Here is a 72,089-nt window from a genome sequence, read left to right as displayed (position 1 = left end):
CCTCTGCTTTCTTCCGTCGGCCGCCAGGGTACCTGGTGGCAGCACTGTACTAAACTTGTTGGCTTGTGCAAGCGTTAGTACACTTCTTTTCTTTATTAGTCAGAGCGCATGCATCCAAAAATTAGGAGACGCACGATCGGCAAAAACTATAAAAATGCAAGGTCACCGCGCATTCACTGCGCTAGTTGATGCAGCCCGTAGTAGCATATATCCGAATAAGAATCGACGTTATACTTCACCCTTCTGGCACTGCTACACTCCGGCTGTATTCCGAATCTTAACCAAATGGATCCGAGTTACTCCGGCCGGTCGTGTCACGTGACAACACAGATTGAAAAACGCTGGACGTGGGTAGGTTTTAGAACGCCAAGGTACAAAACCCTTACCCTGGAGTAGGATCGAGTAAATTTCGGAACACGGCCTCCGTCTTACTTTAAGTGTGAGCGTGGCGGAAGCTACAAGCGCGATCTCCGGGCTTTCAAAGTCCCTGCCAAGCACGCGCGTTCGTGCAGTTCAAACACTCTTCAGGGTTCCATGTTCGTGCTTTTAGCTTCGGCCTCGCTTGCGCTTAAAGTTAAACGGAGGATAAACTTACACCATCGGCTCGTAGTGTCGGCTACTGTTCAAGTTCCCCGCAGGGGGCACCTGTGAAAGCAGGTGTTTGGAGAGTGGCGTCTCCACGGACCCCGAGCCATGTGGGTTCGCCCGCCCACGTCTGGCTGTGCGTGGCTTTCCCGTGTCCGGGGAAACGGGCATCCTGGTGGTTGAGTCGAACCCGGGGTAGGTTTGGACCCTTCGGGGCCCCCCGGGTGAGGCGATACACCACTTCGGCCCCCGCTTCCCGTAGACGGGTGTCCTGGCTTGGCCCGACCAGGATGATTCAGTCAGTCGCCACTTCTACTATCCCTTCCCTTCTTTTACCTTTGTCTTCTCCTTCTTTTCATTCTTCTCATTTCTCTTCTTTCCTTTTTCATTTCCTTTGGCGGCAAGGGCTAACCTTGGGTGGCGACAGACTCCTCGTCCAAAACCACACCTGGTTATAGTACCTGGGCAGTGCTAATAGTCTAACGGTTCCAGCAAAGCCCTTTTTGTTATGGTCCGTTAACTATTCCCTTGTTGGGCTCCGTAGTGGGCGGCACACCACAGGTTCTGAACACTTTCCGCCTCTTATGGCTTCCTCTCTCTCTAAACCCGGTTCCAGGCAGGCATCCAAGCGGCCCTGTCCGGAACAAGTCATCGCCAAAGCACCAGAAACACAACACTTTGTTAAGTTTTTTGTAGTTCACTCTAAAGACAATCAACGCCCTGCCGCCAAGCTGTCTCCGTTCATTGTTGCCAAGGTTCTTGAGCATTTGATCGGACCATCCTACCAAGCAAAAAAGTTGCATTCTGAGGACCTTCTTGTTGAGTTCACCACACAAGAGCAAAGTGTGGCCATTCAGAAGATCAAGAGCATCGTCGAGACCTCAGTCACGGTAACACCACACAGGACGTTGAACACTGTGCGTGGTGTCATCTCCGAAGAGGACCTGCTAGATGTAAGTGAGGATGAGATCCTTGAAGGCCTACAAAACTCGGGTGTCATTGCAGTAAATCGGATTATACTTCGCCGCGAGGGTCAGGAGATTCCGTCAAAACATCTTATTCTTTCTTTTGAGCGGCATTGTATCCCAGCGACAGTAAAGGCAGGCTATCTGAACTGCCGTGTCCGTCCTTATGTGCCGAACCCCCAAGGTGTTTCAGGTGCCAAAGGTTCGGGCATGGGTCCAGGAGCTGCCGTGGAAGAGAGATCTGCGCCAAGTGTGGCAGCAACGAACCTGTCGCAGACTTCTGTGAAAACACTGTGTGCTGCTCCAACTGCAAAGGCACCCATGCAGCGTACTCCCGTGCCTGTCCCCTGTGGAAGCAGGAAAAGGAGATACTGAGCTTAAAGGCTAAAGAGAACATTACATACCTTGAGGCCAAGAAACGCTGGTCATTCCTTGCACAAGGCTCGTATGCCGACGTGGCGCGCCGGGGTCCTGCGCCGCGTATGGAGTCAAGGGCAACCCAGGTCTTGCTCGAAGACCTGGCTGCCGCCCTCAGGACCCCACAGCCTACCCAGGGGCAGCAGGTTCCCTCTCTTCGCGGAGAGGGTTCGCGGGCTGCTCCCACATCCCAAGACAGGCCAGCGCCTGCTGCGCCTGTACAGTCTGCACGGTCTCCTACCAGGAAGAAAAAGCGAGGCCCTCGGCCTCACTCCCTGGAGAGACCGCCTGTAACCAGGGAGCTGCATGGCCCTCATGCAGCTTCTGTAACACAGAAGGAGGTGGAGAAGATGGAAGGGGTTGAATGCCTCCCCAGTACATCTGCCACCCTCCCGTCAGGTTCTGGTCGTGGCCGCAGGTTAGGATCTCGCAGCTCCGACCCTCCCAAGCTGGCAGGCAAGCCTGCTTGCGGAGTTCAGGAGAGCGGTGCTCCTGCCCTATCCACCTCCCCATCTAACCCTGAGTCTGATTAGGAGGAGATGGAGTGGCAGAATCCGAAAACCAAGCAAAAAACTAAAAAACCTGTGATCCCTCCAAAGGGATGACTTTTTCTCACTGTTCATCCGTGTGCTCATAATTTCATATCTTAATAATGGTTTCTGTGCTAATGCAGTGGAACTGTCGAGGGCTCCTACGTAACCTGGATGATGTGGAGTTTTTGCTGGAGGATCACAAGCCACGTGTGCTTTGCTTACAGGAGACTCATTTAAATCCCAGCCATACGAACTTCCTCAGACGGTACCAGGTATTCCGAAAGGATCGTCCGTGCTCTGTCAGTTCTTCTGGAGGGGTTGCGGTGGTTCTCCCGAGAGAAGTGCCCTGCGTACAGGTCCCACTGTCTACCTCACTGGAAGCAGTGGCTGTACGGTTCATGTTTCACAAAGCTCTGACAGTGTGCTCTTTGTATCTACCACCATCCTTTACTTTGAAATCCTCAAATTTTAATTCGTTTTTAGACCAGCTTCCTAGCTGAGCCATTCCTTTTGATGGACGATTTTAATTGTCACAACCCTCTATGGCGGAGTACACGTCGTGACATCCGAGGAAAAATTATTGAGTCTGTGTTATTCTCTCGAACACTTTGTCTTTTTAACACTGGTGAGCCTACCTTTTTTAGCTGTCAACACCTTTCTTCATCATGCATTGATCTCTCTATTGGGACTGCCACACTTTTCCCTAACTTCTCATGGCATGTGAATCCTAACCCATATGGTAGCGACCATTTCCCCATTATTTTAAAGTGCACTGCTCCTTCATCCTCTCTCATGACACGTTCACCACGCTGGAAAGTAGACCAGGCAAACTGGGCCATGTTTGAAAGTTCATCTGAGATTATCCCCGAAACTTTAGTTGGCTTGGATGTAAATGATGCCTGCAAATGCCTTACTGCCTCTATAATTGAGGCAGCTCATAAAGCTATTCTGCAGTCTTCTACACGCCTTCCTGCTAAGCCAAAACCTTGGTGGACTAAGGAGTGCAGTGAGACTCGAAAAAAAACAAAATTGTTCATGGGATGTGCTACGCCGGTACCCGACCCCTCCAAATGTTTTAGCCTTCAGACAGGCTCGGACGAAGGCTCGATATGTCCGTCGTCAATCAAAAAAGACGACATGGAAGAAATACACCTCCTCCGTTAATAGTCACACCAGTGTAAAAGTTGTCTGGAAAAAAGTGCACAAAATTAATGGGGATTATCGAGCCTTCTCCATACCGCTTTTTGTTCTGCCAGGTGGTGTACTGCCTAGCCTTGAGCAGCAGGCCAATATTCTAGGGGAGCACTTTGCATCTGTATCGCGTTCATCACATTACTCGGCTGCATTTTTAAAACATAAAAGTGTTATAGAGAAGAAGAGAATAAATTGCTCTGGAGGACTACGAAAACCCTATAATAGACCTTTTACTTTTCGAGAGTTACAGGCAGCATTAAATAAAAGTAAAAATACGTCCCCGGGACCATATCGAATTCACTACTGTATGCTCAAGCATTTACATTCCAATACCCTGCAGGCGCTTTTAAGCTTTTTTAACCAGATCTGGAGAGAAGGGGTCTTCCCAGATTCTTGGAAAGAGCTGAGGTTATCCCGCTTCTCAAGCAAGGAAAAGATCCATCACTACCCTCAAGTTACCGGCTCATAGCCCTCACAAGTTCTTTAGGGAAAACCTTTGAACAAATGGTAAACTCAAGATTGGTCCATTTTTTAGAGGAAAATAACCTCCTCGACAAGTTTCAGTGCGGTTTCCGTGCTTACAGTTCAACGGTGGACCACCTCGTCCGACTTGAGAAAACTATTCGTGAGGCTTTTGTTAATAGACAGCATTGTGTTTCTGTCTTTTTTGATATAGAGAAGGCTTATGACACAACAGGGAGGTATGGAATTTTTAACGATCTTGTCTCGTACGGAATTCGTGGCCGAATGCTCTCACTCATCAAAAGCTTTTTGGAAGACAGATACTTTCATGTCAAGCTTGGTACAACCTTCTCTCGTAGTTTTGTCCAAGAGAATGGAGTTCCACAAGGTGGTGTTCTTAGCGTAACACTATTTTTAATAAAAATAAACTCTATTGCAAAGTCTATCCCACAATCACTTTCCTATTCTCTTTACGTGGATGACTTGCAGATCTCTTGCTGTTCGTGTAACATTTCGGTCTGCGAGAGACAGCTTCAGCTGGGAGTTAATAGTCTGATGAGGTGGGCTGATGCCAATGGGTTTAGTTTTTCACCAGAGAAGTCAGGATGTGTCAACTTTTCATTACGTAGGGGCATGATCCTAGAGCCTAGTCTGACCTTGAGGGGGCAGGCAATTCCTGTTCGTAATGAACACAAGTTTCTAGGAGTGATATTTGATAAAAGTTGAATTTCCTTAGTCATGTACCTTACCTGAAACAGAAATTCTCAAGGTCAATGAACCTCCTAAAGGTGCTTTCACACAAGTCTTGGGGTAGCGATCGGGAATGCCTCCTTCGTCTCTATCGCTGCTTGGTTCTTTCAAAATTGGATTATGGATGTGTAGTGTGTGGATCCGCACGTCAGTCTACCTTTCAGGTGTTGGACCCGATCCACCATCAAGGTCTGAGGCTTTCCACTGGTGATTTTCGGACGTCCCCTATTCCTAGCCTATATGCTGAGAGTAATGAATATTCACTTGAAAAAAGTTCCAGTATGCATTAAGAATTCGCTCTGTCCCTTCTTATCCGATCCAGGAAGCAATTCAGGATTCTCGCTGTGCAACTACATTCCAGAACAAGCCATCTGTCCTACCCCCTTTTACGCAGAGAATTAAAACATAATCACAGGCTTACAACCTTGACAGTTTCAGCCTAGTTGCCCAACTTCCACTGGCAGTGGCTCCTTGGGAGTGCGTAGCACCCATAATCAATTTTACTCTGATCAAATATAATAAGCGGCAAACTCCTGTTGCTGCCCTGCAGCAGGAGTTTTCCCAGGTTGCTTATACGTACAGTGACTGTAGGAGTTTCTTCACAGATGGTACTAAGAGTGACTCTGCTGTTGGTTGTGCTGTTATAAGCTAGACATTGAAGGTTGTTAGGCGTCTTGATGCCAGAGCCTCAATATTTACTGCAGAATTATATGCCTTAATTTTAGCTGTTGAATTCATTATAGAAAACGCTATCCAGCATTCTGTTATCTACTCAGACTCTTTCAGCGCTTTAAAGGCACTTGCTTCTTTGGAAGAGTCAAAGAATACCTTGGTTACTAGGCTCCGGAACATTGTGCACACTGCAGCAAAATCAGATTTACTCATCAATTTCTGTTGGGTGCCTAGTCACGTCGGTATTCAGAGAAATGAGGATGCTGATAGAGCTGCCAGTACGTGCATTGAAAGGCAAGTGGATATCAAGTGCATTCCGTACACTGATTACAAACACAGTCTTAAAAAAGCAATCCAGAAAAAGTGGCAGTTAGAATGGGACACGGAAATACACAACAAGTTTCATTGTGTGAAACCTACCCTGCGGGAATGGGCAAGTTGCCGACACAGGGAGCGCTTCTTTGAGGTTGTGCTCTGTCGTCTGAGACTGGGACACACCCATCTCACGCATGGGTACCTCCTACGGGCAGAGGCAGCTCCGAAATGTGAACACTGTAACCAGTCTTTGAGCGTCTTGCATATTCTTATCGTATGTCCTAAGTACCATCACGAACGCACCACTTTTTTCTCTACCTTTTTCCGGAATCGCGTCCCGTTCCACCCGGCATTATTTTTGGGCGACGAACCTCTTGTGCCGCACCGTCAAGTTTTTAAGTTTTTATATAGCATTGGCATCCTACATCGGCTATGAATTTTAGTTTGTTTTCTTTTCTATTACGTTTGCTTGAAGATTAGTGGTGGCAGAGAGCCGGCGATCTTGTATCGCCAGCACATCTTCTATACTTCCTTGCGTGAATGAAATTCCTTTAGAGTGCCTCTGGTTAGTGGAGCCTTGGTTAAAATTTCTGGAGGCCTTAATAGGCCTGTATCTTGTAAGGTTTTAATCATTCATTTTCCATAGTTTTAAAATGGAACTACCTACTATAGGTCTTTTTAGTATTGCCTTTAACTTACCTTGTGTTTGGCACACTATGGCCTTAGTTGCCGCTGTGCCATTAAACACCTAAGTTTCTTTTTCTTCTACTGTTGAAGTTCAAAATCTCTACGAAAAAAGGAATTTATTTTTTTGTGGGTCGAATTTTAGGGCTGGACTCTGTGAAGCGATTTCGCAACAATATATCTACCAATTTGATTCCCTTTCCGCGTGGTGCATGCAACTGACACTATTCTAACGCAATGCGCAGAGTAAACGCCGTTAAAAAAAATTAGCTCCTTTTTTTTATTATGAAGTTTACTAAGGAGCGTCAATCGCGCCTTCGAGAGCCAGGGCGCGTATTTATGCTTTGTATCATGTAGCCAACAAAACTGTCAAAAACTACTGGCACGAACATGTGACTGATAGAACTGGATATCGCGTCACATTTTCACAAGAACGCGTGAAAATCAGACACTCTAGTCAAATGCAAGTTAAGAATGCGCCGGGAACTACGTGCGCACCCTCATTACCGCCAGGTTCCTTTGCAATGCGCAAATACTCTGGTATCGAGGTCCACGTCGCGCTGACGTATCTGAGGATCTGTCAGTACTACTCACCCGCAAGAACCGGAAAACAGCGTGGACACCACTGAAAACACTCCTTTATCCGTCTTTCTCTTCTGCAATGCCCACATGTCACATAAATCGTGAGGGCTACTGGCTATTTTGGTTGGTCCGCGGACCGAACCGATGCCGTGGCTAGTTACATGGTGGTGTCCCTTTGGCGCATTCTTAAATTTAGTCCGACGCAGTGGTGTAGTCAAACTAGATGGTAAGGCCTAACGGAAAAAAAAAAAAAACTTGGCTTTTCTTGTTTTGAAAAATTAATTCTTGCAGCCATTGGGGGCGCAATGGGCTGGCATTAGGAGAAGCAAGGCGACCCACGACGCATTTCTTGCTTTTGCAGGGGTTACAACGTGTGCCTAGGAACGGCGGCCCGCCCACTTGCTTCTAGCCAGACGGGCAACGATACCATCTTTTTTTTGCGCAAGCGAAACACCTTTTTTAGGAAAAGGTCAATTTATCCCACTAAACAATTTATCCCCGTACGGTCGTCATTTTTATTAATGACATTAGCTGTTTCTCCTTGGCCTGTTTATTTTTGGTGTGCCAACTCAAATTCCCGGTGACATTTCTTGAATACCGAGATTTTTCTATCCACACATCACATCACACACGCTAAACAAGCGCACATTTTTTTCACCGCTACCCCGTGCGGCGTCGGCGCTTGCCGGCCTCAAAAATAATTTTTCTGTCTTGAAATAGGCAAGAACAACAATATAATTGTAACTGAACTGTGGAGATGAGCGTGAATAATGAATTGATTGCATTGGCACAGTGTCAACGACGCATATATTGGCGAGGAACGCTTTTAGCGCGACGCTTGCCGCGAGTGGCTCAGAACGACCATTTCGAAGCTTCGGAGGTTGGAATGGACAAAAATGGCGATTGCCATGGAAACTAAGACCGGGGTTCTGTCGCCCGTATGTGCGCATCTGTTTGAGCTAGCAGGCAGGATTGCAGGCAGGGGAGGGGCTTCTTTTGCAGGATTCAGTGACTTTCGATCCTCTACTGGATGCCGTTGTAGTGTGCCATGGTACTTCGCTCTTCGAGAGCTTTACTCGATGTTCCTTTCACGCCTTTAAAAATGTTCTCCTTCTCTGACCATAATTTGCCTGCTGATAGAATGTCACAAATTTTTCCATCATTTTGCTCGACGCGTTTACTCTTGGTGGTGTCAAAGAGAATACGGTCGAAGAACGGCGGTCTGATTTTTCTATGTGGTTTTCGTCTTCATCCTTACTATTAAACTAAAGGTTATATATATATATATATATATATATATTCCTTTAGCTTTGCGAGTACGATGTTGAAGCCACTAAACCTACTGCTTCGGTGGGAACTTAACCGCACTTTCCATAATAAACGTGTCTTTCAGACGAAAAAAAAATAAAAACGTTCCTACATATTTTCTCTTAAATAATTGCCTCGACAGCTTCAGTGAGGCCCATTCACACTCTTGCGACCGAGTAAGACTGAGAGAGACCAGACCGGTTTTTAATCCTTTTGCGACTTCTTAGGACCGGATGCGCTGCAGCGGAGCTGGTTCTAAGAGATCGCAAGAGGCTTAAAAACCGGTCTGGTCTCTCTCGGTCGTACTCGGTCGCAAGAGTGTGAACGGGCCTTCAGTGACCCACTTAAAAAAAACCACCCGTGCTCCTTCAAGACTTCCGCCGACGGCGCGACCACTTCCGGCAGCCAACGTCGCGAAGCGTTGTCTGCTATATAACTTGGCAAAGATCGAAAGCTGCGGCCCCAACGAACCAATCACAACATCGGAAAGAGTCACGTGACAACCTACCTTCGGCGCAAACTTTTGCCGTAAAGAAAGCTGTCACGAGCTTGGCTCCCTCTTTCTAATTGGTGCACAGCTGGCCGTAGCGTTAGCCCTTTTCAAGTCATGAGAAAAAAGTGAAAGCCGTTTACAACTTCCTGTAACGCCGAATTGGAGCGCAGCTCTTGAGGAGGAGGAGTGGAGGGTATATTCCTCCTCCTCCCTCGTGATCATGCCTGCTAGTCCTCCTCGCCTCCCGCTCCCACTCCCTCTCCTTTACCACCTCCTCGTCCTTCAAGCTCCTCCCCCCCCTCGCCTCCGGCTCCTCGTCTCTCCTCCCCCCTCCTCCACCTTCGCACTGCTTTCCTCCTTGCCGCTCAAGCCGGACAATGAGGGGAGGAGGAGGAGAAGGAGGGGGAGGGGGAGGAGGAAGAGGGGGAGGAGGAGGAGGGGAGGGGAGAAGGGGGAGGAGGAGGAGGGGAGGAGGAGGGGGAGAAGGAGAGGGAGGAGGAGGAGAGGGAGGGGCGCGGTTACGCCGACGCCGACGCCGACGCCGACGGCGACGCCGCTCAGGCTGGAAACGGGCCCCTAAGAGCTGCGCTCTAAAAGGAGCGTAGCAAAAACGGCACTTAGCGAGCCAGCCAAGAGTGCCCATATTTCGGAGTGTTTGCAACCGCTTGATCGTATTCACATGATTTGTGGACCTCGGTTGCAAAACACGCAACAAGGAGGAGGCGAGCTCGTCGATCGTCTTAAAGCGACTTGGCCCCTCCCTCCTCCGGCTATCATACTCGCCACTCGACAACGCACGCACGCGCACATGCGCCCGATCTGAGCAGCAGGTATCCGCTCCGAAATTCCAAAGGCGTTTCACGGTTTAAGTTGCTCCCTCTCGTACATCTAGGCTCTCTAAGCCAGCCATCCCCCGACGGAGTCTTCGGTAAATCGTCTGCGACCAGGCACATAACATGAGGCTCCCTAATGTGCGCCTAGGTGTTTCTATCTACGTATGTATACGAGCTCAGATATACTTAAGAGTAATCGCCGGAACTGGCATACTTTATGGCTCTCAAAATAGAGCGCCGCCAGAAACGCCGCGTGCGACCGCAACGGCAACCATAAATTCCCCGTTTGCAGTCGCGTCCGTTTTTTCTTTCTGCCTCTCGTTCTTTCTCTCTTGCTCTGTTTCTCCTTCACGCACTGTCTTTTTCTCGCTGCCGCGACGGAGGCGTGGTCGTCCCTAAACTGGACCTCTGTTGAGGCTACGAGCCCTCCTATCCATTCCAGCGTCGAGGAAGGTGCCACGTGACCACGAGCTCCACGTATCGCGGCGTCCAATCCCGCTAATACAGTTGACGTGCGTCTGAAACCAGGTTGGTTCAAGCGACTCGTAAGCGTCCGCCGTGGCCTACGTTAATTAGGGAAAAATGTTCTCTCCTCCCCTTCTATCCCTGTCCCCCCCCCCCCCCCCCCCCCCCGGACGATAAATTTAGTAACCATTCTAATTATTGCGTATATCTATGTTTTATTTTCATACCAGGTGCGTGCTCATGGGCGCTCAGGGTTTTGCCCTCAGGGTTACTTGTTGTTGTTTTTTTTGTTTTTCATCTGCGTTTTAAATTGCGTAAGAGCCGTGATGGTATGGCTGCGTTATATAATAGCGATTCTCGGTGCCGTTTGTTCTATTCTGTTTCGAATGTTCCGGAAAAGACTGATAGAGAAAGAGGAAGCCAGAAATGAGCGCACTTGGCGAGAGAATAAACCCACGTCGAATAATGAATGAAACAAAAGAGAAATCTTCTGTGAATTCTGTATAACACTGTGGCTCATCTATAGGTCACTGACAAGCTAAACAACGCTTTTTTTTTTTTTCGTACTTCCTTCTTCTGCCTTCTTGTCGATTAATTTTGCGATGTAAATTACTGTGGAGCAATCATAAGCCGCTTCAGAACGGGGAAGAGTTTGGCCGACAGGCGTGGCCTGCTTGTCAGCTCGTCAACTACGTCAATGGCACGTCACGGGAACGCCGTGGCCAAGTCACAGTTCGCCATCTTCGAGCCCAGCCGGCGCTGGAGCGCTGTACTTGTGTGCTGGGCTCTTGGTTCTTTCCAACGTATGACTGTTGCATTTTATTTTAAAGCAGTATCTATTCCGTCTCGTGATTATTGGGGAAGTACAGTGACTTAGTTCTCTGTACCCTTGTCAATTATTCGTCCGTACGCGCGGCGAAACCAGCACGTTCATAGGCTTCGCGTAAGCTCGGTGCGTAGCGCAAATTTTTTTTATATTTTCAGTTTTAGTTAATTTCTTTAGTTTTCTGAAAGGGGTGTACAATGACAAGTTCCTACCTGACGAAATTTCAGTACAGGTTTCGGGTTAGCGAGCGAAGAAAGAAGGTCAATGCTTTACAGAATGTCATCTTCAAACGAGATCCTTTCAAATAAACTTGTGTTTTGTAAGAAATTGTTATTATGCGTCAGCTTGTCAAACGAGTTAAATGACTTCTTCGAGGCGATAGTCCGGATGTAGGGTGATCGACCTGTGCATACCTACCGCGAACCTTAATCGAGGTTTTTCCTCCCTGGTCTAAAGCAGTTAACTCTCGTTAACTGCTTTAGACGACTATCTATAAATGGTAAGCTAGTTCGTTTTGAAATAATAAATTTAAATTCAATTGATTGGTGAGTCGTAACAGTGTTGAGATCCCAGTATCGTTTAAGTAGATAAGAATGAACGAGAAACAAAACATAAAAAATAGCTTTTTCTTACGTAAAGCAACATTTAACGGAAGGCATCAATTAAAGTTTCAATTTATTCACTTCATGGCTTGGAAAAGAAGGCAGGGGAGAAAAATTGCACAGCGTTTAGCATAGAATATCTTCTCTGCTTCGCTGCAAATAGTCGCATTATGGTCTTGATCACGGCAGTATCAGCATCATGGCTCCATCAGCTAGCAGTTAGTTCTTGTGCGTGTGCCATGAGATCGAAGCTACGCCGAGCGCAAGTTCGTCTGCTTCTTTTGCAGGGGTTGTGGTGACGTCAGAAGTACGCCGGGTTCTAATTCGCTCTGATTGAAGTATAGTGGGTAGACCTTAAGGCATGCTTGCTTCGAGGTCTACCCACTATCCTTCAAGCAGAGCCAATCAGAGCTCGGCGTCTCTCTGGCGTCATCACAACCCTTGCAAAAGAAGCAGACGAACTTGTGCTCCACATAGACCGACCATTATCTAGGAACCGGTCTGCTATAATCGCAACTGTGGTGATCGCTCTATCCTATAAAAAGAAATTTTGAAGGCAAAAGCTGATGTCATGTTTTATTTTTGTAAAATTTCTTTGGTGCCTGCATCAAAGAAATCAAAGAAAAACTGCTGGTTTAGGGGGCTCAGGGCTCGTCAAGCTGTTTTTACAGCTTTTTCCACGTGTCACCTTTTCAACATACTTTTTGTTGGAAAAAAATAAAGGTACTATTATTTAGATTTTTTAAAGTAGGAAGCCTGACGTGAGCGTGCACTTAACCTTTATCAGCTGTATATTTTAATTTTTTTTTTCTTTTTTTTAGCGGGGGGGGGGGGGGGTGTCTTTTAATTAGTAAAATTTTAAAAAGGTCGAAGGTCGGTGCACAGGAATGCATGTGATCCTAGAGGCGCGCGCGTGGATTGTGGGATCGGTAATGGCGGACAGGCGCGCGTCGCTCGCACGGCGTCCTGCGTTGCTAGGTGGTTGCTAAGCGCGGCGTCACTTCTGTAGAAGAAGCCAAAAGGCCACGAAAGGTCACCGAGTGTCTGGCCATCTATTGATGGCCAGACACTTCCGCTATCTGTGGCTTTGAGACGTTTGGGACACGATACGCCCTGCGTTTCTTTTGGTTCAAAATTGGTTCAACAAATTAATAGACACGTCTGAACTAGTAATACATATTACATGTCACAAAGATTGTTCGTCACAAACTTAATCAATTTTTAAATTTGGTACCTGGGAGGTTGAGAGGCTCTAGTGGCAAGTCTGAAAAAGGGACGTCAGATGTTGAAATTGACTCCGTAAGTGTGACGTCATGGGTCCAAACAAACCGTTGCTAGGGTCGTTGTTATGGACAAATACATGTGGCTAGGTTTCGCTACCAAAACCCGACCGTTCAAAAATCAGGAGTAGGATTTAAACTTCTAAAAATCACAGATATAGAAAACTAGAATGTCATATATGTTTCGACAGAGGTGTGCCAGTGATCGCTTGTTTCGGAAATGTTTACGACTGCAACTTCCGGTACTCAAGATGCCTGCATCAGACGACGAATGCAAGAAGTATGCCGTCTGCCACACGCCGGCAGGCCAAGCCGGCGCTGTCGTTTGAATCGTGTGAATAAGGATGATATTCTGATATTGCATTTGTTCTAAAAATAATGATTTTCAGTAACTTAAAAAAATGGTTTATCGAAAGTCCGGGTGTCGACCGAGATGATCGTCTGATAAAAGATTGCATTGGACCCGTGAGCGATCGGGCGATCGGTCGAGATCCCAAATTTTGTTTGTGGGTAGACTCGCGCTATGTGAGGCTGCGTCGTACCTGGTTGTAACCATAGCTGCAATGGTTACTGAAAAATTGCGATAGACATGGAATCCTTTAATAACCTGGCAACCTCAATAATAATAATAAACGAATTACCTTGACGGCGTACGATTCGTTTCTCATACTGGCCTGCACTACGCCGGTAATGCACTTCACATCGTCGTTGTAAATGATCTGCATGACGTGGTTTGATTTTACGGCATTTTCATCCCTTTGAACTAAACTAACTTCTTCACAAAAAAAAAAAAAAACGCACATTGCGGAGGACTTTACGGCCACGGAAATGCACTTGTTTTTGTCGCTTGTTTACCGACACAATTCAATGAAGACGCCCGCTGCAGCAGAGGCCAGCAAATTTATTTTGTCGTCTGCTACCGAAGCAAAGCGGAGTGTAAAGGCCTGTTCACAGATGCAGCGGAGTGCTACAAGCACAGCGCTGACCTCGCGCTAAGCGCGTGCTGACGGCAGCGTTCACCAGCTTTGTATCACACCGCCAAAACTGTTGCTCATGGCAGACGATAAGTAGCTCACGACACGTGAGCAGCGCTACATCAGCGCTTAGCTGCATGCGAGACTGGCCTTAATACTTCAGAAATGGCTTTCATTGTTGCAATACGACACTGAGACGACAAGAACATCTTCATAATTAGATATCAAGAAGTTAGGTTGCTTGCAAAAAATTATTTACTCACTTGTAAGCAAAAATCTAGCCTCATGTGGAGCCTCCATGCATTAGTTCATAGCAACGCCCTTAGCAACAGTTTGTTTGAACCCAGACGCCTTGTTGTAACGTCGTCACTTACGGGGTCATGCCTCCTGTGTGCTCTACGTCTGTCGGACGGAGGAAAAAACGAGGTGGCCGCCGTCCGAGAAGTTGCGCTCCGCCGCCGTTACTTCAGGGTGGGGGCGCCACCTTCGGTGGGGCAGGTTAAAGAGCCTAGATTGAAAAGAGTCCACCTCAAACCACGGGGAGCGTTTTAATTCAATGGCCGACACCACCTGCGGACATCGATTGCAAGTGCGCATACGCTGCGTTTTCGCATAGTGAGGAAGGAAGCAGGAGGAAAGGCGGAGGAGTTTGCAGACGATCAACGTGTCCGTCACCTTCTTAGAGATTGCATTGCAAATACGGCCAATAAACGTCGTGACCCCAACCCAGAACTGTGAAACTCTTTGTAATATACTCTCTAGAACGGAAGCAGACCGTGCGTCGCGCGCGAAGCCCCTGCGCAATAGCCTCCTGGCTTTTACAGAGACTTTCCAACTGTTCGATCGGGATTACGTGGTTTATGGGCCGCAATTCGCAATAGGAGCTGCGAGGAGGTCTCGAACGCGTTGGTCGTTTGTAAACGTATCCGCCTTTCCGCCTGCTTTCCACCTCGCCGCGCAAAAACGCAGCGCATGTGCACTTGGACCAATCTCCGCACAAGGCGTCCGCCATTAATTTGCAAATGTTCCCCGTGGTTTGAGATGAACGCTCCCTTCAGTCTTGGCTGTCCTTCCTGCCCCTCTGTCCTGCCTCCTGCCCCAAAGAAGGTGGCGCCTCCACACTAAACGAACGGCGACGGCGCGCAACTTCTAGGACGGCGGACCCCAATGTATTTTCACGGAGTCTATGACTGGGTCACGGTGTGGGCTGGGCTAACGAGATTTTGGAAGCAACGGGGGAGCTTTGCGCGCCGAGAATCTCAGAGGCCACGCCTGAGTAAAATCATTGACAAAATTAACCCCAACGAGGTGCTTGTAAGCCTAGTGTGTGCCAACTGATGTAGTAAGCGTGTTTCACATGCAGCGTTTTTAGCCCTAAAGCGGCACGGTTTCTGCCGTCGCGGCGCTCTGCAGCCAGCCGCAGCGGCTGAGCGGCACGGCGCAGGTTGGAAATTTTTGGCCGCGGCAGAGCGGCAGCTTCCGCGCTGGACACTCACAAAGTTGCGGGAAATTACGTGACAGGAGAAGAAACATTGCGGGAAAGCTAGCGCATAGGATGGCGGCGTTTCACGTTCTTGAAGCAGACGACAAGCAGAGAAAGTACGCAAGGTACTGGCTTGCGGTTTCTTTTTTCCGGCAGGTCGGGCTTCTTTGCTTCAGCGGTCGCGTCGAAAGTGTTCGGGAGATTTTGGAGGATTTTATTTTCTCAATGAATTACGCGGCTCTTTTTTTTTTACTTCCCTCGCCTTAGTACCAACTGTAGAGGGCGCAAGAGACGCTAATCGGAAGCGGCTTGTGCGAGCGCTAGTGAGAATAACAAAAGAAGAAGAAGAAGAACTGACCGACATTGACCTATCTTTTCGAACACAGACCGCCAAGGGGGAACGGTGGCGGAATGGGCTAGCGCACACCAGCTCGGAGCACGTGAGCAAAAGTTCGCGCTGTAGAACCCAGAAATCCTGGGTTCAATCCGACTCTTGCCCATTTCGATCTGGATGAGCATCGTACCGGCGTGCAGTCGTGTATCACTACTGTATGGTGCACGTTAAAGACTGCAGGTTAGCGGTTGTACCGCACTGGCTAAATTGCTCATCAACAGCTGAGACACTAGACGCCCACTGAGGCAGACTAAGTTCCGGCTGTGTAAACACCCACACAACAATTTGCTTTTTGCAGATCGACACACTAAGTAAGACAAAATGTATCACGCCCAGTTGAATTAACTGCTTATCAGTGAAGTGTCGAATCGTCGGGTTGTTTGGGACGCGGAGCTCGAAGAATTTAGAAACAATGGTTTATTTAATACTTTAAACGGTTTTTGCTTTGTTTTATTAAGGTTAAATGAAAGGGGAAACTGAAAACTAAGGCATTAAATTTGTTGTTAGAAGCCGCTGTAACCGACTGTGTGCATCAGCTTGTTGCAAGCAACATTGGCCATCGAAACCAAATCGCAACGGCGGAAAACGCTTATGCGAAATGAAACCTCGCGATCTAGAGTGCCTTCATACACACGCGCGCTTTTGCTTGAGTGGTGACATCTCAGCCATTTTTCCGCCCAATCGTTTTTTTATGCATTTTGAAGTGCGCGCAATCCGGTGTCACTCAGCTCGAGCGCGTAGCTTTGGCTGATGCATAGACGCCATCTTACCGCCCAAGTCACGCACCGAGTGCGCGAGAGCGTCACGCGCTGGCACATTCCGGACAACAATGGATGTCTTCACCCTGAGACAGACAGACATCTAGGCACCCTATCGCGATCCGTGCTGCCGCGCCGCTAGCGGCAGCGATTTCGGCCGCGGAATCGCTGCATGTGAAACCCGCTTTCGACACTAGTTTGAAAGGAACGCTGACGGAGCGCGTTTACTGACAAAATTTCGTTACACTATATTTGGCTGTTATAAGTTGCCTGGCTCGTGCTGAAGGCGAACACTTCAAGGATTCACATGACACCCTGAAATATATATCGTACAGAAGCGTATAAGTTTCATCACGCTGACATCAAACAAGAAAGTAGTGCACTAAAGGCTGAACTCCATGGAACGAATTACGTGACGAATAACTGGCGAACGCCGCCCGACTGCACGCTCGCTTTGCGCGCGTCGTAGCAGCCATTGTGTTGATTCCACGCGCAGAGCAAATGCCGCCGGGCAAAATTCGCCGGTTATTCGCAGCATATTAGTCCCATGGAGTTCAGTCTTAACGCCATGACCGCCGAGGCATCCTGCCATCCGCATTTGTAGCTTCGGTGACTGTTTTGACTTCCTTCTTTTATCAGCCACCAAAGAGCCGCCATTAGCATGTACAGATACCGTACACTCTAATGATGATAGTCATCCAAGTTGCGAGACTGAATTGTGGAGAGTGGCTATTGACACATAGGGATGGCAAAAGTCACCAGATTCCGGGAAAGTAGCGCCAAGTTCCCAGTGTGATCGCCATTTTAGTACAAACAAAAAATGAGCAGGTTCTCTTCTATTTCACCATTTTTGATTAGGCGATCCAAAGTCGCGATGACAGATCACTTTTTAAAAACATGTTACTTGTATGCCGAGATTTTGTTACAAACAGACCGGCGAAATAAGCGCACATCCTCGCACCACCACCATATAATTCCGTCGGTGCTGCATTAAAAAAAACTATAACCCAGTCTTGAAATACGCAAGAAAAAACATTATAATTGTAAGGCCATAGTGATCTAAGCGTGGCTGGTTCAGAACTATCCCTGCGTCACTTTGGAGACTTCAAAGGACCGAAATGGCGACTGCCATGGCAACAGACCAATCAGCCAATCGCCTTGCGAGATTTCGGTCGTCTGTATGCTAGTAACACGGCTTTCGAATGAACTAGTCGGTTCATGCTTGTCATTAATAAAATAGCGCCAAATGATTAAGGGCCAAGAGCCACAGAGACGACAGGACTGGTGCTAACTTTCAGCTAAGTTTTCCCGCAGGCAATGGTATATATTGCCTGGTTTGATGTTGCAATAAACTTACTTGGAAGTCAGCGCCAGTCTTAGCTGTCGTATGTGTGCTTCCTCGTCCTTGCTTAGTTAGCATTTGTTTATGTCCTGCTAGCTGCAGGCAGAGGAGGCAATGGCGCTACATTTTCAGGATCGAGGGACGTTGGCTATTTTCATCACGTGTTTACTAACCTGCTTTCACGGTTTGGTCTTTTGACCGCCAGGCGCTCCGAATAACTGAGTCTCTAGAGAAGGCAGAAGAGCGAACCTGCCGCCACAGCTTTCTGTTTCAGCCACCAGGTGCCGTCGATTTTCCTTGTAGTCGCCAATAGCATATGACAGAGCTGTGCCTGCTCTGGGAAGAGCAACATTGGGGCACTCTAAGCGCTATGAATGGCCTTGTTACGAGGTGCTTCACCATCTCAAGTACTGAAGCTAGCTGAAGCGCTTCGCCGCACACCGGCATTGTATTGGCGACGTGCGTGACCAAAAGCGTCGGTCAGCATTCGCAATGGGCCAAACTCTCACTATCAGATCTTTATTGGTGCAAATGTTGCTTTCATCGATAGAAATCAGGATGATCTGAGACAAGTTTATTCGTGATAGTTTCAGAATGCGACTACACCAAGCTTCCATGAAGCTTTTTACGCACACCATCGGACATACACCAACGCACTGATTACAAACAAGTTCGCTTCTACGCGTGCGCAGAAACCAGATTCGCTTAAGGAGAAGCATCTGCGCATGCCCAGTGCCGACAGCAGCGCCACCGCAGTGGCGGTATGTCAGAGATTTGAATTGGTCTATAGACCTTTCCAAAAAAAGGGCTTTTGGGCGGTTCCACCTTCAGTGTTCGTGAGTATGGCGCGTGATTTGCTCGATTTGCGAAGCGATGAACATGCGCAGCTGGGTTGAGGAGATCGCAGGCTGGGCTGAGTACTTGTGCATGTTGTAATTGTGTATGATGATGACGCAGATGATGATAAGTAGCCAGGATTACAACTGGTGCAAATCCTGATCATGACGTCGCCAATGGAAACCATAAAACGGAACAACCGAAGCATCTCGGGGCTATCGGAGTAATCTCTCTCTCTCTCTTGACGTACACAATGCTGAAGAAATGCGGAAGATGCGTAACCTCGTATGTCTGATTCTATGCTTCTGGTTTTGCAAGTTTAATGATTGGGCGGTCAAGAGCTCGTAGGCTAATCTCGGGCGTCGCACATCTGAGAAAAACAAAAGAGAAGAAGAAAGTTTGTACGTCATTCATTTCGTCGGATTCGCGGAAATTATTTGAGGCTTACTTCCAGCGGGGAAGATCACTTTTTATGGTGTGCAACAAAAAAGTGAGCGGAATTTTCTTGAAGAAACGAGGTCGCCGCATTGAGCGTTTATGCATTCATTAGGTTCTTTTGCACGGACAAGTCTACTGATCTCTGTCCTTTAAAGGGACCCTATAAATAAAAGAAAGTTTTTTTGTTTTGTTTTTTAGCAGTCCGATTGGGACACGCGTTTTAAGAAATAAATTTTACTAAAAAAAATGTTTAGAGCAGTATTGACGGCGAGAGATTTATTTCAACTTCTGGGCGCGAAGTCTATGGCGTCACTGGTCATTCCGGAATGACCATCTCGGTCGTGAAGGCTAAGCCGCTCCACCTCTCCTCCACGCGCCATAAATGCCGAGAGAGAAAACAAGTGGAAAGGAGGTGACTGTCGACTAAGTCGCGCCTCGCGCCGTCAATATTACTCTATTTTTTTCACCGGCGTAAGAACTATTTTTGGACACGCGTGTCCCAACCAGACTGTTTACAAAAAAAAACTTTTTTTTTTCTTCTTTTCAGTGGCCCTTTAATACGCTACTGTTCACGAAACGTTTCGTAACTCTATGGAGAGCTTGCCACGCGACCACGGGCGGAGCTAGCGTCGACAAGGGGGCTAAGGGCCGCCAATTTAGACATCACACCTGGGAGTCTGGTAACCAAAAAGGGGGATCAGAACTTCAAACCTACTCCAAATGAGCCGCCAAATACTTCAGTAGAGGTATGTAGGACACTCTCCTCATTCGCATTAGACAAAGCGACGGCCGCGCCGAATTCTCCTCTGGTGGAGTGGTTTATTTGGCGAAACCTCTCCTCCTCCCTCCGCTCCTCTCGCCTTCAGAGCAGGTGATCAAGCGACGTACGCCTCGGAATGCGGTGCGGCTCGCAGGGTCGCGGACGCGAAGACGGTACCGCTGCCGCCGTCACGCGTGTTTCCGCGGTTCTTCGTTGTCGTCTTTTTCGATGTATTATCGGGGACTGTCCTGTGCTCTCCCTAGTAAAGTACTTGGAGCCACCAAGACATCGCGGTGAGGCGTCGTCAGACTGACAGCGTTTTTCGTTAAAGCAAGCGGGACCGCTAACACCGTCACATTTTAGCACCGGGTGTACAGTGTCATCAAGTAGAGGCCTGAGAACCTGTACACTCAATTGCCTGGCTCATTTTTCTTGCACAACATGGCTTTGTTCAAACACCAACAAGAAATGATTTTTGTTTGTTTTTAAATGTGTTGTTGGATATTAATAAAGAATTATCGGTACTTGCATAAAGTGATCAATTACGGGCTTAACACATGTAACCGTGAACGAAAACATTTCTTTGTTTGTTAAAAAAAAATCTACTTGTCATCGCGATTTTGAGGTGGGTGATCACTGAGAGTGATGTGGCCAAACAAAAATTCCCCCTCTGGAACAGTGGCGCCACTGGCATCAGGTTTTGGCCCCGTACCGACCTTTGGGCAAAGTTTCAGTGTTTCGTGACTATTGGCGGCGAAATGTTTTGGTGGCGCCCTCTTATGGTTTAGTTCATGACGTCATGACCCTGCGAACAACAAGTTTGATGGTGTTTGTAATTAGCATGGTGGAAGCTCGAAGTCATAGCGCTCTGAAAGAAACACTACCAACACCGTCGAAACTCAAGTTCTAACATTCCTCTTATGTTCGTCGACGAGAAATCCTTTGCTGACGTCATAGTTAGCATTCGGGAAATCGTGGAAGGTAAAGCCCCTTCATGTGTCAAAAGTAGTGCAAGGTGCGTCGATGCACGAGGCACGTGCAACGTGCAGCCCTTGGGAAGATCATGGCGACACAGCGCACCACTAAGCTAGATTTCAGACGCCATGTTCTTCCCAGAAGTGGCGCGAGGCACGTGTCTCGATCATTTTCACAATAATGAATAGCGCCACTTTTCCCAGGATAGATGGGCTTTAGTGGAAGGCCGATCACAGCGACGCTCTTGATCGCGCACGTCGCCAATACGCGGGGCCAACTCTCTGTGCCGTTTCTAGAAGTGAAGAGCGCGCGTGTATTGGCGACGTGAGCGATCGAAAGCGTCGCTGTGGTCGGCTTGCCACTAGAGTGCCTTCATACACACGCGCGCTTTTGCTTGAGTGGTGACATCTCAGCCATTTTTCCGCCCAATCGTTCTTTCTATGCATTTTGAAGTGCGCGCAATCCGGTGTCACTAAGCTCGAGCGCGTAGCTTTGGCTAATGCATAGACGCCATTTTACCGCCCAAGTCACGCACCAAGTGCGCGAGAGCGTCACGCGCTGGCACATTCAGGGTAACAATGGATGTCTTCACCCTGAGACAGACAGACATGTAGGCACCCTACTTGCCACGAATGGCTGAATGCTGACAATGACGTCAGCAAAGGATTTCTCATCGACGGAAATAAGAGGAATGTAAGAAATTCAATTTTGACAGTATTGGTAGCGTTGCTTTGAGGGAGAAATGACTTCAGGCTTCCACCATGCCCATTAGAAACACCATCGAACTTGTTGTTCACAAGGTAATGACGTCACGAAAGGTAACCGAACGAGGGCGCCACCGAAACATCTCGCCGCTAATAGCTTTCATCGGCGTTCAAAGGTGTGCAGCGCACGGGCACTCATAACTTTGGCTTCATTGTTGCAGAAAGTTTTCCCCCGAGTAATCGCAACTCCAGCCCGTCGTTCGCCCTCTTGCGGATGAACGAAGAATCAGAGGAGTGGTAAAGTCGGCGGAGGCGGTGGTGGAGATCGTCGGCCTTGGTGCTGCCGTTACCGTATGGTTCTGGTCGGCGTGTTTGCGCATCGTACACTTTTGACGGACAAAGCGAGTCCGTTAACATAGGCATGGTGTTGTTCCGCTCCGCAACTTTTAAAAATCAACATGTTCATTTTCTTGTTGCATGTCAACATCTTCTTCAATGCTTCTGCCCTGTGCGCTTTCTATCTGTAACCAAATTAATTAATTTTAGCACACTGAACAGCGTCAGCGAGCTGTGCAGTGTGCTATCGCCCAGCTATCTATAGTGCGCTAGAGCACCCTGGTTATACTATAGAGGCCTTTCTGATCACGAGCTTGTGAACAGTTCTACTCTAAGCGTTCGTGCAAATGGCGCGTGCTTTGCTCGCTTCCCAAAGCGAACAGTACGCGCGAGCTGGGCTCTGAATTTTCTGGCATGTGCAGCATGCCTCGTTAAGGTAGCTTTATTACTCTTGTCATCACAAGTTTTCTTTGAAAGCAACGCAATTGCTAACAAACAATATAATCATAACTGAATTCACATATAATCGCATTAACAAATATTAAAAATATCGGAGGCCCGAGAACTGATACCTGTGGGACGCCAGATGTCACGAACGTGGTTTCCGGGGAAGCAGTACTAAACTGCACAAATTGCTGCCTCATAGTCAAATAACTTTCTAGCCACCTCGAAATGCTACCATTATTCAGAACAACTGCTAACTTTGCAACTTTATATGTGAAACGCGGTCCAACGCTTCTGAAAATTCTAATTATACGACGTCAGTCTGTCCTCACGCATTAAAACAAATGCAAACTCATACACTGTCTACGTCAGTTTGGTGACGGTAGAAACTCTTTAACGAAAGCTATGTTGCGAATTAGTAAAGACAATTATTATGCTCAAGATATGATGATACGTATTGATAGGTTAAATAGGTATACAGCACACGTTCCAAAATTTTATTACATATACTAAGCAAAGAAATAGGTATATAATTGGGAACCTTTTTGAATGGCCTTCTCTTAAAATTGTAGTTACCTTTGCTATTTCCCATTTTGAAGGGACAGTGGATGTCCCTAGCGACTTTCTGAATACTATAACTAATACTTAACACTCCATTCCGCATATCTTCTGAAAAAATCACTGAGAATGTTATCCGGCCCAACTGCCTTTTTAATATGAATATTCGAGAAATTATTTACAATATCTTTCTCCGAAATAGTTATATCCGGCAAAGTAGCTTCAGAGATTTCATTGCGTTCCCGGGCTGCCTCCAAGACCGGACAGCGTCAGTCGTTAAAGCTAAAAAGTGGCGTAAAATATTTGTTGAAAGTATCAGAAATATAATAAGGATCATCCAGATTCTCATTATGAATATTCAATTAATTTACTTTTGGTTTCGGTGGTGACATAAAGCACCAGTTTTCAGTAAAGGACTTGAGAAAGGAGGACATCGTCACATCGTAGAACCGATGTTTGGCTTCATTGATTTTTTTCTTAGGAATATAGTTCAATTGAACGTTAAGGTTCTTATCTTTTGATCGCTTACGAAGTCTACGGAGTCTTCGGCGCATTTCATTATTTTCTTTGTTAATCACGGATTTGTTTTTATGCGCAATCTTCAATTTTTTTTTTTTTTTTGTACAAACTTGGTAATGCAGTTGAAGACGACGTTTTCAAAGGAATTCCTGAAAAAAGTTGACATCGCAATCATGCATGGTGTAAGCATCGAGGAAATCGCTAAACGCGAACGCCAATGTATCAATAATAAAGACATCATCAGCCATAGAATATTTTAGATATTTCTTACGACCTCGTGCACCGTGGATCACATCATTTGTTGACCGGATAAGCAGTACCATTTTGTGATCTGAAATGTTTTCCCCCACCTCAACGCTTTGAACTTTTTCATCTAAGTTCTGCGTAAGCAAAATTAAATCGAGTATTGAGTCTCTTTCTTCGGATAACCTCGTGCGAGTCCGCACAATTTCATTGAGGTTGTGACAAAAGGCTAGCTCCAATAATGCTTGTGAAATATTACATGATGCCGACGTGTTTTACCAATCAATATTAGGCAAATTTAAATCGCTGGCAAAAATAATTGTAGATTATACGTGAACATTTTCCGAAAGATAGTCATTTATTTTACCCAGAGTATTAGACCACCAAGCAGTGGCTTGGTAGTCTACAGACCACCAAGCCACTGCTTGGTGGTCTGTAGAACGCGGATGATGAGGGATGTAGAAAAGATGCTGACACGAATCCACCAAATCTCTGCATCACCGAGCAAGGTGAGCAAGGTATGTGAGCGTCATGACACACAATTAAAACGCGGATTAGAAATATTCGCTTTGGTAGGTCATGTGCGCTGGAAAAATTGAGAACTACAGGCCTTCCAAAGAGAAATGACGGGAATATACAGGGTGTCACAAAAGAAAATTTACACGGTCTTTTTTACCGCAAAAATAAACTAGGCATCGCCGAACGCTCATTCTCCGCCCAAAGGTAGCGCTAGAGGTCACAACCAGATGCCAAAGTTTCAGCCCGGTCCGATAACTTAATCAAAAGTTATAAGTGATTTTCTGAAAATTTCAATGGGAAAATGGCGGCCGACGGAGTTTTCAAACACATGGGGCTCTATGGCACCAGAAACCGAAAACGGGCAAAAATGGGCTCCATTTTCCCATTGAAATTTTCAGAAAATCACTTATAACTTTTGATTAAGTTATCGGATCAGGCTGAAACTTTGGCATCTGGTTGTGACCTCTAGCTCTACCTTTGGACGGAGAATGAGCGTTCGGCGATGCCTAGTTTATTTTTGCGGTAAAAAAGACCCTGTAAATTTTATTTTGTGACACCCTGTACATGGACAATCTTCATGCGAGAAGAACGCCCGATTGCAACCAGTCAAATGGCTCGCAAATTCTTAGCGGCGTGGGTAAACTCCCAGTACAGAAACCATGATCGCAATCACAAGTTTTATAATTCACAGAGCAGCGGGGCCACTGTTCTCAGAAGCAACATCTTTATTCAGCTTCAACATTCGCAAACAAACAAACCAAGCCAGGTCAAGCCAAATAGTTGGCGTAGGATGCTAGGCTTACCGCTTACGCTAATCCTACTACAAAAACAAAACAAAAAAAAAACAAAAAAACACCCGCGGAATGCTTCCGAAGGCATGTGCTTGCGACATTTTGCTTGAAATCGCTTCGGTTGAAAAGATCTTCTAAACATCTCGGTAAACGCGAAACGACTGGCGCTCATAAAAAAAGACGAGCTTATCGAGCTGCACTGTGCATGGAGCTGCTCCACTTAGCTGATTATTTGTTTCTCAAACAAAAACAGATATCGAACAAAAGACAATTACATTAAGAAGAAACATGTTGCAACTAACATTCCACACTTCGATCATCTCTCCAGCAAGTGATATGTGTATAAGGACGGTGTAAGCACTGGGCGGGGCGGATAGCGGGGCGTGGAATTTACCTTTTACATTAAATTCCGTCTAACAGAGAAAATATTGGGCTAAACAATTTTTTTTTTACGTTAAAGACATTATTTTGTCAAATACTTGTCTCATCTAAGTCATTTAAAAAAAAAAATCAACGTTTCTTTGAAAATGTGGCTGTAGCACCCTTAAAGCGTTTTTGCAACGAAATTCTCGCGCCTATTTTATTGTTCAAATGTCAACCAGGTTCTAGCTATACCGCAAAGACACCCTTTTTTTGTTCAAAAATACACCAAAACAATTTTTGAACCGAGTAAATAGATTACCATATTGCACCTGGTGGATGTTCCCGATTTCCGTTACGTCAAACCTCACATGAAAGCAGCGCCGCTCCTCGGAAGTACGGCGGAAAGCTGTGGGCGTGCGAGCCCTGTCGAACTTGGCCGAACCGGATTTCCTTGTAAACCCTGAGATGGGGAACGATCCCCATCTCAGGGTTCACAAGATGTCGATTAATTACGAGCTCGCCTGCACTCTATCACTGCCCGATTTCCCTTCTCTGCCGCGCCTATTCAACAACCGGAAGTGAGTGACCTTTTCGCTTCCACTGAGCAGTCATCGGACGTCTCACAGAGCCATGCTTTAACGCGTTGACGCCAGCAAGTGGCGAAGCTCACAAGCACGTCAGCCTCCCTGTCGCCTTGCCCGTGAAGGTAAACATGACGTCACAAACGCGCTGGAGCCACCGGATCTTCCGATACGCATCGCGCTCTCCAATGGCTGCCCTTCGAGCGCTCGCTCGTATCGGCCGTTTGGAACAAAAAATATAGCCACCCGTTCAAAGTACCAACGTTCGATTGTCATTAGCAGATTTTGTCAATCATGTTCAACTGACACCTGAACAACGCAATAGGTGTATTCCAATTTTTATTTAATTTTATTTTTTGGTCATATACCATAAAAAAGACATGGTGTTGACTGCAGACATGATGAGAGAATTACCTGCGAATACGCCTCAAGCATATTCAAGCATGTTTGCTTTATACATGTATGCTTCGGACAGGCCTGGAGGCAGTCTTTCTATGAGGAATGTGACAGGACGGTTGTACAAGAAATAAACATGCCTTAGACAATGTCTGCCGACTGTCTTTTGTGTGATGTATTATCAGTGTAACCTCGGTGTTAAGCCGGGGTCACACTGCTTATAAAATATCCACAAGATAGTCTGCAAACAGATTCGAACACAAGTCACCACAAAATCCGTGCTTCGAGCGCCGCATGGCGGCAACGAGCTCGAGGAGAAACTTTACACGCTGCATTCGAACCACGGATGACTGATGGCTGGCAGACTGCCTTGTCTATGATGTATAAGCAGTGTAACTCCGGCTTTATGGTGTTCGTTCACGGGCACGCTAGTTTACAAACTCAAGAATGCAATTTTTTCATTCTTTTTTTTTTTTTTTTTAGTTTGTACGTTATTATTGAGGAGCCTGCCCTGCATTGTTGCAGGGTCCAGCTGCGTGCCGGGGCCCCTGGGCTTGCTCGCCGGCGGCCTTCAGGAGTGGCAGCTGAGTGCCAGCTCAACCCGGATGCCCGAGTGCCAGCTGAGGTTCTCCCGCGTGCTTGAGCTACCTTCCAAGGGCGCCTGGTGCCCCGCCAGGGACGCCGACACTGAGTGGATACAAGTCGACCTCGGCGCCGATGCCAGGGTGAGGTACCGAGATGCGCGACATATGCTTGGGCATAGCCTCCTCTATACTCACAAAGCTTGGCAGTTGGACGACGGAGCCATAGAGTGGCCGGTCGCAGATTTGGAGCGCGAGGATCTGGAAGCACAGAGCATTTCTCGTGGAACCTAGGGTGCCTACATGTCTTGTGTATGAAGGCACTCTAGGGGAACCTGGACGTCAGCGCACAGCTTTCACAGCGGCAAGGACTTGAAACATGGTTTTCAAAACCGACGAGGAAAGAAGCGGTAGCCCGAGGAACGCGAGGAGCACGAGCGGACATTCCATTGCTCGGCAGAAGTGTGTTTCGGCGTCTCGCCACAGCGGGGCGCCCGTCACTTGGCTCTCCTAGAGTTCCTGTATAGACGCTTTGCAGCAGCTGTGCATAGACGCCGCCATAACTGACCTTCAGTTTTTGTTCCCTCTTATTTCGTTTATTTCACTTCATCCTTACCATAGCAAGCCAGGTTAAAGCCACATTAGATTCAGCTGTGTCCTTTTCTAAAGCATCGGCCTTTGTAAGGGATCGTCAACTACCGTTTCAGTTGCTCGGCATCTCGGTAAGACAAGAGAAGGTCAGCAATGGCGGCTGTAATTTGGCGCGTGTGTAAAGCGTCTATAGGCTCCCTACGGGAGCCAGAGTTGCGCGTATGATTCCACGTGCCGCGTGCCGCCCTCGCCGCTATTCGCCGAGATCCGATCACGTGAGGGGCCGTATCAAGTGTCGTGCAGCAAAGCAGACGTTGTACGCGCCCCGGCGTACGTTCCCCAGAGCTCTGACGTTCCCTTGCCTCTGAGCACGCCGCGCGCCTTTAACGCGCAGCGCTGCTATTCGCCGAATTCAGTCACGTGAGGAGCTATATCCACATGCCTTGCATGAACGCGCAACTCTGGCTCCCGTAGGGAGCCTATAGACAATTGAAAGCATGGTGCCACAAGTGGTGCCCCATGCGTGCAAGCGCATGCAACGCGCGGGTGAACGTAGCTTTGGCAAGCTCGTAATCGCACGGGCGTGCCTGCTCGAGCAGAGACATGGCGGCGGCCAGTCGCCCATCTAGGCTCTTTCAGCTCTCCTTTCATCAGTTGTCTGCCGCTTTTCCTTTTCAATTTTGGCGGCCGCTTTTCGTGGCGATGTGCCAGGCTTTCTCAGTATAGAGATGGCTATGCCTTGGAAGATAAACGAGCTGCGGCGCTCTGCGCATGCGATGTATTGCGGTATTGCTGAGAACGGGGCATTGAGAAAGAGAAAGAATGAGAGAGGGAACGTAGTTTTTACGTCTTGCACTAAAGAGCGAAGACAGCGGGATTGTTTTCAAAGTTGGGTTTTATTCTCACTGCTCACCGATGCGCGAGCTCGGGCGCGCTCTGGCCGCCCTAGCTTTTCTCAGTATCACTACCCCAACCGCATCGATAAAGGGCGAGGTGTGAAAATCCCCGTAGCTCCAATAGATGAAGTGGATGCGTGTTGGGAAATTTTGATTTGACCGGCATGGACGATGTCGGTTAAAGTTGGGCCACGGTGAGTTGGAGGTTGTAGGATGTGCGCTTGTTTTTTGAGGTCTGATAGTTTGACCGTGATGTGGTATGGTAGGACGTAGCGATGGAGAAGCTTGGTGGCTTGATCTTGCTGCCTACATGCTTCTATAGCCACACAAGATCACCAACTGAGTAGGACACAGTTTGATGAGCATCATGATGAACATGATGAACAGAACAGCGGTATAATGAGCATCATTATACCGCTGGCATTGGCACTGTTGTAGTGCTCTTGTGAGTATGCGCACTAGTCGCACCTCTTAGGAACGGTGGACAAGCTGTGCCGTAGTTTCCTCTAGGTGATAATCATAATGGTTATAAGCAAGTAAGGTGTCGAGGTGGGTTGTTTGGAATCTATTGTAAAAGAAAAAAAAAATGTGTTCGTGTGTGTCCTAAGAGCAGTGTTGTATGGCTGGCCGGCCCTTTATTACTTTTCAACTTTAAAACGTTACATAGGTCACAATTCGTCCCTGAAATGCTTTCACGTGAATGCACAGTCAGCCAGAAATAAAATGTCTAATATTAAATTGTTGTTCAACTAGCTTTTTTTTTTCAATGCGGTCTACGTCTATGGTTGGTAGCGGGCTAAGAGTTTAGTGCGCGCTTCGCCTCCACCTAGAGTTTTCTGCCTAGTAACACTTCGTCGCACGCGCGGCCAAAGCTCCGGGAAAGGCAACAAGCTCGTGCTGGAAGCGGAGCTTCTACTGATTTCTTAGCCTGTCGCCGATTCTGGAGGGGTTCGGCTATGTGAGATTTTTCCCGAGCTCTCTGCCGTGACTTCGTTGAGCCTCTGCGACGTGATTGTACAACCTTTTTTTGTTTTTATATTGTCTATTTATAATTAGTGTTTAAGAAATATGAAGGTGAACATAACCCCAAATTTCGAGCCCCATTTATGGACATGGGCTAATACTTTATTAGATAGCTTTTTGTTCTTCTGTTTCGAATCATTTTGTGGCGGAACCGGAATCATTCCTTCTGTTCTGGACCCTGGAACCATACATCCTAGACGACAAGGCCCGCGCACATGACGTCATCGTTAGTGGATCCCCGTCCCAAGCAGCAAACACGCTGAGGCTCTACGAGAGCACGCCTCGAATCGGCAGACGTGTGCGTCATGACGTCGCCGTTTTATAGCGTCACGCTCATTTCGAGACGTTGCAAGCCTCGCAGGCGACGACGCTGACTCGAGTTAGGCGGCGTCTCGTAGACCCACTAGTACTGACATTAGGGCGAAAGGCGCAGGCCTCATCTTTTAGGTACTATACGGAGCGCGAGTTCGTCTGCTTGTTTTGCAGGGGTTGTGGTGACGTCAGAACGCCGAACTCTGATTGTCTCTGCTTAAAGGATAGTGGGTAGACCTCAATGTAAGCTGCCGTGGAGTCTACCCACTATCCTTCAATCAGATCCAACCAAAGCTCGGCGTTCTGCCGTCACCATAACCCCTACAAAAGTACCAGACGAACTTGCGTTCCGCGTTGCGGGGAGCACGTGAAAGAACGCCTCTCGGTCAGACATCTAAGTTTTGACTATTTGTATACACTGCCATTTCTGTTCGCGATATGTCACTGTACTTTTCTGTAATCGGATGCGGGCAGAATGAAGTACTACAGATAGTGGTATCAACACTAAAAAGAAGAATATTTAGGTATTCTGGTAAGACCGATTCACAAGTTCTTAAACACGGGGCCGTCCCAGCTCTTCGTGTACCTACTTAAAGTGATTCTGCTGCGTGTATGTTTACACAGTCAGAAAGTATTCAGCCCCAGCAGACATACGTTGTCTCTGTTGTAGCTAAGAAATCTAGCCAGTGCAGTACGACTGCTAGCCTGACGGTTTTTAACATGCAGCACGCAGTGGAGATTACACGAACACACATAGGTACGATGATAATAAAGGCCGAAACAGGCAGTGGTGGGGATTAAACTCTTGGTGTGCTTGAATCTAAAGCAATTGTGTAGAAACACGTCAGTGGGTACGCGTTAATCATGATCAGTATGACGTCACGGCAGGTCACAGGACTGCTGACCCAGGGTCGAGGAGATGGCCGCGAGTGGGTGTCTTCCTTCTCGGTGTCCTACAGCATGGACGCCTTCCACTGGAAGCACTGCCTGGACGCCAACGGACACCGAAAGGTGAGCCCCGCTCTCCCACACTTATAGAGCCGTGCACAGTAGCTTGACCTGCCTCCTTGGGCTAAAAGTACAGTGAAGTTCAAGTAAGCATTTTGGGTGCCTACACAATATTACGAATGACGTCAACAACTGTTTTAAGCTTGTCTTCTGACGTAGGAAGCGGTATGTCAGTTGGCGCCTTGGATCAGACGCTCTCGGGCTGCTTGCTCTTGAAGCGGGAGTAGGAAGAGAAGGAGATGGGAATTCATTTTTATCCTCTAACTGCAGTGTAGAGTCCAGCACCTCTATGTTTAATAAGTGCCTTGTTTTGGTTTTGCTTTTGCATATTTTGTTTTGGCTTGATGAATAAGGTTGGTGAGCATTGGTTATTTTCTGTTGCAGTTGGTGAGCTTTCAGATTTTGTTTTGTTGTGGAAACGTGTGTTTCAGGATAAGTTTCAGTTTGTCGCATCTTCGAACAAAGTAGAACCTCTCTTGTTGTTGTATAACCCACATTTGCTTCGCTCTTTAACTTGCAATTTTTTTTTCTTTGGTGTGCTGGACATAGACGAGATGTTGACTGTGATCTTCGCCGCAGATTCAATAGAGTGGGTTATTTGCGTCGCTCTTGTTCTGATCATGAGAACCGCTGCATCGTGCGCATTGCTCCTCCTCCTTTTTGCACGTGGCTCGAATATGCCCAAAGCGGTTGAATTTCGAACACTGGTGGGGTATTTTTAATGTGCAGCTGCATTACGTACCGCATATATCCATGAGTGACATATTCAGGTGAAGTGTACGTGCGGATGGCGACTTTTACAGTCTCAGATGAGCCTAGTCGACAAATGGAGATCACAGTTGCCGTTGCACGAACACCAACTTGAAATTTTGTTTAGGTCCTGTATACCGGTACTCCGTGGGTCACTCCGGCTGCCGATTCATGTGGTAGAAAGTCGTAAATTTGAACAAAAATTCCTCCGATAGTTGTGAGCGTGGCGTCCGCGTTTCTAGTGTATATTGCCCCAGCACGTTTTGTCTTCGGTTTAACTTGACCAGGATGACTTTGTCTGGTACAGTCATTTCCAGCTTCTCTCTGCGTTTCATGTGTCAATTGCCGTCATCATCTTGGCTGGGTCCTGGGGTTTGAGTATCACCGTCAGATGGCGCTGCCGATTATTCGGGGTCAGAGTTTTTCTGCTTACTTTATAGAGTTGACAGAATCTTTACGTCGCTTTCGGCCTTACTTCAGATCATATACCGGATCTTCCAGATCATCAGGAATGCTCTCGCAGTATTATAGTCGGTTGCAAGCTAAGAAAAAACCGGAAATGCCTCTCAGAGGAAAATGTAATCCTACGCCGAGAAACGCCAGCCAATCGTTTTCATGACGTCACGATTCCGTGGACCAGTCGCGATCCTTTTGAAAAAAAAAAAAAAAGCTCAACATGGCTGCTGGCCTTAGCAACGCGACGCTAGTTTCTCGTGACAATTATTCTGCTTTTTTGCACCGTGTTTTACGTGCCCGAGGTTACGCCACGAAATCTTAATGGTATCGGCTTGCGTTTGCAGCAGTTTTTGCGCGACAACGTGAGAATCCAGCGACGCTTTCGCCAACGAAAATTTCGAAGCGGGCGCAAGGCTTAGCACAGCTGAGAGCTGGAAGACGGTATGTTAGACAGTATCTTGGACAGAAAATGAATTGGGAAGACGGTACATTGTACATGACTTTCTTTCTTTACTAAACAGCTATTTCGTTGACAAAAACGTATTCTAACTTATTTAAATGTCCTGAATGAATTAAATAAATATTGTAGTAGTTTAAGACACGTTTCCTGGAGGAAGAAAAAGCAACGTTGCTAGCGAACTACTTTCTCGACGGTGGAGGCACTTCAGATGGGCGCAATGCGCTTGTGGGTGGAGCTAAAAGATTGTTCTTAGCTTGCAACCGACTATAGATGATGTTTGTTGCGCTAGAAATACCCGCTGACGCGTGTTCAATTTCGATTTGTGGCGTATCTTGGACGGATGAAGGGCTAGCTCCGGCCATAATAAGGGACTGTTCCCCTAAAACCGCATTAACTCGCGTGCTAATCTAGTCAGAAAATTCAAACTTCATTAAAATAATAAAAAAAATACCGGAACTACCTAAATAGCAGCAGTAATGATTCAGGCTTCTTCCTTTTTTTGTCGTAGAGTTGTCGCCGTAGGGGTTGCGTCGTAAGTTGTCGTCAAAAGTGTCGTCTTAAGCTGTAAGCTGTCGGCTCAAGTTGTCGTCAAAGGTCGTCGTCGCAGGTTGTTGTCGTGGTTTGCCTTCATTCGTCACAGCTTGCCATCGTTTGATGTGGCTCGGCGTGGACATTGATCATCGTCGATCATTCTTCTCGTCTTGTCCCACTTGTCCCGCGTTTGTAATCCGCCCCGAATGTGTTCGTCTTCTTCTCCATGGGAGCGTTGAGCAAGGGTAAGCGTTACCCCAGCACTTCCACCAGAATTTCACGAAGGGAAAATGATAGACGAATGTAAAACTGGAAATAAACCTCAAATGATTTGAACTTGTGCCTACAAACTTAAACGGAAAGAAACCACACATTGTGCGACGGCGAAGATAGAGCGACTGTCTCGAAGCAGCGCGTTATCGCTGTTTTTATACACGCAGTAAGTTCGTGGAGGTGCAACTGCTGGAAAGCTTTTTGCAAGTGTGGGACAGCGAGCCACCACTCAGAGCATCAGCTAAGTTACGCATTTTTGACCGTATCCGGTTACTCTACCACGTCGCCCTGTCCGGTTGGCAAACCGCTCTTCAAGGCTACGCCGACCCGAGTGCATCCTTCCTCCTCGGAGCACCGCTCCCACCACCACCCCAGTCCGCAGCAACGGATCGTCCCAGCCGATCTACCGGCAGAGGAAGAGGCTCAGCCGTCGCTCCCAGAGGCGGAAGAGGCCGCCCTCCCCCCAAGGCCGCCAAGGACGTTGAGCCCCAGGAATAGACTCTTCGCATCCCCAGTGCGCACCCTCCCCCCCCCCCCCCCCCCCTCCTCCCAAGAACTTTTCGACAGACTCCCCCTGTGGGGTTCTCGGGACTACGCTCTGCTCCCATCGTCTAAGACTCCGCCGCCATCCGTTGCCCCGGTGAGTCTGCCTTTTGAAGTGGCTTCGCCACCTAACCTTCACCTTGCGGATCGCGTCGTGTCCAACTTAGACATTGTACTTAAAGATCCTCAACCCATTCTTGTAGCGGTCGACGACCAGCAGATACTTGCATTCGTCCAGGACATAGTCCAGCCCCCAGACATACTGCTGCAGGCCTTGCGTTCTGCCAACATTTTGCTCACTCCTCCTTCGGACCTTGAGTCTCTTCGTAGTTCCTCAGACTCCTCTACAGAGGAGGAAGATGACTCTTGGGCGATCGCCGCCGACCGCATTTTGAGGGGGCTCGAAAGCCACCCGACAACCGATGAGCCTGATTCCCAGGACGACGATGTCGCGGACGACGACGACTCCCGCGCGTCCATCTTTTTTGCCCCCCTTCAGTGGCAACCGGTCTGACCGAGCCTCCCCCCCTGCTGTGGATTGGGAGAAAACAACACACACTTTCGCGTTTTTCCTTCCTGCCGATTCCGGGAACCTTCGTTTGTGCTGTTCAGCTGCATCAGTGGTGAATAACCGTCCTCCCATGCCTGAGCAAATGCCCGTTCTTCGGAATGCAGTAGCTTCCATGAAAGCGTCCGGACTCACCCGAGTCACTAAGAGGGGTCCCTTCCTTAGCCCAATCCAGTTGGCCCCCAAGTCTGCCACCGAGTCCAGATTTGTGTTGGATGCCAGTCATCTTACACCTTACCTTCAGGCACCCTCGTTTCGCCTTGACCGTCTTCCCAAAGTCCTCCTCCAGGCCCCCCTTCCACCAAATGCATACTTCGTGAAGGTGGACCTGGCGGAGGCCTTTTACCACATTTCCCCGCATCCGCAGGCTCAAAGACTAACTACCTTCAGGCTAGACGGAGTCTATTACACTCATTCATCCGACCACCGTTCGGTGTCAGGCCCGCACCCTTCTTAATGCAATCCCTCGCCACAGCCATAGCCAGGACGCTGCGCGCCCAGGGCCTGTGGGCTTGGGCCTACATAGACAACTTTCTCTTAGCACATAGCGACCCCTTGTATCTCTCCCAGGCTGCGGCCCATTTCCTTAAACAACTCCATGCATGCGGTTTCCACATCAACCCCCGCGACACTGTTACCGTTCCCACGCGGGAAATTCGTTTCCTTGGCATTGCCATCAGCACTCTTACCCAGATGCTCTCTCACACTCCACAGCGCGTCCGGTCCCTAGGGGACACTCTCCGACTCCTTGAAACCCCCCAGCCACTCGCCCGCTACCAGAAGTTAGCTGGACTTTGGTGCTTTTATTTTTCGCTGTACCGAGCTGGGTACCACGCACTACGCCCTCTTTTTGACGCTGTCTAGACTGGACAACCTCCTCCCCTCCAATGGTGTGCTTTGTTTAGGACGGTATGGAACAAACTCCCCCGTGTGGTGCCACTTGTCCCCACCCCTCCTGTGCGCACCATGTTCGCCGACGCATCCTCTACAGGACTTGGTGTGATGACATCTAATGGGGCCCTTGCCATCATTACGAATCCTAGCCGCAAGATCTTCCTTCGTGAAGCCCTGGCATGGCTCCTGGCTGCACTTCTGGCGCCGCCGTCAACGCTGATCCACACGGACAATCTCGCCCTTCGGAAGGGCATCACTGCGGGGCACATACGTTATTTGCCTTGGGAGTTGTGTGTCACCTTTTCTTTCCTCACAATAAAGGACAATCTGCGTGCCATTTGGATCCCGACGGGTCTCAACCCCGCCGACATGCCCTCACGTCTTCCTCACACATTCCGCCCATTCGCCTCTGAGATTGGCTGAGGGAATGGCGGCGGGGAGAGGGGGTGTCTCAATATAAAAACGAGGCTCCTCCTCTCGAGCTCAGTCGGGATTTGGCAGTTGCAGAAGGAGCACGTCTCTAGTCCAAGGGTTCGGCGGCACCGATACCCCAGTGAAGCAGTGCGAATGCAACCGATGCCACCAAAGCGAAACTCCCCCACCAAGCGACCGCCGAATACCCGTTCTCAACCAGCGCATCCAAGTGGAGTGCACCCCAATCCGGATGGAAGCCCTTTGCGTGCAGATACGCCGATTGGCACTCCTGGTGCGAGACAGTCGATCCCAGGTCTCTCTCCCCCCCCCCCCCCCCCCCCCCGCCTTCTGGCGGCTTGGCCCCCCCGTCCGGTCCGGGTATCCAGACAGCCGAGCTTGTTTCGGCCCTCACTACTGCGCTTCGAGCGGCCTTCCCGGAGCCGCTCCCCCGATGTCCTCGTTTCACCCCGGTGGCGCGGCATCTCGCCGATGCCACGTCCGACGACGAGGAGCCCCTCCTCACCCACTTCCCGGCCAGCCAGGACCCCCCGGGCAGATACCGGGCCCACTTCCCTGATCCACACTCGGAAGACTCAGACTCCGAGCCCGACACTATTCCCGACAGGCGCCGGGACGAGTACCCAAGACACATCCGCCACCGTAGAGAGCCAACCGGTTCCAGAGGGCAACGGCTCTTTACGACAACCGACCCCCCCACACGCCGTGACTTCCGCAACGCCCTACTTTTCGTGGACCGGGCCAGCCAATCCTCCCGCTTTCTCGGCATCCGTGGCATCGTGGAGGTGGAGTTCACGAGTGTTCACAACCAGAACACACCACGACATTCGAGAATGATCTAAAACATTCCAGAAAAGTTCATAATTATAAAAAAAAAGAAAAGATTCGGGGCGAGCGGTGTTCGAACCCGGTTCCTCCGCGCGGCAACCGCATTCGTTGCCAACTCCGAAACGCTCGTGGCAATCTCAAGTGACTACGAACCCTGCTCGTCACTGGGACCCTCTCGAAGGCCGTGAGACACTCTAGATGCCACTGGATTAGCTGGGATGACTTGTAGCGCCCTCTGCGGTCCATCGTGATCTGAAATGAAGTACTATACGGCTAGCTATTGTTCTAAAGTGTGTCTCTGACGCATAGGAAAGTAAGGAGGGGCAGGCCAATCAAAGAGCAGCAAGAGAAGGCGCGATGGCGAGGCAGCCAAGCACGCGTCGCCATTGTTTGAGGTCGGTGGGACACAAAAGCACGTGGACGCATCAGATGAAGAAATGCACGAGGGGCGCGAGGAGCAGTCCAACTTGCTTGCCCCGTATAGTGTCGGAGTGTGTCCGAAGGGGCTGACAAACGCCCCACAGGAACGGCTGTGGAATGCTAAAAGGTTTTCACCATTCCTGATATTTGGCGTAGAGGTGCTGGCCCAAACAATCTGCCGGCATATACACGCGTAAGTGCGGAAGTTTCTATTGACTGAGCGACTCCGAAGCAAGCTACAGCAAAACAGGCGTCCACCGCAGCTACCTCTGCTCCGCCAAGGTCGTATAGCGAACGGCAGAATTATGGGGTTGCTAAGTAACAAGTTGTAAATGAAGGAAATAAGCTACATACCCTTTGAACACGCCAATTTTAGGAACGCTTCAGGCGCCTTATTGGAAAACCAATGTATTCAACGTTGCACATCCGTTTGAAACAAAAAGAAAGATTCCACAATAATTTAACAACGGAGAGAGCCCTGAATTTGGCTGCCTATCTCTATGTGACAGCCAGCAAGACGTAGAGCCAAATTTAGGTAATTTCAGAAAACAAATTACGCCTTTGCTTGAAAAGTTTTACCGGTGGACGACCTTACTCAAACGTTGTCGCTATCATAGCACAAACTATCGGACAGACCGTTTCATTAGTTGGATTTCTCATCCGCCAGACCGCAGGTCCATAGCTAGACTATAAAAAGAGTTAAAATTTGCCCAGAGGAGCTAACTTTCAAAATTTCACACACTTCCTCAGACACAACGTTCAGGCACACAACTCTCCAGGGCACATCACATTCGCAGGACTTTGCTTGAATGTACTCCGACCGTTGTGTATATGGCAGATAGGTGGGGAACAGGGAACCCGTAAAATCGGTGGGACTGCGGAGATACCTTAAAAATGTTTGCTTTATACATATGTATGCTTCAAACATCTCTGCAGAAAATGTTTGTATCACCAATGGCACACGACTGTCATACCAAGAAGAGACACGCCTTAGACGGTATCTGCGGAGTGTCCTTTGTTTGGTGTGTTATAGAAGTCTGACCGCGGCCGATACTTCGTTGCTTTTGGATAGCCTGCTCGCTTTGACGCTCACTCTTTGTTGGCCCTGCTTTCACGTAGGTGTTCCTCGGCAACAGCGACTCCCACAGCCTGAAGCTGAGCTACCTTGATCCTCCACTCCAGACCCGGTTCCTCCGGCTGCACGTGCTCCAGTGGCACGGCAGGCCCAGCCTGCGCTTTGAGCCCCTCGGATGCCAAGGTACACCGCACGTCTGCAACAGTTATACTCCGTTTGACTTGAAGTCCGAAGGCAGCCGGCGAGGCACTCGATACCTGTGAATTTGCTGTCAGCAGCTAAACCAGCCACGCGCAAATGAAAACGCAGGATTGCGGTTCGTTCACTTTGCCCGATTGGTTTAGGGGCATATAGAATACGCGCAAAGGCAAGCATAGCAGCGACGATGCACCGATTGGCGCCGATTAATTGGGTCCATCAAATTTCAGAATTGGCTGTTGTCGGGCATAAAGTCAAACGGAGTATATAGCCCACAAACGTTTTCTGTCTCGCGGTCCGATTGCTTCGAACGCAACACCGCTCATGGCTGCCTATACTGCGCTGTTTCTAGCTAACACCTCCCGCCAGATGCGTCTGACCAGGCATATTTTGCGAGACGGGAGAGCGTATAAACTGTTCTATGCGCTTATTATCTGTGTAAAAAAATGCCGAGTCACTTGGCTGTAGACGCGTGTGCTGCGTTTGGCGGTTCACCGAAGAAGCCACCTGCAGAACGCGTTCCCATTAAACGAAGGTTGTAGCTCGCAGAAGGTGCTTATTGGAATGGTCTATGCACCAACACACTGCTTACAAACAAGCCCGCCTTTGCCCACATCTGGTGTCAGCACTGCGCATGCGCGGTGCCGATAGCAGCGCCACCGCAGTGGCGTGACGTCAGAGAGTTGAATTGGTCTGTAGATGACTCGAACGTGACATCACTGCCTTCATGCTGGTGGTCATTTCTACATGTTCTTGACGATAAAAATAAATTTCCCACGGTGCGAAATGCCCGCTCCAAAAGATACACGCTCATCAGCAAGGTCGCCACAATGGCTGCTGGTGTGACATTAGAGCAACCCATGTATTTTATTCGCATGATACAGATCCGTTTTATGTTAGAGAGAAGCTCGTCGTGTACCACACACGCCAGGTTTTCGTAAGAATGCGATGTGTGACGCTGTACTGCCCGCCTTCTGTTGGAGTCGTGGCACATTCAATGCACACGTGGCAACATAAACCGGTCGACGGGGACCCTTCCCAGCAGCTACGTTTCGGGGTTAAGAGGGATAATCCGGAAAACACCCGGGGGTGTTCGGGTTCGTGGGCAGGCCGTTCCGCGGGACAAAAACAGTGGCTACGTTTACATGGGCTACGTTTACATGGATGCGACAGCAGCGCATCGGATCCAGTTAGCGAATCGGATCCACTTCAACCACTAAGTTTACATGGATTCGGATCGACCAGCAGCGGCACCTCGTGTCGAAGGATCACAACGCAAACCTCGTGACCTTCAGATTGTTCCCGAGGTGTCCGGTTTGCCTAGCGGCAGGCGAAGCAAAGCTCCCGTAATCCCTCGCTCGAGCGCTCGATTCGATCCGCTAGCGTGTACATGGAGAGTCTCGATTCGGATTGACCATCTCAAACCACCCCGTCCCAGCGGATCGGATCGACTCCGATCCGATCCGATCCGAGTTGTTTACAGGGACCGATTCGTTTCGTTAACTGGATCCGATGCGCTGCAGTCGCATCCATGTAAACGTAGCCCGACAGCAGCGCATCGAATCCAGTTAGCGAATCGGATCCACTTCAACCACTAAGTTTACATGGATTCGGATCGACCAGCAGCGGCACCTCGTGTCGAAGGATCACAACGCAAATCTCGTGACCTTCAGAATGTTTTCGAGGTGTCCGGTTTGCCTAGCGGCAGGCGAAGCAAAGCTCCCGTAATCCCTCGCTCGAGCACTCGATTCGATCCGCTAGCGTATACATGGAGAGTCTCGATTCGGATTGACCATCTCAAACCACCCCGTCCCAGCGGATCGGATTGGATCCGATCCGATCCGATTCGAGTTGTTTACATGGACCGATTCGATTCGTTAACTGGATCCGATGCGCTGCAGTCGCATCCATGTAAACGTAGCCAGTCACCCGTGATCAAGGAACCGAGTTGGTTCCGAAACGTCGGGATTTTTGCTTTTTAATAAAGCTTGGTTAGAGTTTCAAAGTTGAAGATTTATTAAACTATTCTGTCGATGTCAGTTATGTGCGTTCGGGTTGATTTACTGCATCCTCGTTGAAGTGACTAGCGTCCGTGTTTTTGTCAGAGTGCAACCAGGTGCTCTCGGTGCCTCCGGTGTCCCGGCTGACAGCGTCCAGCTGGCGTCCTTGGCACCCCCAGCAGGGGTCCTGCAGCCCGGACGAGGGACAGCTCTTCAGCAAGGGGGGCTGGTGCGCACTCAGGAACAATGGTAGATACCACCGCACTATGCGAGCATAGACGGCAAGCACCACGTGCTTTTGTTTCCCTCTGACCTCAAATAATGACTGCACGCGCGTGGCTGCCTCGTCATTGCGCGTTCTCTGAGCGTTTTCTGTGCTTCGCTTTACTTAGAGAGTTCCTCCTTACCTTCCGATGCGCAAATAACGTGTTCTGGTACACTTGCTCCTGTAGAACGTTGATGGCGCTTCTGGATGTCGTTAACGAAGGGGCGTAGACAGATCCCGTGGGTGGTCTGGAATGTTCCCAATACGTTTCCGGCGCCTGTCACCTATACTAAAAATGCCGAGTCACTGGGCTGCGGACGCATGCTTCTAATATTCCGCGAAGAAATGGGAATGCTCAGAACGCATTTCGTAGCCCAGTAGTCATCAGCGCGCAGAAAGTGAATATTGGAATGGTCTTAGGCGTTCAAGGTATCTATGGACGGTCTACGCTCCTAGGCGCCTATGACGCCTAGGAGATTTATTGAATATTGAAGGTGCTAGTTGTGTATTTTAAAAATTTATGTTTCGCAAGTTACATTTGTTGCACATTGGCGGCACACTGAATCATCTGAGACGTTTTTATAGTAATGAACAAATAATCATACGAGACCTTTAAAACGTCACTGGTACGTCACCTCGGCTTCGGGCATTACCGAAACCTTTATAATGTATTTGGAATGTGTTGCTTCTGGGATTGTACTGCTATAACGTTTTGCGCGGCATCGAGAATATACTTGAGTTCTCAAGAGTACTTGTAAGAAGTGCATAGCATTTTTAAGTTATTGGGGATGAACTTGGATCATTTATTATTGCAATGAAACATTACCAGATGAAAACGCTTAATCTCTTTTTCGCAGATCGTTTTCTTTTTGTGCATGATCCTGCGCTAATGTCGAGTTTTGGCTGCGTTGTTTGTGACCAGTCACATAAATGCTATAGCTTCAGTTCGCGTAAATATGCCCCATTCTGCGAAGATGTGGCTTTCTTCCGGATTGAAATTTGCTCCCACGCTCTGTTTAAGGTGTGACTGCGTGTGTTCGTCTACCCTTCCCGGGGAATAATTTAAGGATCAATTTCAATCTGAATTGCGCGGGATAGTCAAATCTCTAGAAATTTTCTGGCACACTTGGAGCATAAAGGAGGCAACCTAGAATGTTTTCTACTATCATCGTTCAGTTTAACTTCGAAGATTCTCTCACGTTTAGTTCTCCGTGTGCATTAATAGAACTCTCGCCGCTGGTTCTGAAGGTACCGGTCCCTGCGTGCAGGCAACCAGTGGCTTCAGGTAGACCTGGGCCCCCCGACTCGCGTGACGGGCGTGGCTACAAAGGGGCGGGGCGACCCCCGGCGCAAGCACTGGACGACCGCCTACCTGCTCTCCTACTCTAACGACAGCCTGCGCTGGCACCACTACAAAGACGACAACCACCTTGACCCAAAGGCGAGCACAAGGGCCACTCACGGTTCACAGCTTTCTACAAACTCCAGGCCTTCTGTTCAGCCACAGCGAACTCTCCCCTAACGACGCCGCCCCGACGTGTGTTAACAAAAAACGTAATCGTAGTGTAAACTTTATGTCGGCGCACGCCGTCCTCAAAGCGGCGGCGCGTTCCGTGAAGGTTCTAACCTTAATGGAGTTCACGAAGTTTTGGATCCTGGAAAATGCTGCCTTAGCTACTTGAGGGACAGTCAAAATCCCAGCAGAGGGAAAAAAAGCAAAAACATCATGACTTTTTTTTAAAAATCAAATAAATTAGAGTTATTCTATTGATTCAGAGTTAATCGATTAAAATCATATTATTTCATTTAAGTCACTGCACACATTAAAAACATATTTAACCGTAGATGCATTTTTACATATGGCAGATTGATTGACCAATCCATCAGATTGCTGAAAACAGTGCGGACGAAAAAACAACTGCACATTTAAAGTGCAGTTCAATTAACTACTTCTAGTGTAAATGACATCGAACTAAAGTGAGTGCAGCTTGATCTTTTTTTCTTAGTGAGTAAAAAAGCTTTAATTGCATTTTTTAACGATTTGACTTGCGTGTTCAATGGCACTACTTTGCTTGTATTATTTTACTTTTCGTTATGACTTGCTCGTAATTTAACATCGTGCACCTGAAGAATAAAGTGGAAGGTAGAAAGAAAGCTCAACGTTCTGATTTGCTTAAAAGATAACTGCTTTTCGCTCGTGTTCAGCCTGCTACAGTATTGGTGAATATTTTATTGAGATAAAAAAACAAAGGCTCTCAAAACAAATCAAATAAGAGACGAACGGTAAGTAAAATAATATTTTTAGGAAATATTTGCGAGAAAAAGGTTTGATTTAAACCGTCACTGTGCACTGGTATGATTTAAACCACGTTTTAAATAATGATATAAATAATCTTGATGTGTATTCTCCACCCTGGTCAGAATACCCTTCCCAGCTCCTGAAATTGGTGCAGCGAATTAGGTCTGAGGTTAAGCGAACCAGCATCATTCATCGGCTAATATTTAAGTAAAAAGCAAAAAACGTGTCTGTTTTTTTTTTTTTTTATTTTGTTTGTTTTTCGCAACGCGCAAAGCCTTATTTTTATTTTTGCTGTTACTTATGTTCTTTTTTTTCTTATCTGAATACCTGTTTTGCTTTGAAAAGCATTACAGTGGGATGGGCACACATACAAAAAGAAAAACTGCATATTACAACCAAATAAGAAATAGCCACTTCTCCACCAACACCAATAAATGTGCATTGAAACTAGTGTCTCCCTAATGATAATGCCCTTCAAAAGTAGTCGTTTGAGTAGAAAGCAAATATTGGTCAGTGGCTATGACAGATTAATATTTACCAGCCTACGACATACCAATGGTACAGAAAGGTCAACATTGACCATTTTATGCCAGCATTCTTTCAATGTTGACAAACCAGTGGTATTGGCAGGCCAACATTGGACATTATATGCCTGTATGTTGTTTCGTTCTGGTAATGTTGGCCAGCCACCGTTATTGGCAGGCCAGTATTGGCCATTTTATGCCAGTGTTTATGCAGCGTTGGTTGGGCCGCTACCCTATCGAAAAAGTCACTATAACTTTTCGGTATCTCGATTATGGTACTGGAAATATATCTGGATTCTATCTGGATTTCATGTCTTCAGCAATTATTCCTTTGTCTGCAATCTGGATTTCAGGCTAGAAACAATCCAGTTAGATTTCCGCTTTCATAATCCTGATACTAAAAAGTTATGCTGGGTTTTTTGGTAGGGTAGTGAATAAGCTGAGCCATCATTATAAGCCTTGTGCACTAGCATAGCCAATATTGGTAAACAATTGGCTCTACCGGGAATTCATTGGTTCGCGTCTTTTGCAAGTTCAATTCCAACTATAGCCCAACACCGTGTGCTGCATGGAACAGTTTCTTTGTCTTTAAGAATGCATCGCTTAAAGCGCGTAGGTCATCCAAACAAGGAAAAGCAATACAGAATGGTGTGGAAGCTCATCTTGCTCGCGTAACAGAAGCGAGAAACAGTAATGTATTACAGCCGTATAAATCGTCTAGATCAGGGGTCTCAAGCACAATAAAAACAAAACAGCCCAAACACAAGGACGAAGTAGAAGAAACCACAGGACACGGCGCACCTTACTATAGAAAAGGCGTATAGTAACTCCACCCTGAAGGCTAGACAAGGGAACAAAAACGTCACCGTTGTACCGTATCTTTATTGTATCTCACATCACCTGAAGAAAGTGGGAAGTAGAGTAGGTGTCGAGGTTGTGTTTTCGGCACCTAGTAAGTTGGCAGGGCTTTGCAGAAAAGTAAATTCAGATATTAACAACAAGATCGTGTGCACTAAAAAGCACCAAAATCGGTTCGTTTCTTGTGCGCAAGGAGTGGTCTATTCCATTCCTTTATAATAATAATAATAAATAATAATAAATATTTATTTTCAAGTGCCCAAAAACAACCAACAGGTCTTTTCTTTGGTACACATAATAAATGAGAAATTAAAATAACAGAGACATGGCAAAAATACACAAACGTTACAAATTGCCAACAAGTACTTTCATTTTCATCGCGAACAACCGAGAGTCGCTAAATATATCCACTTCAGCATTGTTGATGCGGTTAAAAAGCAGTTGGCAGCGTGATAAAGGCGAGAGATCCCAGACAGTATTAATGTAAAAAGTACAATGATTTCTAGTGGGTCGGGAGGGAACATGTAAATTAACATCACTTAAAAGCGAGCCACAATCAGATACACCGTTTACTAACTTATGAAAAAAGACTAAGTCACGTTCCGCTCTTCTATCGGACAAGTTTGTCAACGAAACTTTTTTAAGAAGAAATTCAGAATCAAAATAGAAGCGACGATGAGAGTATCGATCATACACAATGCGTATTAACCTCTTCTGTACATTTTCAATGTTCAATGCCTGAGTTTTATTTAACGCATTCCAAGCTACTGAAGCAAATTCAAGTCTAGACTTGACTGGGGCACAAAATAACCGAACCAAGGAAGCCGGGTTATTAAAGTGCTTCGTAATACGAGATATAACACCAGGCATTCTTGTTGCATTGCCAACGACAAATGACACATGGGCAGTAAACGTTAGAACATTATCAAGGTATACGCCAAGGTCTTTTATAACAGAAAGACGTTTGATAGGCATCCCCTCTAAAACATAATCGCAGTCTATTATGGTGTGACGCCTTGAGAAAGATACGACTTTTGTTTTCAATGGATTCAGAGATAAGTTATTCGCTGTACACCAAATAGCAATCTGTGAAATATCATGCTGTAGAGCGTTGCAGTGGATAGAAGAGTGACTATTCATAAAAAGCTTGATGTCATCGGCAAACAACAAAATTTGAGCGTCATCAACATATGACGGCAAGTCGTTGATGAATATCAAAAACAACAACGGGCCAAGGATGGAGCCTTGAGGGACTCTAGATGTGGAAAAGAAGTGGTCGGAATGACTGTTATCTACACGAACTGAGTTCTGTCGAGATGACAAATAACTACGGAACCAGTTACATAGCTCTGGGCAACAACCATATGACGATAATCTGTGTAACAGCAATTCATGGTTTACTTTATCGAAGGCTTTAGACATGTCAAAAAAGATACAATCAACTTGTCCTCTGTTTGTAACTACAGGGGCAGAGTAATTTAAAAAAGAGCAAAGATTTGTTTCAACCGAACGTCCCTTCAAAAAACCATGCTGAAACTCTACAAACTTATGCCGAAAATAAAAAAGAATCCGGGAATACATAACCCGTTCAAAAACTTTAGAAAATCCAGATAGCAAAGATATCGGGCGGTCGTCGTTATATAGGACAAACGGGAAGATGCTTAAACGATCGACTTAGAGAACATTGATACAACGTTTTTAAAGTCGTGTCAGGGCACTTAGGCGTGCACTGCAGAGATTGCGGGTGCATTCGTGCCTTCGAGGGATGCCAAGTATTTCTTAAAAATGAAGACAGTGTGTCACGGGAAATAATAGAAACACGTGATATTGCGCGTCTGGGTCCTGATTGTGTTAGTGGCCCCGTCACTCGTACTTTCGGATAAGGAGCGGCAGTTCTTAGAACGATGAGGGCAAAGCAGTGACAGTGTCGTATTGAAAACGTGACATGCTATATATCTTTTGTTCAGCGTCGTGTCCTGTGGTTTCTTCTACTTCGTCCTTGTCTTTGCGCTGTTTTGTTTTTATCTTGTCTACTTACCAACTAGCCCAAACTTCTACGTTAATCAACTACATCTCAAACACGCGGCCCGCGGGCCGCATGCGGCCCGCGACTCGCTGAGAAGCGGCCCGCAGGCAACCGACTGCGAGTCCCGGTTTTCATGTCTCGAGCGCTAGAAATGACATGTGTCATAGTGATCTCATCTCGTCGATTCATTTTCACTCGGAAAGTATCTCCGCTATTTTCACCCCTTCACATAGTTCATACTTCTCTGTGTTCATTTGCCCTTTGTTTCGCTTTATTCCTTGCTTCCCAGCCTTTTGTAATGTACAACAATTCCGATACTTGTCTGCAACCTCGAGCTATTCATTGAAGGATACATGTCGGCCGCGCAAACTCTCGCCTAACAGGAGCAAAAAAAGATAAAGTAATGAACTTGAGATTTTCACCTTCAAAAAAATATCACAATTAAAGGACGAGTATTTGTTCAGAGTGCTATAATAAAAATTCTGTGAAATTCAAGAGCTTCCAATTTAAATTCTTGATTTTTAAAGACATGTTGAGCTGGGAACGATAGATTACTTGCTCTCTTGTTCTACTAAAAATGCCAGCACGCTGGCGGGGCAGTGTAATTTTAACTTATGTTATCACATCAGGTCAGGGCCTAAAGTTGTCATATAAACAAATCAAATTTAAAAATGTCACTGGCAAAACTCTGAGTTTACGAAAAGCATAGGGCACGATGTCTCTTCTCACTAAAATCTTCAACCCTCCCCCCCCCCCCCCCCCCTCACCCCGTGTTACGTTGGCCCTCGAACTTTCCGGTATGGGCCATCTGGCCCCCACACTCAAATGAATTTGAGACCACTGGATCTAGCTAGTGCAGCAGAGTCAATTTAGAAACAGATACTTACTCCCATCAGTATCTGACATATATCAATTACGCAACCATAAAGAAACAAGCAGTGGCGTGCCAACTTCTTTTTGAGCGGGGAGGCAAACCAGACTCCCCCCGATGGCTGCGGGCAGTGCCCTTGGTATCCCTTGGGCGCAACCTCGGCCAGTGTTTGTCCTGCGGCCTGCCCAGTGGCGGCTGTTTCGGAGGTGGGGCAGAACACATGCCTTGCCCCCCACTCTCAGAACTAAGGGGGAAGGGGGCAAGCGCCCCCTTGCCCCCTCTGGTTGGGACACCCGGAAACAAGTATCCTAGGTAGTCATGGTGATAAAGTTGCAACGGGCATTGACCAACACGGTGCACAGACTACACGAACTGGGCCTTGGCATCTCGGCTGAGAAGACCACGGCTCTGTTCCAGGCTCCAATACTGCGAACATTTCGTCCAGTACTACAGATCGAAGGAGCACCGATAAAATCAGAAAATGCAGCAATTTATCTGGGTTTGACGCTCGACGCGCGCGTGTCATGGAGGCCGGCTGTAGATACGGTGCTCCAGAAGATGCGCACAAGAACAAACACCGTGCATGCATTTGGAGGCACAACGTGGGGCACCTCGCAGGCCATGATGCTGGCAATGTACAAAGGCCTGGTCGTGTCCTGCCCGACTAACGCGCTGCCATTGGTGACGCTCAACAGCACACAAGAAAACCTAGAGAGGGCGCAGAGGGTGGCACTTAGAATTTGCCTTGGCACTCCCCGAAGCGCCTCATCACACAAGACACTCGTCGAGGCCGGCGTAGCCACGATTTGTGCCACACAACAGAAGCGGGCTCTTTGGCACCTTATCCGAATGGAGAATGGGCGTTCGACGGGCATCCTAATCATGAAGATTGCCCAGAGAACAGAGTCAGGACTTGGACGCGCGCTCTGTCAACTTGACGACATCGCGGGAACCGCTTTGGCTCTGGCCGACCTCCTACCACTGCAAGAACGTCCACAGCCCCTGGACATCGGTCTACACATCCCCCGGTTGAGATCAAAGAGGATGGCAACATCAGTGACCCTCCGAACCCTTACGCTGTTCCACATCGAGGAACAGTACCACAGCTGGGCTCAAGTGTTCACGGACGGCTCAGTACGTCCCACAGACGGGTCATCAACGGCCGCGGCGGCCTTCCAGGCGCCTGGCGTTGGACTAAGCGCGCGCCTTACACACCATGCAACCAGCACCACCACAAAACGAGCATCGATCCTGCTCACCCTCGAGGCCGTTCAGAAAGGCAGCACCAGGGGCGGCAAGTGGGTAATCTTCTGCGACTCGCAAGCGGGGCTCTCCATGCTAGATAACTTGGAGAGGGCACCACCACTGACACGAAGAATCGCAGCAGAAGCGATGGCATTGGAGCAACTTGGACACCAATTCAGGTTTCAGTGGCTGCCAAGCCACTGTGGCATCAAGGGGAACGAGATTACCGACCAGATGGCCACCTTCACCTACGATGAGCCCTCTACACCCACATCCAAGGTGCCCCCGTCCGCGGACGTCAAGCTCCTCGTGGCGAGGGAGATCGCAAGTCAGCACCCAGACACAAGGATGGCACAAGGCGACCACCCGGCCCGGCTCCCAGCACGCATGAACAGGGCAACGGCGGCTGTCTTTCACCGACTTCGGACGGGCAGCGCCCTCACCCCCCATGGATAAACAAGATGAGAGCTTCTAGGCAACAACGAAAGGAATGGTGACAACAGCCTTTCCGACAGACTGACTCATCAATGCTACCCCCTGTGGTCGAACTAAATAAATCAGGAAACTACCCTCTTTCGCCTACACCGGACTTCCCCAATCACCATCTAGGCGACTGGAACATATTCAAACCAGCCTTGCCGATGGCTATGACCATCACAGACTCCCTGCCTGCAAATCAGACTTCGACGGTTAGAAAAAGACGAGAAAAACCCCACCCTTCCCCCCTGTTCTACTCCCCCGTTTCCCCCCTTTATTTGCCAACAACCCTTCCCCTCCGACTGTGACACGGGCGTCTAAGTACGCCCCAACAGCAGTCGGTTCCCCCCCCCCCCCCCCCCCCCCAAAAAAAAAGCATTTTATTACTACTATTTAATGTATTGTAATCATGCTTCGAATAGTGAAATGTTTCTTCAAGCCGCGAAAATTGCTTGCGCGACGGTCCACGGATCATCAGCTTTACCGCTCATTCACACTGGAAGCGGATCCGCGTTCGCAAAGCGGTTGCGAACGCGGTTCTATAAAGATCCAGTACAATTGCACGCGCACTTGATGTCATCGAGTGCGCGTGCAATTGTACTGGATCTTTATACAACCGCGTTCGCAACCGCTTTGCGAACGCGGATCCGCTTCTAGTGTGAATGAGCGGTTAGAGTACGCTTCTCGCGTTTGAAATTTAAAAATCCCGTCTTTAGGCTTTTTAAAGAAGCGCAGGGTATTTCTCTCCACGGAAGTGAGCATAGCTTCTAAAAGATGGCGCCACCGACACGGCGCTGAGCGAAGAGGGCCTGAATTACAGAGAGCTTCCAACTGCTCTATTGGGGTCACGTGGTTTAGGGGCCGAGTTTGCAGTACGAGTTGCAAGGAAGTGACGAACGCGTTGGTCGTCTGCAAACGTCTCAGCCTCTCCGCATGTTTTCCTCCTCGCCTCTCGAAAGCGCAGCGCATGCGCCCTTGCAATCAATCTTCGCAGGTGGTGTCCGCCATTAAATTGCAAACGCCCGATAGTCTGAGATGGGCCCTCTCTTCAATCTAGGCGCTCTACGCGAGCCTGGCAGAAATCCCCGCCATTTCAGAATAACAAGTTTGTTTTATTTAAGAAAAAACAACATAATCACGTTTTATGCTAATTGGCAATAATTTTGGTTTTAATAATCCTAACTGCTAAAGTCTTTTTTTCTTTTTTTTTTCTTTTTTTTAATACGGTTTTTTAGAGTTTTGGGTTAGTAAAAAGCGAATCACTAGTACTTTTGGGGAGCGAAGGAACGAAACATATGTTAGTGCTTCAAAAACGTGTCAAAACATTCTCACCTTTGCTCAGTTCGAGCAAAACTTTCTAACACATAACGAAGCACATCCTGATATTGTAGTATCCGAGGTTACCAGGCTTCTCTTTTGTTCTTTAACGGTGTTTCGGGAATGAACTTCGTGTACTAGAGATGTTGAATAATTTGGAATGCGGCCCAAGTGCTCATGCATAAAGACAACAACATAAATAAAATTTAAAAAAAAATGTTCGAGCTAGCTGTAAAATGCGCCAGATTCATTGGTGCCTGACGCAGTTACATATATTACACATTTCCTATGTGTTTTGCTTTTTTGTTTCCCGTATTTTGGGACATGTTTAGAGAAACCACTTGCGTCGAGGTTAAAAACCCCTTACCAGTTAGTGCAGTAGTGTGTACAAGGGTTGAAATTAAGGCAAATTATATTTGGTAACTATTTTACTAAGAAAGTGCACGTACATCCAGAGTACATTTTTAGTGGATGAACCAAATATCATACAAGGATGAACATTTTATTGTAAAAACTATAAACTTTTATAACTATTGTTTATATTTTAGTAAAATCTTATTCAAACATTCTTCCTGACGTACCCAAGAGCTAGAAATCTGAATGATCGCCTGAGTTTTAGTACGCCCGAGTTCTACATCAGTATCCTTTCCACTTATTGAGATTTCTTTAAAAGTCATTTGACATTCTCGCAATAATAACTTCAAGCATATTTAAGACGTGAGGAAGGGGAACAAAAAGAGGATACACATAAAATAGAAGCAAACGCATATACCGGGTTTTTTAGTCTGTGCGCGTGTGTGCCTTTTTATGACTTTTCTTTTAGGTGTACATTGCGTATCACCAGCCCGTCCACGCACTTACCCTCATGTAACGAAAAGGCAAATTGTATGCTAAAAAAATAATGACACTAATTGTTTATATCTTAAAAACGTCCAGAATACTTGCTCAAATTGCTACAGCAAACTAAAATATATGTATATCCATATATTAAGCTGTTCGCCTATAACTGCATAATTTATGGGTCACTATGTGAAAACAATGAATTAAACGATTTAGAGTTCAATTTTAATCGGAAGCGTACAAATTGGCAAATGAAACTGAGCGCTGACAAATGTAAGCATATGACATTTTCTTGGAAAATTGTGAGGACATCTTGTGAACATTTGTATATCTTAGATGACTTTTTGTTAGAAAGTGTGTCCAGGATCCGTTATGTGAGCCTGATTTTTTTTAAGTATATAGCGTAGAGCATACACACCGATGACTTAATTAATTATAAAAGCCAACATAGCGTTGGTCTTTCTTCAGAGAACTTTCAAATGCTTTAACAGAGAGCTAAAAACTACTCTGCACTTTATATTCATTCGATCAATTCTGCAATATGCTTGCACTGTCTGGGGCCCTCCCAGAAACAAATTGAAAAGATTGCATAAGAATGCAATAAAAATACAACGAAAAAAAATGAGGTTCTAAATTCGTCTTAACCAACTTATTGGCGTCAAGGAGCTTTAAGAATGCAAGACGAGTTAAATTGATTACTACTAGCTACTCAAGGGAAACAAAAACTCAAGCAGATTATGCCCTCTTCCACGACCAAACATAATCCAGATGTAAAACTCCCCATTGACGCTGCACTGTCTGTCTTGAAGACTAGAGCACTCGTCCAAGAAGGAAACTGTACCACATTGTCACTCAGTGTTTCGCTCCTATCGCTAGTGTTTGAAGCCTGTCGTCATTCTCACTATATTTTCTGCGTCAAATTCACCATGTTCGTTCTTCAACTCACCCCTCTCCCTGCAGTAATGTACAAAGGGGCGCAGCAGAATTGTGTGTAACCATACGAATGAATAAATGGCTAATGGTACGGAAGAGAGAGAGGAGAGCGAGAGAAGAACTGCTCCTCCAATCCCTGTGCAGGTGTTCGGCGGCAATATGGACCGCGACACGGAGCGGCGGCACTACCTGAACGTCCCGTTCGTGGCTCGCTTCGTGCGCTTCCAGCCGTCTTCGTGGAAGCGCAGGATTGCACTCCGGGTGGCAGTCATCGGGTGCCCGCACCGTGGTAATCCTACACTCGCCTTCCTTTCTAATTCACAATGCCTTCTCATGTAAGTGGAGATTTCATGCAATGGATCCGACAACGCGTATAAAAACAAAATTTGCCCGAACCAAATGTTCCTGGAGTCATCTGCGTGCACTGCTGTTCTCCGATCTACAAACAAACATGATCTCCTTTGCCGACAAGCAAGGGACGGGGCACGAACACATTCTGACCCCATTTGTCCGATAGCGCGCGCTTCTATAATCTCACGCGTGAGCTTGACCTTTTGTCTATTGATGACCCTGATTCTTTCAAATATTGAAGTACATCCGCAGTGGCATACATCGAGTTGGTGTTCATAGGAACCTCTCGGCATGATGAGAATTCAGGTCCGCAAAAATTAAACATACAAATGGTAGTAATTCGTAGCAAGTGTATACTATATTTTTGAGGACGCTGAAGTGTCACCGACTTACTAGATATAAGACTTCGATCTCGTATGTTTCGCGTCGACCGGGTGGAGAAGCCACAGGTCCTTCCTGACAGTTATTTTCAAGAGATGCTCATTTACTGGTTTACAAAATTCAAAAAATAATTAACTCGGAACTAATAAGAAACCAGCACTCATAGAACATATTGGAACCAACAGGATACACGGAGTGGCTTTCACGGAAGTGTTTACTACACATGCGAGAGGTTCTTGAATTTCGCTCTCCTATTTTCAATTTGATACAATTGACCAACTTGCTCTAGTAGGGTTGGCAAGAGGCATGGCGTACAAGCCGACGGTGACTTCCCCTTCTACACCCGCCTATGAAGAGCTTTATTAGCTAGAAAATATCGCAGAAATGAAGAACGCACATATGAAGGAATTCCAGGCTAGGCTGGTCCCGTATATTTGGAGTTGGAGGACCCCGCATAATTGTGTTCTTTTTACGTCATTCAAGACGGCGAATTTGTTTTCAGGAGACTGCGGCCCAGGATTTCTCAGGGTTCGGGACGACTCCGAATGCTGTGAGTGATTATTTTCGCCCCCCCCCCCCCCCCCTCACTGCGGTTCTTTGCCGAATCTCACTCTATTGGCGACGTGCGCGATCGAAAACATCGCTGTGGTCGGCTTTCCGCGATTGGCTGAATGCTGACTATGACGCCAGCAAAGGATTTCTCATCGACAAAAATAAGAGTAATGCAAGATATTTAATCTTGACGGTATTGGCAGTGTTGGTTTCAGAGCGCAATGGTCTCAAGCTTCCACCATGATACAAACACTATCGAATTTGTTGTTCGAAACCTAATGACGTCACGAGAGGGAACCGTATGAGGGCGCCACCAAACATATCGCCGCTAATATTAGATTCGAGTTACGGCAGCTGGACAACTGTAGTTGGTGACAGACTTAAGAACGGTAGCTGGTCTGCTTCCAGCACGCACTCGCTGCCTTCTGTCGGGCTCTGGCTGCGCCTGCGACTGAGTGCTATTAACGTAAGAAAGTGCGCACTCGAGGCAGAATACCTATCACCGACTATTAGCGGCGAGATGTTTTGGAGGCGCCCTCCTATAATTCCCTCTCGTGACGTCATTAGCCTGTGAACAATAAGGTGGATGGTGTTTGTAATTAGCATGGTGGAAGTCTGAAATCATTACGCTCTCAAACCAACACTGCCAACACCGTTAAAATTGAAGTTCTCCCATTACTCTCATTTCCGTCGATGAGAAATCTGTTGCTGACGTCATAGTCAGCATTCGGCCAATCGTAGAATGCCGACCACAGCGACGCCTTCGATCGCGTACGTCGCCAATAGATATATCTCGAACCAGTCCAGGCTAAGTTCGACCAGGTTTGATATTGTAAGGCTTTTGACACAAAGGTGGACAAACATTCGACTGAATTTCTACCACTTTGCGCATGCACGAACTTGAAAACTGGTGTGATTGGCGTTTGACAGGCCGGTGTCACAAACGGGGTGCATGATTGCCAGGTATCCCAAACGTGAACGAAACATGCTGAAGAACACTGTCGTTAAGTATAAATTTCTACTTTATTGCGCGACAAAGTCACGTTTAAAATGAGAAATAGCAACAATGACGCACTTAGCCCATATGTGCCGGGCCCACTGATTTCTGTGTTGTATCTGTACACTAGTCATTCTACACCTTCGTGACATATGTGCTTTTGAAGCAAAGGACAATGCAGTTAGCACAAGTAAATGATCTGAATCGAAAGTGCAGGAAGGCTTCCATCAGCATAAGAGGTTTTAATTAAGGGAGTACAATGAACGTGTTCATGTCGCGGACAAGTCTAGGGAGTAAAATTCGGTGTTTGTTTTATTTTATATAAATAAAATGAAAAAAAAAGCGTTTTCAGCCACAGTGTCAGTAGCTGGCTTTTTCGGAGCAGACCAAGCCACAACGTGAATAGCTATATATGATGGTGTGATAAAAAAAGTTCAGTGTTCTTGGTATAATAACTATAGCAGCTTTTATCGTGTATTTTGAGAGACGCATTCGAAAACAAAGGAAGTTATTCAAGTGTGTAACGAATGCATCACTGATTTGTTTTTTAAACGTTTGAAGGTTTGTAATGCCAACAGAGATAGAGCAGCACAGGACATGGTTTTGTTTTTTTGCCGAAGGTCAATGTACGAAACTTTTACTGTGTGGTGGAATCGAGTAAATCTTAGAAGAACGCCAAAGACAAAGCAACACATTCAGAAAAATGCACAATGCTATAAAACAAAGTAATGCAGGGAAGGAGCTCAGGATGACGGGCAGCTTCCGCAAGGGTGCAAAGGAGGCTTTGTACAAAAAGTTTATTGGTTCCTCCCCAATTTTTTTCTTTCATGGGGGAGCCGGGGGTGGGGACGGGCGGCAGTGTTCACGAAGGTTTATTCTTTACTATTCATTTTATAAATATAATTCATTTTGCAGTACAAGAACATCTGCATGCTGAATGTGATCTTGGTTAGTTTGTTGCAAAGATCATGAGCAGGAGAAGCTCCGCCTTCAGCACGAGCTTGCTGCCCTCTGTGGTGTTTTGGCTGCACATAACCATGAGGCGCAGAAGTGATATTGTAGGCAGAAACCTCGCGCTAAAAACGGAGCAGACCTTATATTGCAACGGACAGTTCAAAAATTTTGAGTACTTCAAGAACATAGAGGCAAACCAAATTTGTTCTATATTACATTATGTTAGACGTGATAACTCTTATTTTAGCTAGAGAGTTGCCAGACTAGCCAAAGGTAACAGCAAAAAAGCTCGCTTTAAAACAACCCGGATGAACTTTTTTATGTACTCTATTTCAGCTAACTATAGATATTGTTGCCAGCCTCTAGCCTCTAATTGGTAGGACGGTCAGCGCAAACTTTGTATGACAATTACATTTTAAGTTAGATTCGTGCTATGGCTCTCATGCTTTTACAATCCTCTGAAATATTAGGGTTCCTTATTATGCCGGGCAGAAATTAAAAGTATTACAAAAAAGTGTCCAAATGCTCCAATGCAAAAAAAGACCAAATTTAGGATAAAGAAGTATGCGTTCCTGAAGTTTTAATTAGTATTTATAAATATTACGCTATTATCACCCGTAAGTCTTCCGGTAATAGAAACACGGTCCGCAGCCGTTCGGCTGAAATCGATTTTACAACGTTTTGCTGAGGGGAGAATTTCCCAGATTCATGGGGATGTTTTTACGCGAAATTCAGGCATTTTCTTGTCGCGGACGACAGTAACCTGAAGTCGTAGTCATTCGACTCATACGTCATACAAAAAGTCATGGAGTTTCTCCGCAGACATGATAACAGGATTATCTGCGGACTCTCTTCACGTTTGTTCCAAGCATATTTGCTTCATACATGCTTAGAAAGTGTCCACAGACCGATTTTTGTAGGATGTACCGCTTGACTCGAAATGGATCGTCGGCTGTCTGAGGAACCGCATCAATTGGTTCCTAATGTGTCGCGCTAGTATTTACCGCAGCGGTGACAGAGGGTGCCTGACCTTGTGTTTTAAGATTTCACAGAACACACAGAAACAAAGCAGATCGTTTTTCGCTCAAAATGGTCGTCTGCTATTGCCAAGATCGAAAAAAGCATCGAGACAAGATTCACGAAACGATGCTACGACAAGAAATATGCGTACGCCAAAACCTAAGAACAAATTTGTATTTACGAAGCGAAATTATCGCAAGTTTTGCGTAAGTTACGATGTAATCCTTCGACAGCTCCAGAGGTGTCTCACGCACTCTTTCTACGATCAACTCAGCACGGTGCTGCCGACCTTAGGGATTTCGTCCTTGATCTAGGGAATTCCGTCATCGTTTAGGTGGAAAGAAAATATTGCTCAAATTAGAATGGCAATCTGGGCTAGTTGGTTCATGATAACTTTCAGGGCGCCGAAAATACACAAGGACAAGATACAAGAAAGGAGACGTGAACAAGGCGCACTCGCAACTAGCGTTTATGAAAAAACCACTCTCTTATATACTCATGGAAAACAACACAGTCATACTACACAGTCATACTACACAGTCATACTACACAGTCATACTACACAGTCATACTACACAGTCATACTACACCGGGCTACACCGGACGTAGTATGACTGTGTAGTATGACTGTGTAGTATGACTGTGTAGTATGACTGTGTAGTATGACTGTGTAGTATGACTGTGTAGTATGACTGTGTAGTATGACTGTGTTGTTTTCCATGAGTATATAAGAGAGTGGTTTTTTCATAAACGCTAGTTGCGAGTGCGCCTTGTTCACGTCTCCTTTCTTGTATCTTGTCCTTGTGTATTTTCGGCGCCCTGAAAGTTATTGCTCAAATCTAGTGATTTTTTTTAATTGGTTTTTAGAGGGCTTTAGAAACAAGTTCCTTCCCCTTCTTTTATGTATCAAGCAGGAAGAAGGCTTCTTTTTTGTATTTTCGGGGCCAGAGATAAGAGTGGTAAAAACAGCAATTTCGACCAACAAACGGTAGCTACGTGCTCCCGGTGAAAGGCAGGCTCTCGACGGCCGCTCGTTAATAGTGATTGCCACCCGAGATCGAGGAACGTGAAAAGCAGGTGTTTCAAATCCTCGTTTTGTCTTTTTTTTTTTTTTTTTCTTACGCAACGAAGATTTAAAACGCACTTGCAACTTTTCCTTCAAAGCCCGGCTTGCGACGTTTACAGTCAAGGTGTCGAATCATCCCTACAATAACACTCTTAAATACTTAGATTTAGTTCTTACAATTGAGGTTTACTGTCTATAATTGAGAGCCTTGGCGTCGTGGCGGTTACTACCGCATGTATAAAGGTCGGTTTTTGGGTAGCTCCGGCAGATGAATTTTAAATGTTCAATAAACTGTGTTTTAGAAGCTCACGGAGCTTCTAAAACCGGAGCTTCTTTTTAAATATTATTGATCAGTTGAATTATGTAAAAAGGTTCCAACGAAGCAACTTTAACCTTTAAATGGCCACTCAGCTACAATAATCTATTTTAGAGCGTAGCTCTTAGGCACCCGTTTCCACGTTTCGCGGCGTCGGTAACCGCCCCGCTACATTTAACGAGAAATTGAATTGGTGTAGTGATCACGTGACGTCAATTTTCCCGCTAAATCTAGTGGAGAAACTATATTTGTTCACGGGTGGCCCTACACGAAGTCATGTGACATCATTGTCCCTGCTAAATTTAGTGGGGAAGCTGAATTGGTGTTGAGGTCACGTGACGTCAATTTTCCAGCTAAATTTAGCGGGGAAACTGTGGGGGGAGAGGAGGCTGATGAGTTGGAGGATGGGAGGAGGAGAGTAGTAGGAGGGAGGCCATACTCTCCCTTCCTCCTCCTCAATAACTGCGCTCTAACTTCGCATTACAGAGATTTGTAAACGTCTTTCACTTTTTAAGCGACTCCATAGCGATAATCTCAATATTGAGGCAAATGAACCCATCTGAAAATCTAGGGAAAGCTAGAGAATTTTCTGATAAAAATCAGAGAAGAAACAACCACGGAGGTTGGCAGCACTGAATCAGCATGGCCGACAGCGTCGCTCAGTTGCTTCGTCGCAACGCCCAACTGACATTTATTTTACTACGTGTTCTTCACGCGCGTTTCGACTTCAAGGAGCAAGAAAAAAAAAAGTACTCGAAACCGACCACGAGGAGATGAGCGCTGGATCCACAGATGTCCGTAAAAAACTACAACGGCAACGATCCAACCGACCACGCTTCCATCAAAGGCTAACTCGGCACATTAGTTCTAGCAAGGCACTCCGACGCAGCGTTGCTTTGACGGTCCCTGGCCCGAAAATTGCTAAATTGAATATGCCCGCGCGATCCTTGTGGCACCTGCCATATGAATAGTTTGATCGCTTACCTCAATTTCAGGTTAAGAGTTCAGTCTCTTCTCCTTGTCATCCCCTTGTTTTGAGGGCTTCGGTTGCGAACGCTCTCGTCGAAAAGAGACACTCTCGCCGATTCTATCTCCTTTTTTTGTGTGATATAGAGCTCAAATAAACGTCGAATGACGTTTATTTGAGCTCAATATTTTTTTAAACATATGCCTTAGCAACATATGCAACAAAACCTTTGCAACATATGCCTTTGCAACATAACCTTTGTAACATATGGTACGTACCTCTGTTAGTATACTATGTTCATTTTATTCCGATGCGACGGTACGTCAACTCTGTCTAGATAGAGCAGTTCGTGGGACTGCGCTATGGGACGCTGACATGGGATGCTCTATGGGATGCTTCGTGGGATGGTGACATGACACTCTGCCGAGTGTCATGTCAGCGTCGAGTTGCAATCGTCTAGTGGCCCAGCGTTTCATATTTTCGGTTGTAACATATCGGCCCCGAAGCGCTTACCAAGACGTGGTCCAACAGCGCGGTTCCAGCGCTGCAGTCAAACACGCGCGTGTCCGCTCCCTGTGTGAACAGGTATTTACGTGGCTCTTACTGTCAATCTCCCAGATAAAACGCATCTTCTTGGACGTCGGCTCGCTCCTGCATCCCCAGGCCGCAAAAAGCGCCGTCGTCATTTCTTTCCATGTGCTTCGCTTTGCGAACGAGCGGCGTGGGCCGTCACCTTTTAGCAACGGTGATAGTTACGTTCACATCCTAGCGATAGAGTTCGTACCAGCTGACGGAGGCCCTTATCCTGGCCTCGGCATTCGAGCCTGTTTAAATCGTTGTAGCGTCGATAATTTCACTACACAGACACGATACCCAGACAAGCGTTGGCAGAAAGACCGCCTGCGTTTGTTATACGATATCCACGTGCCCCGAGAAATGCCAACCTCTCCGCCGATTGACTGTTCGTGTTGCCGAAGACGCTGTCGTCAGCAACAGCCCGCTCTGGCGGGGATCCGGAGCTTGCGGGACACCGGAAGTTCTAGTTTTCCTCTCCGCTATCCTCCTCTCACCTACGAACGCGTTCGTGAATCCCGATTTCTCTACTTCTTTCGATGTACGTAACTTAAGAACTTCTTAGCTAAGTTATCGTAGCCTAAAAGCTCTTCGTGAATCTGGCCTTTGTTGTTATGACCGCCTGCCATCTTACGTGCCGCCATCTGTGGGCTGTTACGCCTGTCGTTAGCAGACGGGTGCCGTGGGTAGGAATGTCACGTTTTTGATTTCTGTTTACTCAGTTAAGTTTGTTCAGTGAAATTGTGCCGTGCAAGATCAACCACCTTCAAGCTCCTCTGTGGTAAATCCCTACGCGATGCGTTAAAAAGCCTATTTCTGTTTCCTTCGAAGAGCCAATGATGCCTTCTACCAGCAGTGTTACCGCGAACAAATTCTTGGACAAGGTTCGGTTCTCACGTGCCTGCTCTGCTCCCTGCAGCAGAGAACCTCGCGCACCGGCACGAGACCTGGGTGAACGACCGGCGCTACTCGTTCGCCCAGTGGACGGACGGTCACTCGTCGTTCGCCGTCGACGGAGACGCCAGCGCGAGCACGCCCCGGAGTTGCGCGATCCTGGACAACTACTTCGTGGACACGCCCGTGTGGATGGTCGATCTCGGCGAGCGTAAGCGCGTCCGTGGACTCGTGCTCCTCACCTGGCAGGGCAGGTCAGCACAGCACCACGGTGAGGCCCGCCAAGACGCAAATAGCATAGATTACAGGCAATACGCAGGCGAGCTGGTGATAGTTTACCATGATGATTTTAACCGAAGATTGGGGCGGAAGGAGGAAATATGTTTACAATGGAAAGAAAAAGGTAACAAAGACAGACATAATCTAATGTTAAAATTATCGTGGCAAATGGCCTGAAACACATGCATGTACGAATTGGAGAGTACGCGAAATGCACTGCTCTGGTCCACGGGGTCCCGTGCGCGTATTGGGACTTCCTCGCGGAATAAAACCTTGGGGTATATCTAGTCGCTAACTGGTCTATTTGAACTTCCCGCTCTTTTGCAATCAGCTTGTGACTGTGACCCTTGTGCACCTGTTTTTATTTTTTAGATAACACGACTCGTGACACTAAACCGAGCAGCATTGACGCAAGGTACTAGGACGACCACGAAAGGCGGCTGCGACCCGATGGCTGACAATATTGGTGGTAAAACCCAGTTTTGGGAGTCAAAACAACCGACACCGCGGGGTGAACTACAAAGCGCCGTCCAATGAGAATAATTGTGCGTAGATGCACATGCGAAGATGCGGAGGGTTCCCATAACTGGCGTCATCGAGCACCTCCCCTCCCCCCCCCCCCTTCCCGACCTTTTTCCCCCTCCACCCTCTACACGTAAACCAAGGGACCGTGTGGAGGCAAAACAGAGCCGCCGCGGCGTTTGTCTAAGCTTCGTTCCCGATTACGTTCAGCGCAGCAGCGGCAACGAGCTAATGAAACAAAACTAAGCAGCGTCAAAAGCGCAGGTCACCGGGACTTTTCTGTTTATGATTGGCTCAGCGATCATAGAACACGTACAGAAACGTGACGAGCACCACGATGGTGCACTTTTGCCACTGACTGATCGGTACCACCAGCCCGTAGCGTCGGCTGCGTCTGAACTTAAGGCGAAGCGAAGTAGAGCTGCCGAAGGGCTCGCGTTTGTGAAGTTTCTGAAAAAAGGCTAATCATGGGCTCCAGATTCGCCCCATGTTGTTACTCCGCGAAAAGAAAAAAAGGCGTCTCGTTGACCTTGCGCAGAGCGGAGCAAGGTGTACCACGAGATGTCCAACCTGGACAAGCTGACGGCTTACGTGGCCGACCGCCCGCGGCTCGAGGACATCCCGAGCGGCCACAAGTGCGCCTCGGTGTCGAGACTGAACAACGCCCTCTTCCGCAAGAAGATCCACCTCGAGTGTCCGGACGCCATGGAGGGCCGATACGTCTACATCAAGGCCAGCGGCGTCCACAACCGCAAAGGACGTCTATTCTCCGCCGTGCTCTGCGAGGTCATGGTCTACTGAGGCCCCGACCACCGGAATCCTCCGGTGAGACGGCAGAATGGAATATATCAGTTCCAAAAGTGCGGGGCATCTAAGCTTCGTTTAATGATAACTTGGCGAACTCTGGATGCTGCGACCCCCGCGACCCAATAAGAGCGTGGGAGCAAGTCATAACACTCCATGGTCGAGGCCACCAAAGCCTCGTTACCGACACAGCAGCAGCTTCTGAAGATGCCAGATGAACGTATGAAGGTACATGGAGAGAGAGAGAGAGAAGGACAAACACTGCTGGACTAGCAACCATTTACAGAAGATAAACCTATTCTTCCACTTTCTTATCTATAATTTGTTATTTCTATATTAAGAAGGTAACTTTTCTTCGTTGGTCTTCGTTCTCATTCTTTACGTTTTATGTCCCGCATTGTTCCCTGCAGGTACACATTTTCTTTGGGATGCAGCACGGTGGGAGCAGAGCTACATCCCTCTCTCTCTTCGTGTACCTTCCTACGTTCAGTTGGCATCTTCAGAAGCATAAACCACAAACTATATCTCAGCAGTCACAGCAGCAGCGCCGTCCACGACAAAAAGTAGTTCTAGGTTACTCGCGCGATTTCCTGTAATATAAAAAAATGTAAGGAATAAATATTGACAAATGTGCGCGAGTTTCAATCATATTTAAACCAAAAAAAGTGACGCTACATTTGTGTCCGCTCTTTTTTTTTCCTCTCGTAATACCGTGGTCACCGGCGATCGCAGCTATGCAAACGACGGCTTCCGCTCAAAACATGGCCCTGGCATTAGCACCAACCTCAGACTCGCGGACAAATTGAGCGTATCGTTGTCTCGTGAATTGTTCCCGAAGAGCTCTCTACTCTAGCGGATGGCAATTTTCCGGCGGTGGACGCTCACCTGAAGTTTGTTTTTGCAGCAGACGACTTTAGCCCAGCGGACTGCAGCCGGTTGCTTGGCGCAGTGGCACACACTCCCGTGACGCGGTGCCACGTGCCTCGATCCGACGCTGTTATTGGGTCGCGGGGGTTCTAGCCAGCACCTCCTAGACAGCTTTAAAGCCTGCGCGTTACGTCGCATGACGTCACGTCTGGGCGGCCGGCCCGGGCGCTGATTGGATGTGAGTGCCGCGTCAGCGTTCGCGTGGGACTATAATAGGAAAAGAGCCCCACGCGAACGTTGACGCGGCACTCGCATCCAATCAGCACCCGTGCCAGCCTCCCGGACGTGACGTCATGTAACGCAAGGCGCAGGCTTTGCTGTCTAGGAGGTGCTGCGCTAGCCTCCACAGTTCGCCAAGTTATCGCAAAACGGAGCAGCTGCAGCCCCAAATGATCTGTATCCGCCATTGTTTGGGTATTCATTCTGAGCATGTGTGGGGCACGAGGGGACGCTTTAGCGTTCGGTCTGAGCTCGGCTCAGCTGGTGTCGAAAACGAGTGCTGCGTCAGCGTTAGGCAACGACTCGAACCCAATCATACGCTCCTTCTCCATGGATGAATGGATGCTAACGGCTGTATCCTTTATATCGGGCGGTAGCTTGCGCCACCTAGCCTAGAAATTAAGAACCAAAAGTATGCTTTCTTCGCCAATCTGCTTACCCTCTGCAATTCCTTAAAAAGCAACATTGGTGTGCCGCAATTGTCCAAGCAATGGCAGCCACCAATGTTGTTTGAAGGAGTTACAAAAAGGGTCTATTATATTGTGGAAACCCTTGTGCTATTCTTTGATCGCTGTAATCAAAACAAAGAATGTGTAAGTTCAAACCTTCAAACACGGTGAAATAAAACGCTAGGAGACAACATAAAATGTCCAGAGTTGTGTCATCTCGTCCGTTATTATATTTATCCGTGTCTCGAGGTTTGTTATATGATACGAAGTTTATTGGTCCACCACACAGACACATCTGGTGAATGGTAGACCGGAGAAAGAGCTGCGGAAATGCAGCCTGCTACGGAGCTACGGAGTGCACAATAAAACGCGTTTAGTAAAATTTGTGCATCTATTCGTAGGTATTAAAAAAACACTTTAAGAATACAGTTGTTAGACATTCGCGTGACATCTGTATTTTTATCAAAATAATCCTTCAACCAGAAAGGTAGTATAACTTATTTTCTGTTTTTCATAGCTTGTTCGGCACTTGGGAATATGCCAATTCTAGTAATGTCCAAACAAATAATATTTAGTTGTTTCTTTTAATCAGATAATTCAAGAATTGTACTAGAGTCTAGACGATCTATATGCCGAATGCTTATAAGCAATTCTTGAACGATAATATTAAATTTGAAGTATGTTAAGTATTTTGTATAAATCATTAACAATGTTTGTATGATGTAGGAAACATTTGCGATTATTCTTGTCGATCTTTGTAGTAATTGTATTTTATTTAAATTGCAGTAACGTGTATAGCCCTAGACTAGGTGGCAGTAACGCAAATTAAAAAATAACGAATTCAATGAAACCTTCATTACGCTTGTTGGAAGCACAGGTCTGAACATCTTAATAATTCATACGGATCTGCCCAGCCTAGAGCAAAGGTATTTAACGTGATTATTCCATAGCATATCATCGGAGAAAATAACTCCGAGCGTTTTCATCCCTTTTTCAAATTCAATCTTTAATTACCCAAATTTTAAGGGGCCCTATTGCTTTCGTTTTGGTACATTGATTTTCAAACAATTTACTTCAGCCCAAGCTCCTAATCCTGAAAGAAACGTATTAATTCTAAATATAAGATCTTTGGATTCGTCTGAAAAAAAAATATACTTGAGCCAACCGCATAGATTATATATTTCCAATATGAATCAATGTTCAACATGTCATTATATATAATTAAAAAAGTGGCCCCAGGATACTTCCTTCCTGGACTCCGGATGGTATCTCTAAAGGAATTGATCTCTGATCATTTATTTACCCAGACTTGGAGCGAAATTGTAAAAGATCACGAATGCAACAAGCAAATAATTTATCTAACAAAATGGAATGATTAATGCAATCGAATGCCTTACTAAAATCTAAAAACACTCCACGCATCAGTTTTTTTTTTGTATTTCTTTTTTTTTTGAACCAATAATGCTGTTTCTGTTGATCCATTTCTTCGGTATCCAAATTGGCATTCTCTAATTAGGGAGTAGAGGGGTATGCACTTGGGCTAGTTGGTGATTCATTGCGATTGTGCAGCATAAGGATTCGGGGAAAAGTACATGACTTGTTAGAAAATTATCTTCTAGACAGACACCAAATAGTACGACTAGGATCGAAATATAGCAGGACAATTAAGGTAAAACAAGGAGTACCGCAAGGTACAGTTCTGGGCCCTCTACTGTTTAATTTATATATCAATGAAATTGCGCAAGTAAAACTAACAAGAAAATTATTCCGGTTCGCAGATGATACAGTGATACAGAAATTATGAAGTCGCTAGTCGAGAAGTACGAGAAGGAATTCACAATATTTTTCAGTGGTACTGTAAAGATCAGATTATCGTAAATACTTGAAAAAACTCAAATAATGTGCTTTAGAGACCCTTAAAAAATACTATTAGCTTAATTACCAATTAAAATGCACGATAAAAATTGCAATAACTGTTCATGCCCAGCAATTGAATATGTAAAAAATGTAAAATACCTTGGAATGTATATAGACCAACATCTTAAATGGGACCCTCACATAGAGCAAGTTTGCAAAAAATTAAGGACGCTGATGGCCTATATGTTTCACAATCAAGATATGGTCCCCCATTCTGTACTTAAAATGATTTATAACTCATTCGGAAAATCTGTAATACAATATGGAATAACTGTTAATGATCACTCTGACAAATACCTACAAAAAAGTTGAAACTCTCCAAACACAGATATTCAGAATAATGGGTTGTCAAATCAAAAAAAAAAAGAAACGATTTATTAGATGATAAACACAAAGACATAGGCGTATTTTACTTTAGTGATCAATTGAAATATGACATAGTCACAAAATTTGTTTTCATCAATTACCACAAAATAGAAACTGTTAAAGAAAGAACATTACGACCAAATAGGAAATATTTTGAACCATTAATAAAGACAAAGTATGGAGAGGCCACAAGAAAATATTATGTGCCTAAACTTTTTAACCAACTACCTGAGGAGCTGATTCAGTGCGAATACCCTCACGCTATGAAAAAAAAATGGCAAGAATATGTATCAATGAACAGAAAATTTTAAAAAAGTGTGATTTAATAAAAAGCACCAATATACGACCGTAACCACTGTATAAACTATATTGATTATTAAAACAACGCGTTAAAATATAATATTAAATAGCAGGTACCTAATAGAAGCCGGTTCTACCGGTTATAGTGTACGTATGTATGAACCGCTGCATTTCTTGTAATTTGTTTGTTTCATTAAACTTGTAGAATGAGTTAAAACTGTACAAAATCTGGTGGTTAGTCACCTGCCGCGTCCCACACACAAGCCGTCTTGGCTTGCGTGGGTACAAAGTGAAATGTATTAAAAAAATTGTATTGTATTGTATTATTGTAGTTCAGAGGGTAAAAGCGTTAAAAATCACAACGGACAAGTAAAAGAGACCAACACCACAGAGCGCTACTTGCAACTAATGTTTACTCATGAAAAAACACATTTATACACACCGTGAAATCGAAACATGTGATGACAGAAATGCGACATTATCACGCCCACGCTCATCTGTCTTGTATTTACTTTTCGAAAGATGTTAGAAACACCACCTCCGAGTCAAACAGGGCTATCGATGGAGTGCTGACACACGTGCTTTCAACACACTTCGCTATAAAGAACGCTTCGGATATCTCCCATGTCGTTTTGCTTCGGCTACTGGCTAAGATAAGAGTGTTGTCCAACTTCTGGACACACCCACATTTATTACAGTGTATTGCCAGATTCTCCGAGGGTGACGATCCTACGGGCAGTGCTTGCTCTCTGAGTCTGTCATTTATACAATATTCGCGATTGGCCTATGTATACTCTGCTTCATGATAAAGGAATCTTGTATACCACGCCTTCGCTGCACTCTACAAACCTGGTTTTATGTTTCTTCTGACCAGGCACGATTTTGTTCGGGGGGGGGGGGGGGGGGGGGGGCCATCACAAAATGCTGTATGAGGGGGAGGGGGGAGAGGAGGTCCCAGCAAAATGGAAAATTTCGGGGGGGGGGGGGGGGAGGGCCCCATGGGCCGCCCCCTTGGCTACGTGCCTGCTTCTGATATACCCCGACGCGTAGCACCCCTCGTGCTACTTTTCCACATAGTCTGCACAATTTTTTAGGAGCCGAGAGTAGTACGAGAACCCACTATTTTGTGGCTCAACTTATACACATAAGGTATCACAACTGGTCTACACCTTGGCTTCTATCTTACACCACCACACCGTCCCCGAAGTTTCTTTAGCATGCCTTCTGCCCCCCCCCCCCCCCCTCCCCAAGAAGCGTAGGTGAAAAACCTCACTTCTCCAGTTTTCCCACCTGACACCTAGAGCTATCCCCTATCATACGTATGAAGGACTTCGTTAAGGAAGCCCTCAGCCAAGTAGAGGCAATGCCCCTCTAAATTACTTTTGAGTGATTAGAATCAAAGTGCAACGCCATCTTCTTAGCCCTAGGGCAATAAAACCAACAGACATGTGAATACCGAAGTAAAATCTTAAGATCTAAAAACTTTAAGGTTCCATCTCCGGGACTTTCACTGGTGAAACTGAGCCCGGAAGCACTGTCGTTAAACACTTCTAACATTCTTGAAATTAAGCTTTCTCTTTCGAGGGAACGTTCTGAATAAAAGGCTTCATTTGAAGAATGTTACAAGTGCTTAAGGACAGTTCTTCCGGGCTCAGTTTCCCCAGTGAAAGTCCCGGGGATGGTAACTTGACTAATACTGTCGCCTCACAAGTCGCACCAAATATTTTTGTAATGTTGATTTGTTCTACATGTACCTTTAAACACCTCCGAATCCATCCAAGGTTTTCGTGCTTTTTTTAGCAAGTTTAACGGTTTTATCTGGAAAACGTTCAAAACAAACCCGCTTAAATATTCCAAGAAACGTATTATACGCACTTTCCACGTTCGAAAAGTGGAATACATCATTCCAATCAGTTTTTATTAATTTCTGTTTAAAAATTTCTAATGCGGTTGGTGTAATGTTTCGAAAACTCACAGTAGTTGAGTCACGCTCAAGTGTTCCTCGTTTTGTGTCAAATAGCATAAATTTGGGCAGATAGTCACTAATAACTGAACTTATAACACCAGCCTTGACATTTTCCTTGTTATAGGTTGTAAATCAATTAATGTTGAAGTAGATTGGGTAGTGCTCGTGAGGTAAGCAACCACGTTAACAAGTTTATTCGCTGCTTGTAGTAATAAAATGTCGGCAGTGTTAGTGGTATCTTCTAACGAAGTTATATCTCAGTCTACAAAAACTTAATATTTCCACTCGTTCGCATAGCAAAGCAATTAATCGAAAACCCCAAAAAATCTTGCCATATTTTCACTAGGCGGACGGTAAATAACAGTAAAAAACTAAAGGTTCAGTTTTATACACAAAAATTCCATAATCATCTCTAACAGACGTGTACTCATCAGAAATTTAAAATTCATCAACAGCGACGAGCAACGAACCCCCCCCCCCCCTTCCAGAAACCAGGGGCGGATTTGGGGGGTGGTGGGGAGGAAAGGGGCGGGGTCGGCCGCCTCGACCGCCTCTCAAAGCCACCCAATGTAAAATTGCTGATGAAAAAAATTTATATGCGCCAGCCAAAAGTTTAGTTTTTGTTGCCATAGCAAATATTGGGTTAACAAAATAGATATGGGCAACGTCTCGGCCTTAGCAGCCCCCCCCCCCCCAGCCAACCGAATGCACCCCCCCCCCCTCCCCCAAGCCTGACCCATAAATCCACCCCTGCCAGAAACACTGTTTCAATAAAAATGATTATATTGGGGAAGAATAAAAATCTACATCGTATTGATACCAGGTTTTCGTGAGACTTCTAACCTCGAAAAAGCCTTTAAATGATTGAAAGAACAGAAGTTCGTCCAGCTTAGACCTAGCTGATCTAACATTCAAGTGAAACAGTTTTTAAAAAATTTCACTTTTTTTATCTGCATCATTACATGCATCTTGTGGCAGAAAGAGATTGGATGCTGCCGTTCTTACCAAAAATAAAATAAAAGTAAACAAATCACAACTAAGGAGTTTTTTCTCAATTGAAACTTGTTGTTGGCTTAGTTGGTTCATGATGCAGTCTAGAAGTGTTTTTTTTTTTTTTTTTTTGCGCGACACAAGGGACAATTACAAGAAAGTAGACGCGTTTTTTTCTCAGCAGAGTTTGACAAGATCATCGTTACGTGTTCTATCGGCCCAACATCCGTAGTTAGCTTCAGATTTACGAGCAAAGGTCTTGCCGTTTCGTAGCCACATATATTTCCATCCGACGTCGCGCGTTTTTGCCTTATACCAAGCAGTTTCTTTAGGGTCGGGCACAAATGCTCGTTTACAAGAACAGGGGCGTTAGAGAAGAATCCCTAACCTTCTATCGCTAGTTGCTCCTTTCGGGGCTTCGCAATCTGTTACGTTTCTTTCTACAGATGAACTGTACGATAACATTTTGCTCGTTAAACTCTCATGTGCGAACTCTGCGACAGATTTTTACACGTATCCGGTTTTTCAATCGGTTGGACAATGAATTCACCGAGCCTGCAGAGTATTGCTTCAAGGTTCTCCTTTTCATGCACCACAATCCTTTTCAATTCAAAGTTATATATTCAAGAGTTTTACTCCCGCTGAACAATGCTCGTTTGATTAGCTTTCATTTTCCTTTCAAGCGCAAGACAACTCGATCGCTGATCTTCGTTTTCTTTTTTTTGATGTTTCGTTTTCCGCAATCCCGCTTTCAAGCATCTTCTTGATGTCCTCAATCTCGGCCTTTATGAAGTTCATATTGGACTTTACCTCGCGTATGTCTGAACGAAGGTCACGAGTTTTATTACAAAAGTCTCTCTCAAGCGTTTCTCGCGTCGATTCTCATTCAGCTTTCATCTCATCACGAAACTCAGCGAAAAGTCGCGTCAGATCTTTCACCATAGTAGAAAAACACCTTATCGCAAACAACAATACAAGTGGCAGCAGCGACGGCAATTTTGCCAGATAATGGGGTAATCAACAGAATGAGATCCAACCTTCAAAAGGAGCGCGGTATTGAAGGGACACTTACAAACAAAAAAATGTTGTTGTTGTTGTTGTTGGTGTCTTTGCCAGGCGATTTAGTATGGTATGAGGAGACTACCCAATCAATATTTTGCTGCAGAGTCATGTATATTTTTAATAAATAAAAAAAAAAAGTAAACAGCTCGAAACTGAAACCGAAACACTAGCATGGAAGCCTATGCCCTGGAAATCAAGCAACTACACCCGAATGCGTTTTCTTTCTTTTTTTTTTTTCGCGTTTCTGGCGTGTGAAGCAGACGATAAAGTTGCGTGCACCGTCTGTCGTGCGATTGTTTCGCACTTATATCCCTTCCGCTTAATGTTCTGCGCTTGAAGATCGATTGGCCGGTATCACGAACCACAGTTCCGTAGTAGCGGCCCCTCAACCGCCGCAATGTTGGTCCGTGGTGCGCCGCCATCGCGTCGTCAAGCCCGCGGTACGTGCCCATATTGAGAATGACGTAGTGCATGTACTTCCTTTGATCTGTGCGAACTTTTTTTTTTCCATCAACGTATTTACAGTTTTTTGATGGTCACGAAAAATGGGGCTCATATTTTTTTTTATATTTTTAATATTAAATGTGCGTTTTAGATGATCCACGACTTTGAATATATTTGGTCCCGATAGTTTAAACGCTACGTGACCACGGAAAAGAGAGTGCACGCGACTGAAACCGTTCAATTCTTGATCAGCTGTTTTGGTTGAAAAAAAATAAAAAAACGAATTTTGAGCCGCGAATTACGTTTTGAGTGGTTGGGGTCCTACAGCTCATGTTCATATCCGGAGGGCAAGTTCGTCTGCTTCTTGCGCAGGGGGTAGCGGTGACGTCAGAACGCCGAGCCCTGATTGGCTGATCTGAGCGTCGTCTGCTCCTTTGCAACGTCGTCTGCTCGCAACGTCGTCTGCGTCTGTCTTACCTTTCCTGCGACTTTCGGAAGGCCAGAGGCCAGATTCACGAAGCGATCTTACGCCAAAAATATGCGTAAGACAATACTTGAGAACAAATTCGTATTCACGAAATGAAATTTTCGTAAGTTTTTGCGCAGGTTACGACGAAATCCTACGACAGCTCCGAAGCTGTCTTACGCACTTCTTACGATCAAATCAGCATGGCTGACAACGTCGGGGTCGCGACGACCAACGGACGTTTATTTTTCTACGTGCGCTTCTCACGCGTCCCGACTTCAAGCAGCAAGAAAAAAAGTAAAAAGTACTTGAAACAGACCATGACGAACAAGAACGCTGGATCCACAAACACCCGGGAAAAGCTCCAACAGCCACGATCCCACCGACAACGACCAAGCGAGCTCGGCAGATAGGCCTAGCAGGCACTCCGACTCGGCGACCGTCTGCCCACGACCGGCTGGCGTGCCGAATGGAATATGCCCGTGCAACCCTTGTGAACCCTTCCCGTCTTATGCTTTGATCGCTAACCTCAATTTTAGATTAAGAGGTCAATCTCTTCTTCTTGTCATCTCCTTGTTTTCCGAGGCAACGGTGACTCTCGCCGGTAAAAAAGCGGTGAATCTCCGACAGACGCAGGAAAGGTAAAGCAGCCATCGCTTTGACTAGCAGACGTAAAGCAGACGGCGTTAACTGAGCCAACCCGCCGACGCCGTTAAAGAGTGAGGAGTCTCGCCGCACACGAAAGGAGGGAAAAAGTATTTGGGAGGGAACTCGCGGACACTAACACGCTCACTCTCGGTTCTTAAAAAACAAACCTCGGCGCCTCAGGACACCTCGCCAGTGAGTCCTTTGACTTCAACAACGTACCGCTCGAGTTATTTCGTCTGCCCTGTCATAAAGGCGAAGTCAAGCTTGCTCGATTTCCGAAAGTCGCAGGAAAGGTAACATAGACGCAGACGACGTTGCAAGCAGACGACGTTGCCAAGGAGCAGACGACGCTCAATAGGGGGTCGCGATCAGCCAATCAGGGCTCGGCGTTCTGACGTCACCGCTACTCCCTTTCTCATGCGCAAAAGACGAAAATGAGCCCACTTGCGAGGCGTATAAAAAAAAACGTATCGACTGCCGTCGCGGCCATAGACTTATTATAATGTACGCTAGAGGTTCAACTGGCGCTAGTGTATATGCGACTTCCGGGAGGCAAATTGAAGCAGACAGCAACCAGTCTACCTTTGCGGTGCTCCTGTGCATTCCTATGGGAAAACGCGCGTGAAATTTGCCTCTTCGCCGGAAAATAACACGAATTGCTTTTATTACTTCGGTTGTACCGGACAGTATGTACACTTATTAATATTGTAAAAGTGTAATTGCTTTAATTACAGCATTTTTCTTTACCACTGAACGATGTTAAGCTTCGCTATATTTCAGGCCC

General features: G+C 46.7%; 1 protein-coding gene across 1 annotated transcript; it reads left to right on the top strand.

The window, feature by feature from the left end:
• Nucleotides 1-18,233: 18,233 nt before the first annotated feature.
• LOC120838285 (lactadherin) lies at nt 18,234-61,548 on the top strand. The gene is made up of 10 exons (XM_040500200.2): nt 18,234-18,307; nt 26,914-27,106; nt 30,673-30,795; nt 38,067-38,205; nt 40,326-40,469; nt 41,754-41,926; nt 52,020-52,164; nt 53,110-53,157; nt 59,972-60,217; nt 61,286-61,548. The coding sequence occupies exons 1-10, from the start codon at nt 18,234-18,236 to the stop codon at nt 61,546-61,548; spliced, it is 1,548 nt and encodes a 515-aa protein (XP_040356134.2).
• Nucleotides 61,549-72,089: the final 10,541 nt, after the last annotated feature.

The sequence above is a fragment of the Ixodes scapularis genome, unplaced genomic scaffold, assembly GCF_016920785.2.
Source record: "Ixodes scapularis isolate PalLabHiFi unplaced genomic scaffold, ASM1692078v2 PGA_scaffold47__10_contigs__length_4178495, whole genome shotgun sequence".
In the NCBI taxonomy this organism is placed as follows: Eukaryota; Metazoa; Arthropoda; class Arachnida; order Ixodida; family Ixodidae; genus Ixodes; species Ixodes scapularis.
This window is presented reverse-complemented; position numbering and strand designations above follow the sequence as displayed.

What these genes read in the sequence shown, in the direction of transcription:
- LOC120838285 (XM_040500200.2), top strand. Translation starts at nt 18,234, where the DNA reads ATGACAGAGCTGTGCCTGCTCTGGGAAGAGCAACATTGGGGCACTCTA. An exon ending in ACAACCACCTTGACCCAAAG is followed by an intron (nt 41,927 to 52,019) that starts GCGAGCACAAGG and finishes ATCCCTGTGCAG; the next exon opens with GTGTTCGGCGGCAATATGGA. An exon ending in CAGGTCAGCACAGCACCACG is followed by an intron (nt 60,218 to 61,285) that starts GTGAGGCCCGCC and finishes GACCTTGCGCAG; the next exon opens with AGCGGAGCAAGGTGTACCAC.